General features: G+C 37.3%; 3 protein-coding genes and 1 pseudogene across 3 annotated transcripts; 3 read left to right on the top strand and 1 right to left on the bottom strand.

Annotated features, from left to right (window-relative positions):
- The first annotated feature begins 4,867 nt into the window (after positions 1-4,867).
- LOC143619577 (protein neprosin-like) lies at positions 4,868-7,706 on the top strand. The gene is made up of 7 exons (XM_077091468.1): positions 4,868-5,065; positions 5,168-5,254; positions 5,368-5,568; positions 5,657-5,821; positions 6,240-6,293; positions 6,512-6,658; positions 7,222-7,706. The coding sequence occupies exons 1-7, from the start codon at positions 4,868-4,870 to the stop codon at positions 7,597-7,599; spliced, it is 1,230 nt and encodes a 409-aa protein (XP_076947583.1). The 3' UTR covers positions 7,600-7,706.
- Positions 7,707-18,700: 10,994 nt separating this feature from the next.
- On the bottom strand, positions 18,701-34,011 carry LOC143619505 (leucine-rich repeat receptor-like serine/threonine-protein kinase RGI4; annotated as a pseudogene).
- A 10,975-nt stretch (positions 34,012-44,986) lies between these two features.
- LOC143619575 (FKBP12-interacting protein of 37 kDa-like) lies at positions 44,987-49,256 on the top strand. The gene is made up of 14 exons (XM_077091466.1): positions 44,987-45,134; positions 45,209-45,251; positions 45,334-45,395; positions 46,541-46,608; positions 46,716-46,752; positions 46,849-46,933; positions 47,040-47,104; positions 47,196-47,273; positions 47,740-47,787; positions 48,032-48,085; positions 48,305-48,466; positions 48,560-48,629; positions 48,737-48,792; positions 48,903-49,256. The coding sequence occupies exons 1-14, from the start codon at positions 45,108-45,110 to the stop codon at positions 49,068-49,070; spliced, it is 1,023 nt and encodes a 340-aa protein (XP_076947581.1). The 5' UTR covers positions 44,987-45,107; the 3' UTR covers positions 49,071-49,256.
- A 2,358-nt stretch (positions 49,257-51,614) lies between these two features.
- Positions 51,615-53,757, top strand: LOC143619576 (uncharacterized). Its single transcript, XM_077091467.1, has 3 exons — positions 51,615-51,761; positions 52,519-52,782; positions 52,881-53,757. Exons 1-3 carry the CDS (start codon positions 51,615-51,617, stop codon positions 53,541-53,543), a joined length of 1,074 nt encoding a protein of 357 aa, XP_076947582.1. The 3' UTR covers positions 53,544-53,757.
- Positions 53,758-60,948: the final 7,191 nt, after the last annotated feature.

The raw sequence follows: 60,948 nt of genomic DNA, 5'->3' as shown, positions 1-60,948 counted from the left end.
TTTGCCTTCGGGATTGTGGATTTTCCCAGGAACTGGAGATAGCTTGGAGGCACTTAAGGCTCTGCACGTACGATCAGGTTGGGCCAGTTGACGGTGGTCTTTTGTCATTGGGTCACCCGTACGAAATAACTAAGCATTTTATGTTTGTTGATCGTTCAAAAATTTTTTTTGATGATTGTCATTGTGGGGTTAGCCCACTTGATAAAGGCATGTGCCTATTAGAAAGAAGGTTCTAAGTTTAAACCTGGATAAAGACGTATAATATTGACGTAGGGTATGAGTAGGAGTTTGACTGTTATAATAATAATAATAATAATAATAATAATAATAATACATTAATTGATTAGTTATTCATTTCACTTTGATATGACTGAAAGCAAACAACAAATTACTATTTAAGAGGATCAAAATAAACCTTGGATTGCTCCCTATTGCAATATTGGCCAGACCGCACCACCTACGAAACCAAACAACAATGTTGCGACTTGCGAGGAAGACGCTGCTTTTTAGGCACCTGCGAGGTTGCTGCCACATGTTCCGGTTTTCCACCTTGTATTTTCTTTTTTATTTTTTCACGACTAACAAATAAATGAAAATATAAATATTAATCAATCGTCCACATTTATATAACTTGGTTTATTATCATAAAAATAATCTTTGTTTTAAGTTTTTCTTTAATAAAATATAATATCAATTGCGGAACTTTTTTTCTAATGGCCAACAAACAGATAATTTTCTAGCTACTTCGTACGGGATGATCTAATGACAAAAAGTCACCGTCATCTAGCCTAATCCAGTTGTACAGAAGTTATCTTCAATTGTGGAACCTAATGACGGAGAGTCGGTGACGTCTTAATAATGTTCAGGTAACCGATAAAATATGACAGAGATAAAAACGAAGATCGATCAATTAATATAATTTTAAAATTAGGAGAATAAAACATAATAATAATAATAATAATAATAATATTAAATGATTGTAGTCCCTAGTCTCACTTCAGAAATGGGGTAAAATAAGTGAAAAAATTTAGCTGTTTAAAAATAACAAGGTCGTCTCTAATAATTGTTAAAAAATTTGGCCGAAGACAAAAAAAATAAAAATAAAAATTGGGCCTCAAGTGAAAGGGATATTTTGTTGGGTTTAAATAATTTAATTTTTAAACGGGTTATTTGGTTACGATTTGGATTGCGCAAAAAACTTTCTGTATAAAAACAGGGTAAAAAAGTCTCAAGTGAGACTAGAACCCATAATCCTTTGGTTAGAAGTCATACATCTTTGCCATCAAAACAAGCTAATGGTAGTATAAGAGCATTCACATTCAATCCATCAAAAATGTGAATGAAGTTTTTATAAGACTATGTGTTATCGTTGAAGCCGGCATGTAAATTCATCCAATCATATTGTGTAGCTTGACGCTGACTGCACCCAACCCTTCAACCATTGTCAGTCGCGCCACCAGTGAATTCACCTTGTTGTCGTTCACGCCCGCTGAATTCATCTATTCGCGAGCCAACCCATCGATTTTCTTCCTTTCGCCCAAATCACGACGCCCGCTCGCAGCGAGCGGTGAGGAAAGGGTGTTGTGGTGTTCGTGACCGATGTGGCGCGCGCCACTCACTGAAGTCGGTCGCTCGTTTGCCACAACGCATAGTCTAATGTAGAGAGTGGTTGGTGTTGTGAGTGGAGGAAAGAGAAATGCAGTGATTTTTCTTATATTGAAAAATTACCGTTCACGACATATAATTTTTTAATATATTTTGAAATTGGTTGTGAGTAAAGCAAAGAGAAATGATAATGATAAAGATAAAAAAAGTATTATTTAATTGAAAAGAAAAGATAAAATATAATGATTTCTAAGTTTAAAAATTAAATAATTTTTCATAAAAATATATACAAATTAAAAAAAAATCCAGGACTAACAGGTGTCAAACTAGGGTTCGTCGACTACCTGGCCCTCGCTCAGAGCCGACCCTGAATAATAATAATAATAATAATAATAATAATATATCTAACCTGGACCATAAGGAAAACGTAAGACCAAAGCGTGTTTGTTGGTGGGGTTGAAATGATGAATAGAATTAAAAGTTATTTTTTTTGAAACGACCAACTAAGTAACGTCAGGTATTCCGTACGCAGTCTTCATTGGCTAAAGGTAGCTCGAGCCGGCCACGAGTCCGGACGGACGGAGCCCCTAGCGGTCCACCTATTGAGGGATTCCCCGGATAAAACCCGACCCTCACGCCCGCCAAACAGCACGACAACGAGGAGCCGGTAAAACCGGGTGAGATCAGGACTCGAACCCTGACAAGCCTGGGTCATTTCTCATATCTCCCATATAAATTGGTGATAGTGAGGTTTGAACCCCCTACCTCTCACTAGCAAAGTGAATGTTCTACCATTAAGCCACATCCAATTTATTTACAATTAAAAGTAATTTTACTTGGTTAGTTAACGATCACGATTAAAATTTATGTGTAGAAATCATAAATTAAACCCAGCAAAAAGATGGGTTTACACAATTTTCAAGTGGGTGCAGGATTTTCCTATGTTTTTATATTGGATAATAATTTTAATATGATCTATACTATATATAATATACCACTAATAAGTAAATTAGACGCTTATTTTAAATAATTTATAACATTTAATGCATAATGTACAAAACAAAAATGTCATTGCATTTTATTTTATTTTAAAATAATTATAATTTTCATCTTTTAAAGTTACAATATTGGTCCTTAATCTTTTATTTATATATACTTTAATTTTACTTTATTAACCTCATGTTTTTTAAACGATCATAACCTTTTCATACGTTAATATTTTTTAAAATAAATGGCATCATAAAAACGAGCATTTTATTATCTTTAATTTGAGTATGATATTGCTATAGTTTTCGAAGTAAAAAAAATATTTTATGCAGAAGTGTTTGCGGTTCGGTTTTGATCACTTTAAATTAAATCATGAGCCAACTTTACACGTTTTTTTTCGTTGTTGGAAACCAAAACTAAGCTATTTAAAATTAAAACCCAACTAAGCCGAACCATTACCAACGACTAGGTTCTAATACAGTTTGTACTTCGATAATAAATTAAGTTTAAAATAAGAATTATTAATCTGTCTATACCTTCACTTCAAACTAAGCACCAACTATACGCTACTTAAGAGAATAATAATATGAACAAAGATAACTTTGGTCACATAAATGATAAACCTTATTAAAATAAATAGAAGGTGAATTCACCACAAGAACAAAGATTACAAAAAAATTCATACTGAAAATCGGGTTAAATTATAAAGTTGTAATAGACGAGTTTACTCATATTAAATAACACTTTATTTAACTATATCTAATATATATTATAAAACATATCTAATACTAAATAAGTAAATAATTAGCATTTCAATATATACGGTCAGCCTCGGCTTCAACTGTGAAACCAAATCGATGAACGACCTCACAATTTACGGAATAACGAGCACCCATAAATTTGTTACATGATTACCAAAGTATGTATTTCCCGATTCATCGCGCGGACACTCTTCTAAATAATAGTTATATAGACCAATAATATTTTTAAATAATCAAACATTTCCTGTCCTTTTCGTTTCTTTTCTTTTCAAATACATGCGTATTTTCAGTCTTATTTGCAAGCCAAAATTCTGTCTTTTCTTTTCAAATATATATTACCATTTTCAAATCATTTAATAAATATCTACTTTTAGAAATGTGTTTAGAACTTATTTTTTAAAAAGGACCGGCCTTTGTCACCTTTAACTTTTTAAATGTAACAAGTAGCCAATTTCTCTTACATTTTATTTTTTTTATGTATAATAAAACCTGAGTTTTATAAGAATCGAGTTATATTACCCATAATTTTGTCCACCGAAATTTTTGAAATGGTGTGGTACTAACGCAATTCTTCGATCTATAGATATCCTAGAGGTGGAGAATTCAAATTATGCAAGATGCAGATATAAGAACAGATTGGTTTGCCGTAAAAAAAAATAGTTTCCTTGAATATTTGAAATGCTTTATTTTGTTTAAACATTCTAATATATTCTTAACTAATTTGTTAATTATACTTTTTCATAGGTTTCTTTTTTTAAATAATATTATATTCTAACCTTTTTGAAATAGAACTCAACGATTTAATTTGAAAACGTGTTTTATATATATATATTTTATATATATATATATATATATATATATATATATATTACTTTTACTTTTATGTAACCCCGTATCATATAATTCTGGTTATTTAACTGTCAACCCAAAATTACTAAATTTATTTATGTAATGCATTTCAAATTAAAAAAACTAATCAAAACACATTTTTTAAGTAAAACCTGATCAATCATGAGTAAGGCTCTAATTTTGGTTCTTGTTAATTAATTACCGTTTATTTTACACAATTATAGATCGTTGTTTAGACTGTTTGCCAATTATTAATCAAACTTTTAGGGAAAAGAAAAACATATATATAGAAACAGCTTTCTAAAAGTAATAACTTAATTATGTTAGTACATATATAATAAAATAGTTATAAATGGAGTGTTGAGACTACTACCTTTTCTTGTTCTTAAGTGAGATAAATGATTTGAGTTGTTTTAAAACTCACAATCTCTTTGTCTTTTGAAGGACTGCAGCTTCAAGTTTCTTCTGTCTTGTATGCATCTGCATTTTCTTCCATGTGACAAAGCTTTGGAATAAAACCAAAAACTGTTTCTTGCTCTTGTTGTTTTCTTGATCATAAAATCTCAGTTTAATTTATAGGAAGGAGACAACTCCAACTACATAAAACACACCAACATTAGAGCCAGTTTCCTCTTAGAATACATCCAAATACCAAAAAAACAAATATGGCTTCTTCTTCTTCTTCTTCTTCTTCTTCTTCTTCTTCTACTTCCATTTTCTTCATATTTGTTTGTATACTCATGCTTGTCCCCGTTGCACCGAAGAACGAACCCGATTTCAAGCCAATGCAAGAGTTAAAGAAGCTACAAAGAATCAGAAGTCATCTTAAGAAGATCAACAAGCCCTCAATCAAGACCATTCAGGCAACTTTTTAATTTTTTTTATTTATTTTTTTTTATTTTTTTTTTTTCATTTCTATAGTTTCTTGATTGTTAACTAATTATTGATGTTTTTTTTGGAAGCAGAGTCCTGATGGAGATTTGATAGACTGTGTTCTTTCTCATCTTCAACCTGCATTTGATCATCCAAACCTCAAAGGACAAAAGCCATTGGTACTTTTTTTGTCTTTTAAATTAGGTTTTCAATTGTTTCTACTTTCTATTTATAGACATGTCATATGTCTTGCTCTTAATTAATGCTTTCTAATTTTTTGATACAATATTAGGAACCACCTTGGGAGAGGCCAAAGGGACACAACTCTAGTGATGAAAATATTGACACATTTCAACTATGGGACTGCCCAGAAGGCACTGTTCCAATAAGAAGAACTACACAAGATGATGTGTTACGAGCGAGTTCTCTAAAGCGATTCGGACGAAAGATCATAAGGCATGTGAGGCGCGACACCACGAGCGGTGGTCATGAAGTAAGAATATATATATCAACTAGCAAATTAACAATTAATGCACACAAATGTTGTAGACTTATATATATGGTGCATTATAATATTGTAGCATGCGGTTGCTTTCGTGAATGGAGATCAATATTATGGAGCTAAGGCCAGTATAAATGTATGGACACCAGCTGTTACAGATCCATATGAATTTAGTCTGTCCCAGTTATGGGTGATATCTGGTTCATTTGGCAATGATCTGAATACAGTAGAAGCTGGCTGGCAGGTATATATATAATTTCTAGATCTAGCTAGGGTTTTTAACTAATGCAGGGCTGTATGCATTAGTGTTACCAAAACTATATATATTCATCAGAAATATTGTATTAATTACTATACATAAATCAATATGCTTACTATATATAACACCTTTTTTCATAAAGTTTAGAAAAAAGTTTCAAAGGAATAAGTTCTAGCTACTTATTTCAATCACCAAGTTTGTGATGAATTTGTCGATACCATGGTTTTTTCACTAACGTCTATACATTTGTATTACTATATCGCGAACATTTTATTTTATTTACATATTACAAATTTACAAAAAAAGGAAGTGTTCAAGGTACGCATGTTCAAGACATATATATAATTATATTTCGACTCGTTTCGTCTAATATATGAATGTTTATTAATTGATGATGGTTCAGGTAAGCCCAGAATTATATGGAGATGGCTACCCAAGATTTTTCACTTACTGGACGGTAATTAAGTATATGTATCATCAACATTCTTTTTACATAATATTAGTGAAGAAAGCTGGTCAACGGTCAATGCGAAGCTCCTAATTAAATTAGTTTTCACAAGTTAAAATTATTAATTTAGGATGATAGTTATATCTGCGGTGACTAGTGACCATTGATGTAGAATATTAGATAATAATGTTTTAATGAAAAAACTAATATTTGTTAATAATTTACAGACTGATGCATACCAAACCACTGGATGCTACAACTTACTATGCTCAGGGTTTGTTCAGACAAACAACAGGATTGCTATAGGTGCAGCAATATCTCCAAGATCATCTTACAATGGCAAACAGTTTGATATTGCCATTATGATATGGAAGGTAATTAATTAAATTCCTTTATATTTCTTTTAATAAAATCTTTACATTCAATTTGTAGGTACCATATCGCATCCACTTAATTACTAGGGTTTTCCATGCTATAGGTGGACCTTCATATAGCTAGCTAGATACTTATGTTTTTAAACCTTTGAATGGACCAAAACTCCCCAAACAGTTTTAATCTGGTTATGACAGTAACTTTATTAATATTAAATTGTAAGATTCGCTTCTTTTCTTCGAGGAAGTGGTCTCCCATGTGTAGACTTTTTCCTAGTTAATTTGTTGACGTAAGATATTTAACTAATGTTGAATATTAGTTCCTTTTTTTTAACAACCAACAAAACTCAATATAAATTGACGTGTACCAAGATTTGTTATTATTATTTATTTCTAATTTGCCCATCCCAAGATTTTTTATTTTCAAGTTTTGTTGAAGCTGGTATGAAACTAATTATCAAAACTTGTTATTTGACCACAAATTAAATATTCAAACACTTAAATTATATTCTTTTCCTGTCAAGCATTATTTAAAACATTAATGCTGTTTTTTTTAATCGATCTAGGACCCTAAACACGGACACTGGTGGCTCCAATTCGGGTCGGGACTACTGATAGGGTACTGGCCGTCTTTCTTGTTCAGTCATCTACAAAGACATGCAAGTATGATACAGTTTGGAGGGGAGACAGTTAACTCAAGGTCAAGGGGATATCACACTTCAACACAAATGGGCAGTGGTCATTTTGCAGATGAAGGGTTTGGAAAAGCTTCTTATTTTAGAAACTTGAAGGTTGTTGATTGGGACAATAGCTTGCTTCCTCTAACAAATCTCCGTCTATTGGCTGATCATCCAAATTGTTATGATATAAAAGCAGGAAAAAACAATGTTTGGGGGGATTATATTTATTATGGAGGTCCTGGCAGGAATGAAAGGTGTCAATAAATAAATAAATAAAATTGTTTGGTCTATAATGTTTTTTGTCATATGGTTAATTCTTTCCCTAAATAGTAATTTCAGTTTGTTAGTTTTGAATATCAATAACTTGTATATTAGGGTTTGTTATTGTTATTGAGTGTTTTGACCTTGATTTTAATTTATAATATGTATTAATTCATGTGGTACGTGTACAATTGTGTGAAATCATATGTGGAAACAAAAGTTTGGCACATACATTACAAACGAAGTCAATTGCTTGTATATCTACTTTTGCTCTTTCCTATTTGTTTGTATTGAAAGATACTTCCACCAATGTTACCTAATATTGGTGTACCAAATACCCTTCCACCACCATCATATACTCATATATAACCTTATTCAATCCGTGTTTGGTGGTATGAAAATGACTTACCACAAAAATGGTTGTTCACAAGCTGAGCCAAGCAAGCTCGGGCTCACAAAGCTGAAAATTTTAGTTTGAGTTTGGCTAGGGTTTATAAGAATAAATATATGGATATATATATTTATGTGTGGTCATCATTATTATTTATATAATAATAGATCAAAATTAATTATACCTTGTTAGTATATTAGTTAGGTAATTGTTGATGGATCATATTGCCATTACTTGTTAATCAAGGGTTTCCCCTTGGGTGTACATATATAAATAAATGGAAGAGATATATTAACATCATAAGAAAAACCTAACTCTCATAGTTAAGAAATTCGTGACCCCTATCTCTCTATATTCGGTTTTTCTCAAGAACCCTAATCCCCATCACTAACATACATCCTAAAGGGGAACTCGACCAAGCTGACTATCATGTCAACAAGAGGATTCTCATCAGCCATGGCTACTCTTTCTGCTGTAACAGGTATGTTTTACTTATGGTTTTCATGTTTTTCATTACATACTTAAAGAACTGATCAACATGTGGTATCAGAGCGATGTTGATTAATCAGTTCTTTATGTTTTCCCTAAATCCGGATCTAAACCGGAAAACATGAAACTAAAATATGATAAACCAGAATTCTGTTTCTTATTTTATTATCATTACATTCTTATTTAACTTATTGAAATCTGGTTATACATAAACTGTTTAAAAATAATGTTATAACCAATTTCACATTAAATATATGTTAAAAACTTTATGGTTTTTCGACGATGTTATTCGTGTTCATCATGAGTTTTTCGAAAATATTACATATTTTGGTTAAAATTCGGATTATGATTGTGTTTTTTCTAAAACAATTAAATAAACAAATCTTCAAAGATTTTTTTTTTTAAATTTTGAATAATTATGGAATCTATAAATTTCAAAATTAAAAACAAATCTTGGTGATAAAATTAATCTCTAAAGAATTTGAACCAAGATATGTTTACCTTAAATAATTTGGATTTGGTTAAAACTGAGATCTCATTAAAACCGAAATCTTGGTTAAAACCAAGATCTCAATAAAACCGAAAACTCAAGTATTGACAGAGAACTCATAATTTTCGAGATCTCATAAAACCGAAAACACAATAAAAACCGAAAACTCAAGTGTTAACCAAGAACTCATAATTTCCGAGATCTCATAAAACCGAAAACACGATAAATTTTTGTAAGACACTTATAATATAAATATATATTGATTAATTTACAAAACATGAAAAAGGCTTAAACTTGAATAAATTGTTGATGTAAACTTCTGCCCAAAGGTGATGCATTACATCTAGCATATCATTCAAGTCTTAATACAAGCCGTGTTAGTTTAGCCTAACATGAGTTAAATGTATCGCTTCTGCCCAAAGGTGATGAGTTACATTTAATTCAAGCAAAACTAACTCGTGTATAATTAAAATGATTGTTTCACTTCTTCCCAAAGGTGATGTATTACAATTATTTTGCACATATACTTAAATAAGATTTAATTCTGCTCAAAGGTGATTTATTTTTTGTTTAAAGAGAACTTTTTATTCAAGTTGTCTATTAGTTTGATGTTAATAGTAGACATTTATTATCACAGCTTCATAATTTTAAATGGTCCTTATCTATGCCTGCCTTAGTTTAATTTCCCCTAGATCACTCTAAGTCTCTTCCAGTTTAGTATCTTAATATTCTTATCTAATTTCCATTAATAGCTCCGAATGGTGGAATTACACCATTAACTGGAGATAACTTTGCTGCCTGGAAGGAATCTCTTATGCTCAATCTCGCCTTCCTGGATTTCGACTATGCTCTACTCGAGGAGGAACCTCTAGCATTAACCACCAACAGTACTCCTGCTGAGCATTTATTATTCGAAAAATGGAAGAGGTGTAACCGCATGTCTCTAATGCTTATGAAAAACTCTATTTGCATGCCGATAAGAGGATCCATTCCAGACTCTGAAGACGCTAAAACCTATCTGGCTTCTGTGGAGGAGCAATTCAAAGGAACATATAAGGCGCATGCTAGTACTCTTATTCTCAAGCTGGTGACTACTAAGTATGATTGAAGGAGTGGCATTCGTGGGCACATTATGATGATGAACGACATGGCCCATAAACTAAAGGGATTAGACATGGAGATCAGTGATGGTTTTCTGGTGCACTTCATCATGACTTCTCTTCCTGCTGCCTATGAAGCTTTTAAGATCAATTACAACACCCATAAGGATAAATGGACCATGAGTGACCTAATTGCTATGTGCGTGCAAGAGGAAGAGCGTATGAAGATGGATAAACCTGAAGTTGCTTACCTTACCACCAGCTCCAAGAAGAAGAAGAACACTCATTCAAGAAAGGAGTTTGCTAAAGTTCAAAAGAATAATACTGGTGCTTCATCCAGCTCTCAAAACTCCACTGGAAAGCCTTTCTGCAAGTTCTGTAAGAAGTACATTCACAAGCAGAAAGACTACCCAGACTTTAATGAGTGGCTGATCAAGAAAGGTAATGATCTCTTTAGGATACTTGAATCCTATAATTTAACTGTTCCTACTAATACATGGTGGTTTGATTCTGGTTCTATGGTTCATGTGACCAATTCTACTCAGGGATTCCTTTCAATCCGGAAGCTGGAAAGAAACCAAAGAACACTAAGACTGGGGAATGATAAAGAACTTGAAGTCAAGGTTGTGGAAACTTTACAATTAATAATGAAAACTGGTTTATGTATTAAACTTTATGATACCTTATATATTCCTGAGATTACTCGAAATCTAGTATCAAGACCAAAGTTATACATGGACGGTTTTGATGTTTCTCATGGTCATGGCAAACTTACTATTTCTTTTAATTCTCAAGTGTTTGGTTATGGTTTTTTTTGGATGGTGGTCTTTATAAATTAGAACTAGATGATAATTTTTCTAAATCTTTGTTGTCGTATAATATTAATGAATCACTCACAAAGATTCAAGAGAAACGAGACTTAGAGACTTCTTCTATGTTGTGGCATCAACGTCTAGGCCACATCTCACAGGACCGGTTAGCCTGACTCGTGAGAAATGAAGTCTTACCACATCTCGATTTCACCGATTTTGGAACATGTGTCAAATGCCTAAAAGGCAAATAAGAAAGGCGCCACTAGGAGCTCTAATTTATTAGAACTCATTCATACTGATATCAATGGCCCTTACCCCATTACTGGCATAACTGGACATACTTCATTTATCACTTTCATTGATGATCATTCCCGCTACATGTACCTGTTTCTCATTAAAGAAAAATCTGAATCTGTAACAACTTTTAATGATTATAAAACTGAAGTTGAAAAACAACTAGATCGTCAAATAAAAGTTGTCAGATTAGATAGAGGAGGTGAATATTATGGAAGACATACTGATGTGGGTCAGGCTCCTGGTCCATTTTATGAGTTTTGTAAGGGCCATGGGATCGTGAACCAATACACCATGCCAGGTACTCCTCAGCAAAATGGTGTCGCTGAACGGAGAAATCGAACCCTTATGGATATGGTACGCTGTATGTTAGCCAACACTAATTTACCTCTATTCCTCTGGACCGAAGCCTTAAAAGCAGCCGTTCATATACTCAATAGAGTTCCTTCTAAGTCTGTCCCTAAAACTCCTTATGAACTTTGGACAGGAAGGAAACCGAGTCTTAATTATATGAAAGTATGGGACTGTATTGCTGAGGCAAAACTATATAACCCTTTCCTAAAGAAACTTGACCCTAAAACTGTTACCTGTTTCTTTATCGGGTATCCTGAAAATTCAAAGGGTTATCGTTTCTATTGTCCTTCCCATGTCACTCGTATTGTAGAAACCAAGCGTGCCGTGTTCCTGGAGGATTACAAGATCAGTGGGAGCAGTACCAACCCTTATGAAGAATTGCAAGAAATACAAGATGCAGGGGGAGACTTGTCGATTGTTGTATCTCCGATTATTCCTCTTGTACCCAATGCAATTGAACCTACTATACCAACTTCTCTACACTCAGCTTCTCCACACCCAGAACCCGTTATAACAGAAAATGAAGGCACATCAAACACTCAAAACCAAGATAATGCTGAACCCGCTAATCAACTCAGGAGGTCATCTAGGTCCAGAAAACCTACTAACTTTGATGATTATGTCACCTACCTGACTGAAGTTGACACCGAAAAGCTTAACGATCCTATCTCTTATAATGAAGCCATAAGCAATGAACAATCTTCTGAATGTAATAAAGCGATGAATGATGAGCTTGACTCTATGAAGAAAAACGACATTTGGGATTTGGTAGAATTGCCCAACGGTATCAAACCTGTAGGATGTAAATGGGTGTTCAAAACATAACTTGATCCAAATGGGAACGTTGAACGCTATAAAGCAAGATTGGTTGCAAAGGGCTACACTCAGAAAGAGGGAATTGACTATCAAGAGACCTTCTCACATGTCTCTCGAAAAGATTCATTAAGGATCTTTATGGCCCTAGTAGCTCATTTTGATTTAGAGCTGCATCAGATGGACGTAAAAACCGCTTTCCTTAACGAAAATATAGACGAAGATGTGTACATGAAACAACCTGAAGGTTTTATACCTAAAGGTCAAGAACATCTAGTCTGTAAGCTGAAAAAGTCAGTATATGGGTTGAAACAAGCATCACGTCAATGGTACCTAAAGTTTGATGAATTCATGAAGAAACAAGGTTTTTCAAAGAATCAAGTGGATCAATGCACCTACCTCAAGATAAGTGGGAGTAAATTTACAATACTTGTCCTTTACGTAGATGATATTTTATTGGCAAGTAATAGTTTAGACATGTTGCATGAGTCGAAGCGATTACTCTCGCACAACTTCGACATAAAGGATCTCGGAGATGCTTCTTATGTTATTGGCATCGAAATTCACCGAAACAGACACAAAGGGATCTTAGGATTATCTCAAGGGCCTACATTGATCGTGTCCTTACTTGTTACAAGATACAATATTGTAACCCAATTGCAGCTCCAGTAGTTAAAGGAGACGTTTTTGGTGCATTCCAATGCCCGAAGACAGAGGTTGAAAAGGAGCAGATGAGAATGATACCTTATGCATCAGTAGTCGGGAGCCTTATGTATGCTCAAGTTTGTACTCGTCCAGATATTGCTTATATTTCTGGAATGTTAGGCCGTTATCAGATTAACCCTGGCTTTGAGCACTGGAAAGCAACTAAGAAGGTGCTTCGTTATCTGCAAAAGACAAAAGACTACAAACTAACTTAGAAGAAGTGATCATTTAGAAGTGATAGGTTATTCTGATTCTGACTTTGCTAAATGCAAAGATGACAAGAAGTCCACTTCGGGGTATAACTATATGTTGGCAGGCGGACCCATCTTATGGAGGAGTCATAAACAACAGCTGATGACAACTTTCACTATGATGGCAGAATATATAGTTGTTTATAATGCAACCTGCTGTGGAATGTTGCTTAAAAATCTGATTTCTGGACTCAAAATAGTCAATTTCATTTCTAGACCATTGAAGCTTTACTGTGATAATTCAGCTGCCGTTAGTTTCTCGAACAGTAACAGTTCGACTGGAGCTGGTTTATATCTTGATACAAAGTATTTATTTGAGCGTGAACGAATTGAGGAAAATAAACTTTGTATTGAGCATATTAGTACAAATAATATGCTAGCGGATCCGACGACTAAAGGTCTCCCACCTAAAGTTTTTGAACAACATGTTGCTAATATGGGATTTGCTGAAGACCTCATTTAATTGCATATTGTGCTTACTTACATTTTATTTAATAAAATTTCCTCAGTTTTGATTTTGTATGTCTCTTAATATGTTCTGCATGCTTAATGACATATAGACAAATTGATATACAAATCAAATATTTGAAGGGCTTACTTATAAATTTTAATCATAACTACTTAGGTTTTAAATAAGGACTGCAGTATGATTAATGGGGGTCTTGAGCTGATGTTCAATTCAATGATTGTATTTCTCTGCTTCAGTTTGAGTTTAAAGCTAAAATAAGTGTTAAAATCTACAGACTAATCTATCGCTCATAATAAATGATTATTCGGCAAAGTGGGAGAATGCAAGAATAAATATATGGATATATATATTTATGTGTGGTCATCATTATCATTTATATAATAATAGATCAAAATTAATTATACCTTGTTAGTATATTAGCTAGGTAATTGTTGATGGACCATATTGCCATTACTTGCTAATTAAGGGTTTCCCCTTGGGTGTATATATATAAATAAATGGAAGAGATATATTAACATCATAAGAAAAACCTAACTCTCATACTTAAGAAATTTGTGACCCCTATCTCTCTATATTCGGTTTTTCTCAAGAACCCTAATCCCCATCACTACATACATCCTAAAGGGGAACTCGACCAAGCTGACTATCATGTCAACAAAAGGATTCTCATCAGCCATGGCTACTCTCTCTACTGTAACATGTATGTTTTACTTGTGGGTTTACCATAACATTCATGGTTTTCATTACATACTTAAAGAACTGATCAACAGGGTTAAAAAGGAAATTTAATTGACACTTTTCAAGTTAACTTTTAGTAGTTCTTGCCGCCTTGGTGGGGTGGTAAGGTGGTTATTGCATAAAACATGAATAGTTTAGTCCCTATAGAGTGCAACATATATATAGTCGTTCAAAAAAAGAAAAAACATTCAATAGTTCAAAAACCATTATGTGTGTGTATGAAGTAAAGGTAATATAATTCAAGCCAAACCGAGTGAGCTATACCCTTGGCTCGGGCTCTGTTGGGTTTCAAACTGAGCCAATTCGATCAAGCGAGCTTTGAGCCACTACATTTTAGAGAGCCCTAACCATGCATGCAGCTTCAACTAGTTTGGACGGTCCTTAATTAATTAATTAAATAGCGGGCACATCAATGCTAAATTTTCTTTAAGATTATACGTACATAGGCATCCATGTGAATATGTGATTGATATGATGGCTAACAACCACACAACACGCTGGTAACCACAGTTTGGGTTCACAAGATTTCTTATAACTGTTGAGTGAACATGATATAATAGACAATGGTTGTGCTTATTCAAAACTAAAGACAACAACTGAAATTTTAACAAATCACTAGAATGAAACGTGTAATATATTTAACCACACGTCCTTTTATGTACGTGTAAATTAAATTTTAGTTTAGTTAGACAAGGATCAGGATGACAGGATTATAATTAGTTTGAGTAGGGGCCAATTGTATGGATTTTTGCTAAGGAATACATATTTTTAAATAGTCATAATTAGGAGGATATTTTCTTTGAATTCGATTTAACAAAGTGCATTAAGTTTAATATCATCATGAGCCGATCGATGGACCTATCTTTAGAGAAACCGATCAAACCGATTTGCTCGTCTTTTCTTGTGTATTTGTCCTTTAATCGTAGTTGGGTCTTATCACTAATAGCTATTAGTTGATGTAGCTTAACCCTTGCATATATGATTTTAGTCTAAGTTACGCTAATTTTGAGATGTGAGTGGCATATATATATAATATACACCACAGTCAACCCGGCACGTTTGATGGAGACAAGACAAGTTTATTTCTACACCCAAGTACCCAAGCCATCTTGTGCGTCGAGCATATATTTAAGAAATAATATTATTGAACCATGCATGCATATATGCAGGGTATAATTCCAAGATCTTGTTTTGTCTTTATTAATTGTAACACAAAATTCAAATCCTGCATTTCTTAAAATAACTATGTCATTTTTATCAAGTCAATGGAACCACCAACGAGGAGGGTACAATCACCCGCAAAAAAGTTGGCGATAAATGCAAATCACTATGTTTAATTAACTTGGTAATAATATAAGATTTTGCAAGGTGTTATATATAGGTAACAATATTTAATTTCAAGATTACAATTAATTAATCACACTAATGAACAGTTTAATGAAAAAAGAAAAGCTAATACGGTGTTGTTAGACGTGTGTTTTTTAAACCTAACTAATCAAAACAAACTATATATAGTTTTGATTGAGACTCCCCTCGTTTATTTAAAGTTCCACCTTTATGATAATTCCGTGTCTTGCCTAATAGCGACCTTAAAATAGAATGAGGGCCATTTTCCTGATTTAAGATATGAAAAAAAATGTCTAACTTTTATCAGAATCTTTGTTTAAAGAGCCATCCCAAAATCCAAAGCCTCAAGTTCTTAGAGAGGGACATAATTTGGCTATATAATCTATTAATCTCAATAAGATTAATAAATAACTAAAAATCTAAATGAATAAATAAAATAATCCAAGAAATCGAAAACCACTTATATATGATTTTACAGAATCATTAACACTAAAGTTAAAATTTAAAGAAAGAAATAAAATAATTCAATGAATCGCAAGCTAATGATCCAAAAGGGTGAAAATTTAAGTTTCTTTGGTGGAGTTTGGGGAAAAGGTGAAGCTGCAGCGAAAATAATAATAATAATAATAATAATAATAATAATAATAATAATAATAATAATAATAATAATAAAACAAAACAAACAAAATGTTTAATAAGAATTGAAAGGATTTTAAATAAATGAGGTGGTTTTCAACCAAAACTACGTGGTTTTGCGTTTAAGGTTATACAAGTAACAATACTGTATTTACTTTTTCTAATATAATACGTCCAGTGTATTGTTCGCTAATTAAATTGTTCATTAAATTTTTATGCTGATCACTAGTTGGGGCATGTTGATCATCATGTATGAAAGCATATGCTATTCTAGCCTTGGCTAAGTAGCTAGTAAAGACTTGTCTTTTAAATAGAAAACCACATAATGTATGAAAGCATATGTTGCCTTTTGAAGAGAAAACCAATATTCAAATCCTGACATATATAGATTAGATTATTATTAAGTTATAGTTTAGAAGTAGGAAGTAGATATCTGAATTTTGCTCCGCCCGTGCAGCTGGAGCGTAATGATTCTTGAATAAACATGTGAATTAAGTTCAAGTCAATTTTGGGTTGGGTCTTAGAAAAATAAGTTCTGGTTGCTTAATTTTAGCGGCGGCTCGTGCTCATTGGGTTGGCTCTTGCTGGACTGGATATCTGAAATGGGCTTTTCTAATCATAGCCTCATGAAAATTGGGTTGGGTCAAATTTGAGTGACTCAAATTTGGGTCCGGTTAGAAATAGGACTTCCCTTAAATTTTTTTTTTAATCTTTTATATGTAATAAAAGAATAGTTAATACAAAAAAGAAATAAATGAAAATAAACTAAAATCTATAAATAAAAGAAAATACATTTAAAGTTTAAACATAGTAAATATTGTGAAGATTGTAGGATTACCAAAATGATGATTAGTTTCTACTTTCTATGTGTGACCCTAGCCCAAATATACTTGTAGTAAAAAACTAGACATTTTATTGTGCGTACGAAGGTCGAAGGCCTAGTCCCTCATCCTATAAGGTTAGATCCGCTGATGAGCCGATTACAATGAAAATATAGTACAATATTGTACTTACAATCTTGGAATTTGATGATTCACAACGAGTTTGATCACGATCAGAGATGTAGATATGACTGGTGGTTAAAAAAAAATTTGTTTTATCTTTTTAATGACATCTCAAATTTACGTTCCATTCTTGAATCATTGTTTTGGTATACGTATCAAGAAAGAAACATAAGTTTGAGACAATATAAAAAAGAAAACTCGACATTTGTTAGTAAGGCTATGAAAATTGCAATTGATTTTAGGTACGAGGGTTTATACGATGTACTTATGTTGATACATTTGTTTTTACTTTAATTATATATGACTTATGCATTTTAAATTCACATGGCATGGGTCCTGTTGATAAGTTCGGTGCATGAAGCTAAGGAAGTAGACAGAATATATGAATGTCAATCAATACCCTAAAGTGTTTTGTGAACAGAAAAAATTGTCCTTGGATCAATACAAATTAATGTTATACTTCCCTTAAAAAGACGTTATTCTTTTGACTCAACCAATCAATAGAGTCATGTATTAACTTTGACCTCTTTGTTCGTTTTTTATTCTTTGTTTTAAAATCAAGACCAATGTTTGTTGCACACTTGAGCATTAGAAATAATTTGTACATTTTATGTAGCTATATGTATAAACAATCACCAACATTGATGAAGAAACATTCAGAATTTTAAAAGACATCTGTATCTTAACTACATTTCAAGCCCAAATGTGTTAGTCTTTGTGTCCTTAAGATCCCACATTTGAAACTTGGGGAACAAAGGGTAACGAATTATGCCGGAAAGCCTAGTGATAAGTCAGTGTGAGTATCCATCATTATCATCAACATCCTACTAAACACATTTGTTAGTTGCGTTATATTTCATTTGCCAATAATTCAAGAATGTTACAATCATTGGTGTTACATAATTATCAATAATGCCCATACAAATTAAAAATAAAAACAAAGTATAAAAAAAGAAGCAAATAAAATATAAGCTTTCAAAATTATTTAAAAAGTTAGATTGGGATATGATATGACTCTATTATAAGAGACAATTTCTCCTCTCAAGTTAGCATCAATCCACAATAATATCCACTCCAATGATTAAATTCTAATAGAAGGCCATCTATCCCATTCACATCGAGTTCTGTAGATTTAGTTTCTAAAAGTTACAAAAATAATAAAATATAAATTAAAAAACAAAAAACACTTTCCTTTTAACATTTTTACAATGCTAAATTGCTAATTTATCAACAAACCCTATAAATTTATTGTCACCAGAATCGGGATTAGGATGAGTAAGCAAGGGAGCAATTTGATGAACCTTGAATGCCTAGCCGATCCGTGGTTACCGATGATTGCAAATACAAACTACAAACGTTTGAATATTTTGGTGGATCGTTGGCCTCTTTATGAGATTCATTAGTTGTGGTTTCGTGTCTAATCTCTCTTAATAATGCTACCACTTCTTTCATTGTGGGCCGGTCTTCAGGCCGATTACTAGTACACAAAAGGGCTATTCCTAGGGCTTGCAACATTTCTTGTATTTGTGAGTCGGGATTGCCATGTAACTTTTGGTCTATTATTTGTACCGGGTCTTTCTTATTCTTGAGGTGATCTCGAACCCATTGGATAACATGTTGCTCTTTGGGAAGCGACTCGTTAACAGGTTTTTTTCTTGTTATTATCTCTAACAAAACCACCCCGTAACTATAAATGTCACTCTTTTCTGTAACTTTCTGCATGCTAGAATATTCTGCAAGCACAAATAATTATTAACTCCTTTATAAAACATGCTGATCCGTAAACCCATTTAAAATTAAAACAAAAATTTTAACTTTGAAAGGTTATTTTATAAAGTTAAGCCGTTAAACATATTTATTACAACCCTAAACCTTAAAAAGTAAATATATGTACAACTTGTTAGTCCATTTATACTCGTTTATGAATTATGATATTCTTTTAACATGTTTACAACCAAATAGTGCAACCTGTTTAACTCTTAATATAAATGGTTACACAAGTTGTGTTCAAGTTACACAATTTAAATATGTTCGGGTTAAGTTGATGCTTAATCTTAGACATCTTACCTGGAGCCATGTAACCATATGTACCCGCAAATTGAGGTTTCATAAAAAATGAGGTATTGTCATCATTCACCAATCTTGCAAGCCCAAAATCTGCTAAACAAGCATCATTCCAATCACCTAATAATATGTTCTCTGCCTTCACATCGCGGTGGATGATGGGCGGCACACAGTCGTGGTGTAAATACGCCAACCCTTCCGCCACCCCCAAACCGATCTTAAACCGTGTTTCCCACTCCACCACCTCTACACTACCTTCATGTAACAATGTACCTAGTGTACCATTAGGTAAAAAATCATAAAACAATAACTTGTTCTTCCGGTTAGCAGCCCACCCCAACAAACAAACAATATTCCGGTGGCGGACACGCGCAAGCGTCGCAATTTCCGACGAGAAAGCAGCGGAGGAGTGACTCTCCGATGATTGGAATCTTTTCACGGCGATCGGAATATTCATATTCATAATCACACGGTACACAACACCAGACCGGCCTCGGCCCACCACATTGCCAGGTGTCAGGGATCTAGCCACGTCAGCAATTGACAATTCAAGTTTCTGGTATAATGTGATTCCCATTGTGGGCCCAGTTCCACGTCAGCATCATTTAAACCACGTTCATGACCACGTGTTTTTCCGGCGAGTATAATGTACAACGCGGATAGAATAAGAATACATGCAACGGTTATCAACACCGCCATTGCCACCGTGGCACTCTTCCCCGCTTTTTCGCCGGCACACGTGTCACCCGCCAAACATAACTTAGGGTTGTTAGATAACACGCTTGGTGGTAATTTGGAGAAGAAACGCGTGTCCGGCACGTGACCTGTGAAATCGTTGTGCGAGATATTAAGGCAAACGAGATTTTCAAGGTCGACGAGATTTTGAAGGTTTCCAGTTAGCTGGTTGTAGGATAGATCTAGTACCGCGAGTTTATCTAATGCTGTAAACTCCGGCGGTATTCCGCCGGAGAGTTTGTTACAGCTGAGATTCAGAGCAATCTCCAATGCCGGAAGCTTGCCTAAACTCGCCGGAATTTCACCGGAGAATCCGTTACTGCTAAGATCAAGTAACTGAAGGCTGACGCACGAACCGATTTCCACCGGAATTTTACCGGAGAATCGGTTATTACGTAACACAAGCTTATTCAGTGAAATCAGTGATCCTGTGTTATGATTCAATGAGCCTCCGATTAGATTGTCGGACACGTCAATGAGCTGGAGAGATACAATGTCGTTTAAGCTCTCCGGTAGGGTTCCGGTGATCGAATTGGAATGCACATCTAGAAACGTCAAATTCCGGCAGCCAGATATCTCCGGCGGAATGACTCCGGTCAGCCTATTGGATCCGAGATCGAGGAAGTTTAAATTCGTCAAACTACCAATTTGAATCGGAATGGATCCGATAAGCTTATTATTATTGGCGCGAAACCGGATCAATGACGAGCAGTTAACGATCTCATCAGGTATTTGACCTAATAAACCGTTACCTAACAATAATAACTTATTCAGGTTTTGTAAATTAAACAGACCTTTCGGAATTGGTCCGGTTAACAAATTCTGTGACAAATCAATTGCTTCAAGTTTTAGACAATTCGAAATGGAATTAGGTATTGCACCTTGAATACGATTCTGCCATAAGAATAAAAAAGTTAGGTTTTTGAAGAGGTAGGTCCCAGCAGAGCCCAGTTGGTCCCGCAAGACTCACCTTGAACAGGGACGTCTGCGCAAAGGCCATCTGCTCCCGCAGGACCCACCATGCTCAGAGAACCTTACGCGCAGTACGCAAGCTGTACACGCAGGGAAAGCCTCCCAATGGTGAAGTACCCCGCCTGTTCCCGCAGTTGCGGATACAAGCCATCAGGGAAGGCTACCCGCAGACAGCAGGGCTACACGCACAAGGCAATAGCTAATTTAGTAGTCACATGAAGGAATGAGCAAGGCGGGAACAATCCCGCCAAAATGAGCCAGTCTGTATGATTCTGAAAGATCTTTTGTACTATACCTACCAAGGTATGGATAGGACAGACGATCTGACCAGAACAACCCATGAGCCAATCACAGGGTGACAGCTCACCGACAACAGTACGAGGAGGAGCACCCTCTAGTACTGTTTGTCACTATTAGCCGCTGCCTACTCACCAACTCTTACTGACGGGCGTGCGTAGCCTACAGTTGGTAGAATAGTGTTACTGTTCGCCGTAACCTATTCACCAACCAGTATGGCCTGCGTATAATCCACAGTAGGTGGGACGTGCATAATCTACAGTTGGTGGAATAGTGCAGCCGACTTTGTTACTGTTGGCCGTAACTTATCCACCAACCAGTATGGCCTGTGCATAATCCACTGTTGGTAGAACAGGAATACTATTCAGCCGGCTGTACCTGCTTGGAAACCTACCTTCGGCTATAAATACTCCAACATCTTGGAATGGTAAGATCATCTGCTATCCAGTTATCTAGCAATCTCTTAATATACTCTTATATTCAGAGCAACCTAGTCTGATTCTCACGCCGGAGGGTGGTCACAAGGAGGAACCCCCCCTTCTCAGTGACGAGCTTACGGTGTTTGTTTTGCAGGTCTCCTGAAGAACAGCCTTCTCAGCTAGATCTCATTCGTGGGAAACATTACTTAACCCCCAGATTATCTATAATCTGTCCAGGGTTCACTTAGTGTTTCTTCATTGGCGCCATCCGTGCATAAAAGCTAGAACTATTTTAGTTTTTTCACAATTTCTGAAGAAATGGTTAACGTTACTCCAGTCCAAAGGCCAGTAACCGACCAGGAAACCCCGGTAACAACCCCAGCAACTGGGGGGAACACCGGCGGTTATACAATCCTTACGAACACTACCCCGACTACCCAAGCCGGGGCAAGTGCAGTAAATATTCCACTGGGGTTCACCGATACCCAGCTGGAAAAACGAACGAGGGTCCCTCGCCAAACACTAGATCAAGTGAAGGCGTGGGCCGAAGCACGGCAAAGAGAATTCCAAGCCGAATTGGATGAACGCTTGCGTTCAGCTCAACAGGCTGACGAATTCGCCAGTACTCGCCAACACCTCAATATGAGCAGTGACTGCGAGTACTCGGACGACGAGTTGGAGTCCGATACCGACGCAAACCCTCGCCATAAGGCGAAAGGGAAGCGTAAGGAAACGGACGTCCAACCAAAAAGGAATTTTGGGGAAGCTTTTAAACCAATCGCGGAGAGAAACCCGCGTGACTTCTCCAAAACCTTTAGACCAACTGCTACAAATGCAGGAAAGTCAAAATTCGCAAGGGACATTGCGGAAGCAATCGCCCCGAGAAGTGCCAAACAAATGTCCAACATTGGCACTTATGATGGTCTATCCGACCCAGACGACCATTTGAACAGGTTCATTGCGGGGGCTACCGTCAGCAACTGGACGGAACCCACGTGGTGCTACATGTTCCAGATGACTCTGGTCGGAGCGGCCAGGGCATGGTTCGATCGTTTACCGATCCACCACATATATGACTGGGCGGACTTTCAGAACAAGTTCAGCCAGCACTTCAGCCAACAGAGGAAGTACACTGAAGAGCAGTGGACGATCCTCAACTGCGTGAGAGAGGAGGATGAATCTTTACTAGACTTCATCACTCGCTTCAACTCCAAAAAGCTAAGTCTCGGCAACATAAGTGAGGATCTGGTTCGCGCCGCCTTCATCCAAGGCGCCGAATACCCAGAACTTATCCGCACATTGACGGGTAAGGATGGCATGCCATCAACTTGGGATGCCATCATGACGGCGGCAAAACGCTTTGCCGAGACGGAAAAGCAACTGGGAAGGGATCTTCCCCAGAGTACACACCTCTACACGCAGAGGACAAGAGAGAACAATGTCCGGATCGCCCGGCAGAACAAAAAGAGGAGGCTAGGTATTTGGCAGTCAAGGATAAACTTTGACACCTCATCCAGCTCTCGCCCTCTTGTTGGCGGAAGGGACAACACACACCCTTCAAACCGAAAACACCGGTGGACGCCACTCACGAAGAGCGTCACGGAGATATTTGCCACGGAAAAATTGCCATGGCCAAAAGCCCCATTGATCCGGCAGAAACCTAATGCGGATCAAAGCAAATCCTGTGATTTCCACGGGACAAAGGGTCATGGTACTGAAGAGTGCACATCCTTGAAGGATATTATTGAGACATTTGTCAAGGATGGAAGACTTGCACATCTCGTGGCATCAATCAGGAAGGGAGGAAGGAATGACAACCGGTACAGAGGTAACGGACGAAAGCCCGTCGACATCAGCATCAACATGGTTCATGGCAAGGTCGGAGGAAGAAAAAAACGAATGACAGAACCATGCGCGTGGAAGGAAGCTGAGGTGCGCTTCCCGCGAGTGCCAGGAGGCCCCAGCAAAGAAGGCCCCATCGTCATCAAAAGCCAGCTGGGGCATTACATCACTTCCCGCACTCTTGTTGACAACGGCGCTTCGTCAACAGTGATGTATAGACAGTTCTTTGACAAGCTGGATGATGAAGACAAAGAACGCCTGGAAACGGTCTACGCTTCAATGGAAGGGTTTGACGGCAGTACAGAAACCCCCCTGGGTATCCTATCTTTCCCCGTCACTCTTACAGATGGAAAACACTCCCGCACAGAGGATGTGAACTTTGTCGTGATGAGGAAGCCACACCACACGTACGACATCCTCTTCGGGAGAGACGGGATGGCAAGATTCAACGCCGTGGTATCTTCAGTCCACGGCATGATGGGATGGCCAACAGCTGAGGGTGTGGCGATGATCACTGGCATTCCCCAGGTATGCATCGCATCTGTCTCATCTAAACCCAAACCCAAAATGGCTAAACCAACCATCACCGAACCGGAAAAATGGGCCTTCAATGGCAAATACCCCGACCAGGCCGTTACCATTGGACCAACAATCGTTGATCCCACCCGCACCTTACTCAAACGCTTACTGCAGAAAAACGCTGACATCTTTGCGTGGGCACCAGCTGACATGACTGGTGTACCCAGAAGTAAGGCGGAGCATAAGTTCAAGTGCGATCCGGCTGTTACGCCAGTCGTACAAAAGCGCAGAGTAATGGGGCCTGAACAAACTAACGCGTGTAGAACCCAAGTCAAGGAACTCCTTGATGCAGGCATCGTACGCGTTAGCAGATATCAAACATGGGTTGCAAATCCCGTAATGGTACCGAAGAATGACAAACAATGGCGCATGTGCATAGATTTCAAAGATTTGAACAAAGCATGCCCCAAAGATTGTTATCCGTTACCAGAAATTGATCTTAAGGTGGATTCGTTGGTACCATTTCGCCTTAAATGCTTCTTGGATGCGTATAAGGGGTACCATCAAATCCACATGGCCGTAGATGATCAGGACAAAACCGCATTTCGGACGCCCGATGGTACATTTTGTTATAAAATGATGCCATTCGGACTTAAGAATGCAGGGTCCACGTACCAACGACTGATGGACAAAGAGTTTCATGCCCAAATCGGGAGAAACTTGGAAGTCTATATGGATGATTTGGTCATCAAAAGCCCCGAGCCAGAAGCGATGTTGAAAGACATTGAAGAAACTTTCAACACGCTCAGAAAGATAAACATGAAGCTCAACCCGAGCAAGTGTTCATTTGGGATGGAAGAAGGGAAGTTCTTGGGAGTCATTGTTACTAAAGATGGCTTCAGAGCGAACCCTGAAAAGGTCGAAGCCATTATTAAAATGGAATCACCTACCACCATCAAACAGGCTCAGACACTGAATGGACGACTAGTCGCACTTAATCGCTTTTTGGCAAACCATGCGGATAAGTCGTTTCCTTTCGTGTCAACATTGAGAAACTGCTTAAAGAAAACGCACTTCCGCTGGACACCAGAAGCGGAAGCAGCTTTTCAGGAGATTCGGTCACGCCTGATCGAACTCCCAACACTTACAGCACCACAAGCGGGAGAGGAGTTAATCCTATACCTTTCCGCAACAGATAGAGCAACCGGAGCAGTCCTGCTAATAGAACGAAAAGGCATCCAGATGCCAATCTATTATGTTAGCCGTGTACTAACAGACGTAGAAACCCGGTACTCTACCCTCGAAAAATTGGTCTTAGCACTCATACACGCTTCACGCAGGTTAAGACGATATTTCCAGGGCCACCCAATCACCATTCTCACCAACTTCAAACTCTCAAACGTTCTAGGCAAACCCGAATTATCGGGACGTCTAGCCAAATGGGCAATTGAATTGGGAGAATATGCAATTAAGTACAAGCCAAGACCAGCCATAAAGGGCCAGGTCCTGGCCGATTTTATTGCAGAAGTCCCCGCTTCGCGGGAGAAAGAGTGCCAGGAGGAGGCTCAACCCTCCCCAGCACAGGACATCAATGATGTCTGGCGACTCTACACTGATGGAGCAGCCAGTAACGAGGGTTCAGGCGCAGGGTTAAAATTAACCAACCCAGCAGGCCAAGAATATACTTACGCTATTCGGTTGGATTTTCCAAGTACGAATAACGAAGCCGAATATGAAGCATTCTTGGCCGGTTTGAGAATTGCGCGTAAGATGGGAGTGAAAAACTTGGAAGCCCACGTGGATTCCATGCTGGTGGCCAACCAAATAAATGGGACGTACACGGCTGTGAACGACACAATGGCCCTGTACCTCGCCCAGGCAAAAACCCTTATGCGTGATTTTAGTGATTGTAAAGTCATACACGTCAAGCGCAGCGAAAACAAATCTGCGGATGCGTTAAGCAAGCTTGCATCACTAGCCTTCACCCACTTGGGAAAGGACATCCGCATTGAACTCCTCGAAGCACCATCAGTCCCGCACAAGGAAATTTGTGTCATCCAAACTGGTACAGAAACGTGGATGACACCAATAATAAATTACCTTGCAGCAGGAATACTACCAGAATAAAAAACACAGGCAAGAAAACTACGCTGTAAAGCACTGAATTATCAGCTCGTCAATGACATCCTTTACAGACGTAACTTTCTTGGCCCACTCTTGAGATGCGTGGACAACCAAGATGCTGACTACCTCCTAAGGGAGGTACACGAAGGCATCCGTGGAGTACACGCAGGTCCTCGCGCTGTTGTAGCCAAGCTAAACAACGCGGGATACTTTTGGCCGGGGATGCATACGGATGCACTGGCATACATCAGAAAATGCAGGTCTTGCCAGCTTTACGCACCCAACACGCACCGCCCGAAGAATGAACTTGTCCCAGTCACTTCTTCATGCCCATTTCAGAAGTGGGTCATCGATGTGACAGGCCCATTTCCTACAGCAGCAGGAAATGTTCAGTTCCTAGTGGTAGCCATCGACTACTTCACCAAGTGGATAGAAGCAAAACCTTTAGCCCAAACAACCGCGAAACATATCAAAAAATTTATTTGGGAATTTATTATTTGTCGTTTTGGACTTCCACATAATTTGGTGAGCGATAACGGCACCAACTTTGCAGACAAGAAGCTACAGCAGTGGCTAAAAGAACTTCAAATCACCCACACCTTTACCTCAGTGGCACACCCGCAAGGTAATGGTGAGGTGGAAAGAGCAAATAAGAGTATCGTCGAAGGCATCAAGAAGAGACTATTGGAACACAGATCCGGCTGGGTGGACGAGCTTCCGCACGTCCTTTGGGCAAACAGAACGCTGAAGAAGGCCAGTACGGGAGAAACCCCGTTCAGCCTCACTTATGGCACTGAAGCCATGGTCCCGGTCGAAATTGGTCTACCCTCACCAAGAGTCTTGATTCAGCCAGAAGACAATGATGCGGAAAGACGGTTGGATCTTATGCTAACCGAGGAACGCAGAGACTTAGCCGCAGTGCGTGAAGAGAACTACAAACGACAAATGCAAAAGTACTACAACACGCGGGTAAAACTCTGCAACTTCAAGATAGGAGACTACATACTGCGTAACAACGAGGCTTCAAACCAAGAGCGCCCGGGAAAGCTGGCCCCGGTTTGGGAAGGGCCATACATTATCAAAGAAGTCCTGGGAAAGGGCGCATACCGGCTCGAAAGGCTCGATGGCACTCCCATCCCAAGAACATGGAATGGAGCTCAATTACGCAAATGTTATATGTAGATCAATTCCAAAACTTGTAAAGAAAAGGCCTAGAGCCACTTCTAATGGAAATGATTCTCCTTTCATAATATGTTTACCTTTATACTTATGAACTTCCCACTGGTCGGTATTTACCGCATAAACGGGAAGAAGTAAGTCGTTACGTGTGGAAGGCGGCAAAACCCGCATAAACACAACGTTAAAAATAAGGGAAACCTACACGCAGGTATGATGTAAGTAAAGTTTAGCCACCCTTGTAAGTGCAAGTGACGGTCTTACCCGCACAATCACGAACAAGGAAGCAAAACTTCAACCTATCATCTACCACGTTCAAAGGTTATCCTAAAAAAAAAAAAAATGAGGAAAACCTACACGCAGGTCAGATATGGGTAAAGTTTAACCATCCTACTAAGTGCAAGTGACGGTCATACCCGCACAATCACGAAAGAGGAAGCAAAACTTCACACCTATTATCTACCACGTTCAAAGGTTAACTTATCCTCAAATAAGGTAAACCTACACGCAGGTCAGATGGTAAAGTTTAGCCATCCTACTACGTGCAAGTGACGGTCCTACCCGCACAATCACGGAAGAGGAAACAAAACTTCACACCTATCTACCACGTTCAAAGGATAACTTATTCTAAACACTTGGAAAATTGCTAATTTAAACTTAAGTATGTAAGTCATATAACGTTTATAAAGCAAGGAATCCAATGAATCAAGCGGTCTTAGCCGCGCAAAGATTTACATTTCATAAATATTCGTTACAAGAATGACCGGGTAACTACCCGCCTACAAGAAAGTAAATCTATACAAACTAAATCTATCCTAGTAGCGGGAAGGGATCTTCAGGATCAGGCTTCAGGGCCACTTCCACTTGGACCAGCGCCGTCAGTAGAGCGTGGCTGTTCAAGGTAAGCCTTAAGGATAGGTAGCCCGTCATCAGCAGCAGCAATTTCATTCACCTTCTCCACCACCGGATGCGGGAAGGCGGCGTATTGATTTACTGCTTGGTCATATATGGCTTCGGTATCTACATTGTACAAAGGGAAGTTGGATGGCGGGACGCCTTTCTCAACAAACCCTAGACCAAGCAGAAAGCCCACCCGTTCCCCATCCTCGTGAGAAGCGTTGAGGGCTGCGCTCATTGCATCGTCGTAGGATGTCTCTGAGAAGACCCGATGCACAACCTACATAAGAAAATATACAAGTGTCAGCACCCTATCTACAAAGAAAAGCGTGAAGACATGAAGATAGACATACCTGAGACAACGCTTCTCGAAGAAGCCATTCCTTGGCAACCAGAGCTTCTTTAAGGGCGGCTTGAGCTTGGGTGCAGGCGCGTTCGGCTTCGCTTTTGTTAAGGTTGGCAAGTAGAACTTCCTTTGCGGCAGCCTCTTCGACGCCCTTAAGCTTCAGCTCGGTATGGTCAAGCACGCCCCTCTGGTCCAAGATCTCCTGGAGCTTCTTGGCATCTTCCATCGCCAAGGCATCATGAGCGCGTTGGAGAGCCTCTAATTTGGCCTTGAGCTCCTCGTTCTCCATGTGTAAAGGCTCAGCAACGGCCTCAGCCTTGGTGGCCCTCTCGGTCGCGTTCCTCGCAGTCTCCTTAGCTAGCCGCAGCTGTTCGTTAACAGCTTGGGCAGCCTTGGAGCGGGCCTCGAGTCGCGCTTGAACCTCAACCTCGAGGGCCTTGAAGGCCTTCTCCTTCTCCGTAAAAGCTGCGGACAGCTTTTGGTTCTCCTCCCGAAGAGCCCGCGCTTGAGATAATTCTTTGGCGCGAGCTGCTTTCAACTTGTCGTTTTCACGACAAAGCAGCTCGACGCGCGGCTGCATCCGGGCTTGGAGAACCCGAAGCTCGTTGGTTAGCCTACCCTCCTGGTAGCTAGCCATGGCTTCCCACAACGCACCATGGGGAGCAGCGTGGCGAGCCCATTCCACGCACTCCACAGGGGTACGGAGGGTTGTTCCTCGGCGTATGTTCCATCTTGGAACATACACTTCATTGGAATCCGACACTGCAAAAGAAACAAAGCAGTTAGGAAAAGATGATAAAAAATACAAAAAGGCCAAAAGAACCCTACGCACCTGTAGGGTCGATCACAGGCCGATAACCACCGAACCCATCACCTGAGCCTAAAGGAAATCCATCCAAAAGGTCAGGCAGATGGGAAGGTAACAAAGAATGGCAAGAAGCCCCGCGCGTACCTGAAGGTTCGGCCGTCGAGGCCGATGGCGGGGGCGGCATGGTTTCCGCCGCAGATGATGGCGGAGGCATGGGGTCCGCCGCGGTCGCCGCCGAAGATTCAGCAGCAAAAGTAACCGCCGGCTCTGTGAAGGATGCTGTAAAAATCGCACTCACAGCCGGCGGTGACGTCATCTCGGCTGGAACAGTCGGCTCAGAATGAGCAACTGAACCAGCGGAAGCAGGCGCAGGCGCCTGGGTCGACGCCTCAGGTAGGCTGACCAAGCCTACCGTCATTGGCGGAGAGGTTGTACTCGGCCCCTCACCCTGGAATGCGCCAACATCCACACCTGCATATAGAAGAAAAGTGTTAAAAAGACTTGAAGATTAAACTACGAAGATAAAAGCTAAGAGAGTCGTACTTACGGGTTTTCTTGAGCTTGAATGTACGGACGGGCGGGGACGAACCCGATGGAGCCGGTCTCTTGATGCCGGTCACCGTCGTCGTCATTGGTTCTCCGGAGGTAACAGCCGTAGCCTCCGGAACAGTGGTCTTCTCACCACCGGGGTTCCCCGCCACCTCTTCACTATCTGACTCAGTGTCAGATAGGAGCACTGGTCGGCTGTGGAGGCCGCCTTCTCCTTCCCTTTCCTGCCGGCAGCCCTCTTCTTCCGCACTAACGGAGGACCATCTGCGGATTCCTCAGAAGAAGACAGGGTGTAAGGAATTCCAGCAGCGGGTACAGCACTGAGGGGTGGAGGAAAGAATAACGCCTTACCTGGCCGCCGGTGGCTCAGGATCTCGTGGCCCAGCGGATAGACCTCCACAAACCGATCCGCTGTTTGCTCCAGGATGGGCAACTCGTTCTCGTCAAGAGCACGAGTACCCACCCGCACAGGATCGTCAGCTTCCCGCGGGTACAGGAGCGACTATAAATTGTTCCCCTCTGAAAGAAAAGAAACAGTTAGAAGACAAACTCATATCAGCAAGAAAGACAAGACATACCATAAGGAGTAGAGTTCAAACCGTATTCGAGAAGGATGGGAACCTGAGACGCCTCCTTCCATACCCGGCTCATCCCCAGCATCACCATCCCGGACTCCGCAAACCGGTAAACCGGAGATTGAACCCGGGAGATCTTTGCAAACCATTCTGCCTCCTGGTAGTTGGTGGCGTGGTGGCTCGGAATTGCTTGGCCATTTTTAAACTTCATGGCAATGGGGATGGCGCGGGCAGAAATGTAGAAGAACTCCCGCTTCCACGATCGGAGACTGCGCTCGGTCGCGCAAATCTTCAAACCCTTGATCCGGGTTGTCAGGGTGTACCACCCCTGGATGCACCTCCAAGTATAGAAGGTCATCAGGCGGTCCACATAGGGCTCAATGCCCAGAATCCGGCACACCCACTCGAAATGGCGAATCTTGGCGATCGCCATGGGGTGCAACTCGGTCAGATGAACACCGTGCCTCTCAAGGACACGGTAAACAAACTTTGTCAATGGGAACCTAAGATTCCCATAGACAAAGAATGCTGCATAAACCCCGATCTTGCCTCTGGGGGCATCATACACGGTCTGATAGGGTTCAGGAAACTCAGGCTCGAAAGGATCGAGCATGAACTTCCTAACAACATACCGGTACTGATCGCCGGGCAGAGCACACTGGCACTCACCAGCAGTACTCCTGTCATCGGTGGTAGACTCGAGATCATGTGAAGACATCTTGCAGAAAGAAAGCGATTTCGGGAAAATGCTTGCCTGAAAAGGGGAGTATTTGCCGGAAATCGCTAAGAAGAAGAAGAGAAGGGTGAAGGTGTGAATTAAAAAGGACCCTCTCCCCCTTTATATACTAATCGCAATTAATGCGGTGAATTTAATGCGGAGGAGAGAGAAATCGAGGGTGCAATGAAACTATGACGCGTGGCAAAAAGCAAGCTGGCAACAGCTGTAAAAAGGACGCGTGCCAGAAATTTCGCGGCCACGCGCCCGAAAAATCGCGCCCACTCGCCTGAAAAAGCGTCTGGAATGACCATGTACTGTCACGTCACCATAACTTCCTGCACGTCCTGACACAGTCAGAAGAAACCGTCGCACGACGTTTCAGATGTTTGGACTGTTCTTATCCTCACCAACCTTTCGAATTTCAAAATTCAAAATTCAAAAAGATTCAAAAGTAAGCGGGAAAATACCCCTTACCTTGGCAACCAAGTAACCATAAGACGGATGCGGGTACAGTGTTAAGGCAAAACCCTTCACATACCTAGCACCCGCAGGAAATTGAAGCCAAGAATACCCCGGCAACAAAGTAACTATAAGACGGGTGCGGGTACAGTGTTTCACATACCTAGCACCCGCAGGGAATTGACGCCAGGGATACCTTGAAAGTAAAGTAACCGTAAGACGAGCGCGGGTACAGTGTTAAGGCAAAACCCTTCACATACCTAGCGCTCCGCAGGGAATTGAAACCAAGAAGGATCTTCTGGGCAATGCTTGCGGAAACGGAAATAACATCCCCGCATAGCGGGAACGTCGAGAACTACATTGTTTGAGGCTCTAGGATGGAATTGGTGGTTTAAACATAATTGATCACTATGTTCAAAACCACTAAAACCTCAAGGAGAATCCACACAAGTGAGACTCAACGCTCCTGACTTGCGAGAAGGTTACATACCTACCCGCATCATACCCAAAGATCAAGCAAAAAAAATCGGGAATTTTTGCAAGTGACATTAGGAAACCCGCGGGAAGAATCCCCACGGAGAACCTTAAAACTAAAAACCCTTTTCAAAACCCCTTGCTTAAAGTCCAAAAGTTCACCTCACCTTATTAAACATTCATGAGAAGAACATTGGACTGGGGGGACTTGAAGAGGTAGGTCCCAGCAGAGCCCAGTTGGTCCCGCAAGACTCACCTTGAACAGGGACGTCTGCGCAAAGGCCATCTGCTCCCGCAGGACCCACCATGCTCAGAGAACCTTACGCGCAGTACGCAAGCTGTACACGCAGGGAAAGCCTCCCAATGGTGAAGTACCCCGCCTGTTCCCGCAGTTGCGGATACAAGCCATCAGGGAAGGCTACCCGCAGACAGCAGGGCTACACGCACAAGGCAATAGCTAATTCAGTAGTCACATGAAGGAATGAGCAAGGCGGGAACAATCCCGCCAAAATGAGCCAGTCTGTATGATTCTGAAAGATCTTTTGTACTATACCTACCAAGGTATGGATAGGACAGACGATCTGACCAGAACAACCCATGAGCCAATCACAGGGTGACAGCTCACCGACAACAGTACGAGGAGGAGCACCCTCTAGTACTGTTTGTCACTATTAGCCGCTGCCTACTCACCAACTCTTACTGACGGGCGTGCGTAGCCTACAGTTGGTAGAATAGTGTTACTGTTCGCCGTAACCTATTCACCAACCAGTATGGCCTGCGTATAATCCACAGTAGGTGGGACGTGCATAATCTACAGTTGGTGGAATAGTGCAGCCGACTTTGTTACTGTTGGCCGTAACTTATCCACCAACCAGTATGGCCTGTGCATAATCCACTGTTGGTAGAACAGGAATACTATTCAACCGGCTGTACCTGCTTGGAAACCTACCTTCGGCTATAAATACTCCAACATCTTGGAATGGTAAGATCATCTGCTATCCAGTTATCTAGCAATCTCTTAATATACTCTTATATTCAGAGCAACCTAGTCTGATTCTCACGCCGGAGGGTGGTCACAAGGAGGAACCCCCCCTTCTCAGTGACGAGCTTACGGTGTTTGTTTTGCAGGTCTCCTGAAGAACAGCCTTCTCAGCTAGATCTCATTCGTGGGAAACATTACTTAACCCCCAGATTATCTATAATCTGTCCAGGGTTCACTTAGTGTTTCTTCAGTTTTCAAGCCTTCCGATTTCAGACGGAACAGTCGTGGTGTAAATACGCCAACCCTTCCGCCACCCCCAAACCGATCTTAAACCGTGTTTCCCACTCCACCACCTCTACACTACCTTCATGTAACAATGTACCTAGTGTACCATTAGGTAAAAAATCATAAAACAATAACTTGTTCTTCCGGTTAGCAGCCCACCCCAACAAACGAACAATATTCCGGTGGCGGACACGCGCAAGCGTCGCAATTTCCGACGAGAAAGCAGCGGAGGAGTGACTCTCCGATGATTGGAATCTTTTCACGGAGATCGGAATATTCATATTCATAATCACACGGTACACAACACCAGACCGGCCTCGGCCCACCACATTGCCAGGTGTCAGGGATCTAGCCACGTCAGCAATTGACAATTCAAGTTTCTGGTATAATGTGATTCCCATTGTGGGCCCAGTTCCACGTCAGCATCATTTAAACCACGTTCATGACCACGTGTTTTTCCGGCGAGTATAATGTACAACGCGGATAGAATAAGAATACATGCAACGGTTATCAACACCGCCATTGCCACCGTGGCACTCTTCCCCGCTTTTTCGCCGGCACACGTGTCACCCGCCAAACATAACTTAGGGTTGTTAGATAACACGCTTGGTGGTAATTTGGAGAAGAAACGCGTGTCCGGCACGTGACCTGTGAAATCGTTGTGCGAGATATTAAGGCAAACGAGATTTTCAAGGTCGACGAGATTTTGAAGGTCTCCGGTTAGCTGGTTGTAGGATAGATCTAGTACCGCGAGTTTATCTAATGCTGTAAACTCCGGCGGTATTCCGCCGGAGAGTTTGTTACAGCTGAGATTCAGAGCAATCTCCAATGACGGAAGCTTGCCTAAACTCGCCGGAATTTCACCGGAGAATCCGTTACTGCTAAGATCAAGTAACTGAAGGCTGACGCACGAACCGATTTCCACCGGAATTTTACCGGAGAATCGGTTATTACGTAACACAAGCTTATTCAGTGAAATCAGTGATCCTGTGTTATGATTCAATGAGCCTCCGATTAGATTGTCGGACACGTCAATGAGCTGGAGAGATACAATGTCGTTTAAGCTCTCCGGTAGGGTTCCGGTGATCGAATTGGAATGCACATCTAGAAACGTCAAATTCCGGCAGCCAGATATCTCCGGCGGAATGACTCCGGTCAGCCTATTGGATCCGAGATCGAGGAAGTTTAAATTCGTCAAACTACCAATTTGAATCGGAATGGATCCGATAAGCTTATTATTATTGGCGCGAAACCGGATCAATGACGAGCAGTTACCGATCTCATCAGGTATTTGACCTAATAAACCGTTACCTAACAATAATAACTTATTCAGGTTTTGTAAATTAAACAGACCTTTCGGAATTGGTCCGGTTAACAAATTCTGTGACAAATCAATTGCTTCAAGTTTTAGACAATTCGAAATGGAATTAGGTATTGCACCTTGAATACGATTCTGCCATAAGAATAATAAAGTTAGGTTTTCAAGCCTTCCGATTTCAGACGGAACAGTACCGGTAATCCGATTATTATCAAGTTCTATATGAGTTAGACTTCTGCAGTTCACGATTTGACTCGGTATCGAACCGGATATCCGGTTCAGCTCAGTTGAATCTCCTGTAACGAGGTCAGGTTCTGAAACGTTACCGGAATGACTCCGGTTAATGAATTCATTGACATGTCGATCACAACCAGCTGCATGCAGTTTCCGATCTCCGGTGGAATAATTCCGATTAAGTTGTTCTGCCATAGCAATAGATTCTCTAGGTTTTTTAAATTGCCTAATGTGATCGGTACTGAACCGGTAATCGAGTTCTCGTATAAGTAAACGCTTCGGAGGTCCGTACAGTTGCCGATTTGGTCCGGAATTTGGCCGGAGAGTAAGGTGGTGTAAATAGCTAGGGTTTGAAGGTTTTTGAGATGACCGATTGTTGAAGGTAGAAAACCCGAAATGCTGGTTTCTGCAAACCCCAAGACTAATAAGTTAGTGCAGTTGCCAATCTGTTTTGGTAATGGGCCTTCAATGTTCTTGTTTCCACCGGCTCGTATCACTTCAAGGTTTTTTAATTCTCCTATGGTACTCGGAATGATTCCGCTAAACTGATTATCGTAACATGTCAACACGACCAGGCTCGTAAGGTTCCTGATGTGATCGAGAACCGGACCTTGGAGCCTGTTCTTGTCGATGTAAAGCTCAACGAGCTTTCCGAGTTGAGAAATCTCTTTCGGGATTTGACCAGTTAGCCCGTTGTCACTCAAATCCAAGTGATACAGGTTGTGTAACGACCCGATTGTTTTTGGGATTGGCCCGGTAAGATTCGTGCTGGATAGGATGAGCTTTTTTAGAGTTGACAATGAAGTGAAATCAGAGGGGATGGTTCCATGTAAGTCAATGTGACTCAAACTTAATTCAATGACATTGTTGTTGACATCACAAGTGACACCAAACCAGCCACAAGGGGTTTCATTGGTTGAATCCCAGTTGTTTAAAACCTCTAAGTTTGGTCCTTATAAGGTTTTTTGCCATGAAATAAGAGATTCACCTTGTTGGTTGAGGGAGAAACAAGAAGTGATCAAAACAAAAAATATAAAAAGTGAAAACAGTGGTTGAAAGAGAGGCATTACAAATATGCTAAATCAGTTGCAAACTCTGATGAGAAACAGGTGAAGGAAGGGGGTGAGTCTAGGGAGGAACAATGTCATTTGTCACCTAGAGTTTGTTGGTTTTATAAAATGAAAAAAAAAAATAGTGGAGTATTAGTAATGTGACACATTAAATGACTAGGTACAACATATAATTGCTAATCGTATCCTACTCTCACAAATTTGGTGGGGTACGTGTGCTTAGTAGAGAGTGGTACGCTTAGATGCTCCCATAAAAAGATGCTGACCGGATACGCTTAGCACAACGTTATGTAAATGGTGACCCGGAATCTGTGGATCTTAGGACATGTAGACCATGATGTTTGAGATGAATGAAGTAAGACATAAATCCATCCTTATGGGTATAGTACAAGGATACCGGATACAAACAGACCGAAAAGTACATCTGATCTTATAATCTATAAAATTATACAAGCAGCGTTGTCGTATCACTTATAAATGAGGGATTGTACAGTGCAAGTTTCAGGGTCTACACTAGTTTAACTTGTTTTGAAAAATAATAAGACAGATCTGAGTCGAGTAGAAAATGAAACTGCAAATGAGTTCTGTACTGCATGACTTTTACCACCATCGCATGTGACATTTTCGGTTACAAACTATGAAATAAATACAGATAATCATGTTACCACTTATATTTATTGTTTTATTTTATACTACATTTATTTGAATTAGCTGAAGATTCAATTTTTTTTCTTCCCACATATTATTTGATACTGTTAAGAATAATTGATTATAGAAATATAGGAAAATGTAAGTGAGGGAGATCACGTGACAAGAGGATATGTGGAGAATATGATTTGGATTTTGGTACACTTCGTAGTTAATAATCCAATCCGTGTTATGGAGTATGGGTGTTATTTGTTTTACTTAAATTAGTGTACAAGTACGTCCATTTTCAGGAATCTATGCACGAGAGTGTTGTATAACTCGTTAGGCATTAGTCAGTCAGTGTAGTAGGAACTAGTGATTAATTGGATTGGAATTCATGTGTAATATTTTCATACACACAAACACGAATTAATATATAAAATTTTCATTTTTGACCGATTATGGCCAGATACTCAGATAGCAATAAATAGGCGATTAGTCAGTGGGGGTACCGACTAACACTTAATCGGAGATTAATCGATGCCTAGACGGAATGTTTACAACCAAGCACGAGACTCGATTAGAGAGTGTCACGTGACGCATATCTAATATAGTAATTTGTGTGTTGGCCTGTGCATTGGAGAATTCCTTTTTAAGTCTTTATTTTAATGTGAAGAAATTTTAATATTTGGTTATACTTTGGGAAAAGATATCAAATGTCATAGTCTGAAAGGTGTGTATGGGGTGAATATCATAGAAACTCAATGTGCCTTATACTTTTACAAATAATCTTTCAACATACATTTCATAGTAGAGGGAGACATTTAACTTGTTGATATGGACATTGATGGTACTTGATATGAGCCTTTGCACTCGCTTTGGTCAGGATTTCTTGCTTGATATTGGGGATGTTAACTTCCTGCGTTTGACGAATTAAAACGTAGCACACCAAAATGTATATTTGTGCTTGAGTTTAATCTAAAGGGATTCATGTCCGTTTTGGGTCTAACTCATGAACACGGGGTCGACATGGTAGTTTGGAGGTTGACCCGTTCAAATATTGTACTTGTGGATGGTGGATGCATTGAATGAGATGTTCATACCCTTAACACAATGGTGCACATGCTGGATTGCTGGCTACTTATGTAGTTCCTTTTTATAATTATTTGACTTTTATATTGTTACACGGCTCAAGGCACTCCATTTGATACAAATTGTTATTGACATGTTGTAAAATAATAACATGATTTGGAAATTAGTAAATTATGTCTTGGTTTTGCATCTAAATACCATATTATTATAAGTAAGCTACGAAAACAATTATGCATTATCACAAGTAGTGAACCTGTTTCAACGGTGATGATCAGTCTAACCACCATTTCACAATGTCTTTGTTTATGTTCTTATCCTGAGCACACAACTGCACGCATACCATTCATTGCTAGATTTGGCTTTATTGGGGGAGTAACCGAAGACGACTAAGGTGATGATGTGGTGTTTAGAGTTGTCACCAGTGGTACGGCTATTTAGAATATTATTATACACTATCAACAACAAAAATAATAAAAATAATAGATATTTTATAAGCAAACGAATCGTTATCTAAATGAATGAGTCATAACTTACTTGATTGGAAAATTAAGCATAATATAATTGCAATTATGACTAGCTTGGTTATTGAGTAGTGACAAAATACAACAATTATTAGTGTTAACTCTATATAACTTAGACAATGAGTTAATCATAAAACAACAATCATCATATTACTATAATATAGGCAAACATTATGATGGCTTGATAGAATGTGCATGGAAATCTTGGGTTGTTCTGTTTATATATTTTTGTGCAACTTTTTCAAAGTTTTTATCATCACTTTTACAATAATGATTTAGAAAATCTATGGAATCATCGATGATTGATGCCTGATTTTCTACTATTAAGTTATCATAAGCCAGGTTGATATTTTCGTTGATCAGATGTTTAAAGAACTCTTTTTTGACGATTATAAACTTATTATTTATGTTTTAATTGTATACTACATTACTATTAGTCTATTATATTAATACAACTACCTAAAATAAATAATTGACTTTAGATATAGTTAAGATTATTTTACAAGAGGTGGCTAATTATCCATGTGCCTGTGCGTTTTTTTAATACAAATCAAGCTAAGTTGTACGTTCAAAATCCAACTTTTACTAGTTTTATCTTTGTGAACATCTTAAGTTGCATCCGTCAAACGCAACTTGCATCTAACATTTTACATGATCTTATTACTTAGCAAAGTATTGATTTTGTCTCGTTAGTTTTCCACAAAAGAGTTTTCACGGTTAACAACATATTGTATATTAACATTCATGTCAACGTATAGTATCAATGTCTAAGAGATGTGTCTTCCACATCCATGTATTGTGATATCAATGTCGAATATACACCTAATTTAAATCAACTGTATTAATGTTTTATGAGGTTTTAAGTTAAATTATTCAAGTTATGGGCTGCCTAAAATTGAGGAACGTGAAGGACTAAAACTAAAACTATAGGAATTGGAAGGACAGGCTCATAATTTTAATAAATGTGGGCTTGTAATGCCTATTGTGTTTGTAAGGTTTTATTATGGATACTTATAAACTAGAGGGTGCCGAGTGAATCTATGAACTATAAAATGAGCCATTGATGTTGATAATAGTGACAAACTTTGATATTTTGATTTTATAAGTTTTTTTACGATCAGCCTTTAATACTTTGTAAGAAATTAAGAAAACACTTCATGTCACGTCTAGTTGTCTTAAGATATAAATGCCATTACATTTATGTTTATATCATACCACTTTATTTGTTATAATTAAACAATTTCATTTAGACCAATATAATTATTAAACTACATGCGTTCTTACTTTTGTTGTTTGAAGTTGTAATGAAGGACAATATCAAAATTTTATTGAGTGGCATCAACTACACATCAACAAAACATCTTATTTTTATTGAGTAATATCAACTAAACATCTTATTGTTTTTCATAAAGTCAGTATAAAATTATTACTTTTTTTGTTTCAAGCATTAAATCATTGTTTGTTCTTGACTAAACATGTTAAATACATTTAAATATAATTAAGTCATGATTAAGTGTAATTGAACAATCATTAGTTAGACACTTGATAATTACACTTCAACCGTTCTCATTCTCTCTCAACGTCACCATCTCCTTCGTCTTAGTTATCCCTCATGACCACATCTTTTTCCGTGATAAATTTGTAGGATAAACTATTCATAGTAATAAGGGGGTGTTTGGGATTGCTTATTTTCATCAACTTATAACTTATTAACTTTTTGAAAAGTAATAAGGTGTTTGGAATTGCTTCTATTGTGAGAGAAAAAGTTTCATAAGTTACACTTTTGTAACTTATTAACTTAGTCAAAAGTTATAAGGAGGTAAAATAAGGAATCCCACCCCCTAAGTAATCTACAATTTGAAAGAAAATAAATACAATATTACTATTGAAATAAATAGATGGACAATGAAGAAAAATGTTAGATATCGATTCCGTAAAATAAATATCACACGCTTCATAAAAGAAAAACATATGTCTCTCAGAATACAACAGTCGAAGCAATATGTACCGACGAAGATAAACACACGGACATGAAAACGCGCATGACAATCATATGTCGTTGCTCGAAAGAATTTATGAACTTATATTAATCTCTCCGGCGTGTCTCAAGTAAATGTCACAGCCCCGACCCCTATAGCCCGGGAGGGGAGCCGTGAACGTTGAGTGGTGGTATCGATGTTTATTAAAATAATTTGCAGCGGAATATTTCATCAGAACCGTAGTTAGGAAAATTAATCAGAGTTATAAAAACACCACAATTCTTATTTCATAAACTGGGATAAAAACCCATTTTTTTATACAAACATAAGTTTTATAGGGATAATCCCTAATTTACAAAACACGTTTCTTTATTCTGGTGACAAGCCACTTATTTAAGCTGAAAGCCCGCATGCATCATTCATTTGTCTCTAACAAGTCACCTGAAACATGTTTAAAAATATTTAATCAGCAGGAAATACTAGTGAGTACATTTATTTATAAATGACACATTTTACAGTTACAACATTAAGATGTTTTTACATCTGTCTGCTTACAAATTACCGAAAGGTACTTGTCACTCGACCGTATCTGTGACTGTGGTCATATTACTTATTGGCTAACACTTGTCCAATAAGTAACATATAATAGCCCAGTAGTCAAGCCTTGTATACAAAACCCCACAATACCAGTGGTAATCAACCCTTAAGTCTACAGAGACTTAATCACTGTAATTTAGTTTAAATCTTTTGAAAATATTTAAACTATCCGTCATGAATTTAATGGTTTTGGAAAAGCATCATGACAGTGTTGGAAAATCAATTGTCTCACGCAAATGTGAGTTATGCAAAAATTTCGAATGTCTCACCTTGCAAGTTTATATTTAACAAGCCTTCTGATGTTAAGCACCTAGATTAAGCACAATGTAGTATATCTATATTAGTATAAACCCATAATTATAACGATAATCACGAGACATGAAACTTTACACGATGGCACAATGTCATACCCTGTTAAGGTAGAGCTTTTGGATTCGTGTATAAGTTCCTTTCGATCGGAGAGGTACCGTTACAACTACTCGGGTATAATATCAACCTTATATAAGAAATATGAGAGAAAGTATGATTTTTGGGACGAGTTTGTGAAGTCCAGATTGCTGCCCTATTTATGCTTGAATTTGAGCATCTTCGCATATCGCGAAGTTGCAGTAGGTTTGCTGACTCAGCCCTAGCTATGCCACGTGACTCGATACATGTCAGGCTACGTGTCAATGTTGCGTAGCTTTCACGTCACATCTTCGCGTATCGCGAAGATGCAAAAACACTGAGGCATCACGTATCGCGAAGAAGCTTAAGCATACTTCTTCGCGTGCAAAAACACTAAGGCGGCCCTTAAGCGGCTCGCGGCGATGCGAGCGCCATCAAAACGCCCCTCACCCATGCGCATCGGGTGCTTCACACCCTCTGCTAGGACTACTGGGTGTGATTTGGCACATAAGAATATTATCTTGTAAACTCTCTTTCTTATAAAGAACTTACAAGTTTTGTAATCTATCGATGTGAGACAAGAGTTAGAAATCCTATTTACACCATGGTGAAAGCCTTCCATTTTCTTTCCTCCATCAATGTGGGATGGAAATTTTCCTTTATATTTTCCATTCTTCATTTTACTTTTTCTCTTTTCTTTCTCATTTCTTCATTTCTTTCTTTGATTATTTTATTCTTTATTATGGTTTGTTATAGTAAATACTATAGTTTCATAGTCACATAAAAAAAACTAACAAATCATTTAGCTGCATTAAAGCAAAGTATTGTTGTACTAAACATCTTAATAGAAGTTTATACAGTTTAATGAACAGTTAGACCGAGTGGAATGGACCAACAAGCCAGACAGGTAAACTGTCACCACCGACAATTCGGTTATGCTTATTTAAGTCGTTTTAAACTCTTGTCATTTGTTTCTGTACAAGTTATCACGCAATTGTTTCTTATTAGGAGAAAAAAACTTGAGTAAAATATGATGTTGGAGAAGAAGCAGAAGACATATCTCACTTTGTAGTTGTGTGGGCGAACATATGCGTATACACCCTAAAATAGCTTAGAATTTGGTTTTCAAAGCTTTGAATTTGAACCCGAATTTAAATAAAAAATTTGGAGATTTTTACTCCAAGGTGAACACAACGTAGTGATCAAAGGCAAACAATCACAAAACAGATTGGTTTTGAGGTTGTGATCTTAGTTTTGTACATTTAGGGAGAAGATAGTACCTTAATATGGGCTTCGCCAATTAATAGTTAACCTATAAGAGATGGATTCATGAATATACAGTTTCATCCTATTAAAGACTGGACTACAATGATGGGCCCTTTAGAGAAAACCCCAAATACTTTTGGTATAAAATAAATTTAATCCAGATAAAGAAGTTCCTCTCGACATATGTTTTTAACGAGGTGACATAACTAAGCGTATTTAGTGATAACTAAGAGTGAGTGTTATAAATATATTAACTTATCAACAATTGCATAGGTAAGCTTTATCATATACTTGCAATGTTATTCAAATAGTTGTAGATTGATTGGGTTTCCTACTATATACAATAAATACTTCTGAGGGTATTTGGGATTCCTTATTTTACCTCCTTATAATTTTTCATTAAGTTAATAAGTTACAAAATTGTAACTTATGAAACTTTTCATTTCACAATATAAGCAATCCCAAACACCTTATTGCTTTTCAAAAGATTAATAAGTTATAAATTGATGAAAATAAGCAATCCCAAACACCCCCTTCATGTGCTCTTGTCTAATATACTTAGTTCATAAAATATATTTTTTTCTCGATACATCTCTCTTATTGTTTAGCTATTAATTTTGTTTCATAACAATAATTGTTTTATGCTTTTATAGTCTTGTATGTGCAAGAATCACTAAAGGGGTTTGTGCTATTGGAAGGTGTGAAAACGAAATTCAAATTTGGTATCAAATCGGAATATAACATTTTAACAACAACAATAATAATATTATGTAATTTCGGTTTCTTGGTTCACTTTCATGTTGGGGTATTTTTTGCCTATGAGAAAGCCCAGCAAATATTTATCTTACGTGGGTTCTATTATTATTATTATTAAAAAGAAAAAAAAAACAGGAAACTAATTGATGTTGGTTCTTTGGTGGGCCGAGACAAACTCCACAAAAATTGATGTGGTGTTTTTTGTTTTTTCTGATGGGCCTGTTCCACGTGAGTTTTCGTAATGGGCAAGGAACAAAACAAAAGGAGGTATAAAGGGTTCTTTTATGATGCGAATTGTATTCAGCCGCACAACACAACAAATATTGGTTCATGTTTTTCTTGAAGCATTCCTCTGCCATCGAAGTACTTAAACAGAGACGAAGTGAAGTTTGTGATCCAAGTTATTCTTTTGGTGTTTTGTGAAGATAAGAGACGTGCCAGATATCGATTCATTCTCTCGTTGATGATATCTCTTATTATTATTATTTTACTCTTTTGTAGTTTGGTTTCATATACTTGAAGTTAGTTTGTGTAAAGTATATGATGATTTGTGTATGCCTCTAGTTTTACCTAGAGAAGACTTTGTATTGCTTATTATTGGTGATAGTGGATTTGAAGCGGCTCTAGTAGTCCCGTGGTTTTTTACTCTCGCATTGAGAGGTTTTCCACGCTAAAATTTTTGTCACTTTTACTTTCATATTACCCTATTTGTTTGCATCCTCATTGGTTCATTCGGGTCGGGAAAAAGTTTAGCCAAACGAAGATTAATTCCGCATTTTGTTGTTTACCGTTCGTGGCTAGGTGGTCGTTTTTCCCAACATTTCAATGAAAATGAGTTTCGATTAGACTAAATTTGACTAAATCAAAGCTAAATAAGATAAATTTTGCATGGATTGAGATTTCTTGAACCAAAAACTAATTACCAATTTGATTTGGTTTAAAATAAAACCATGTTCGAATAATCATACACTTTATTAAAAAGTAGTGTTTACATCGATACAGAATACAAACGAGCAACAAGCTGCGTCGCTAGCTCATTTTGGATAACAAAACCAAGTCTTATAAAAATTACACATATAGATCGTGAGGTCATAATGCTACTATTCATAACCTGTTGGACACGAAGTAGCTTTACAGCCTCAGACGTTAGGAAACCAAAAATATCAAATACGAAAGGTATAAACACGTGTTGACTGTTAAGACATGCTTCCTTGTGTTTCGTCACTTTGCACAAGACAACTTACAATACTACCCAAGCTAGGATACCAATACCGATATCATTATTGAAAATACCTTATTTTCTTAAATTCTTTGGTATTGGTACCGGAACACAAAACACCTCTACTGATATTCTCAAATTCTTGGTGCTGATACCAATACCGAAGTGTTCGGTACCAAATACAAAGCGTAAACACAAAACCTAAAAGGCTGGTGGTTAGTGTCGAGCCGGTAAGGCTTCTGGTGATTAGTAGCGGTACATCAAGTAAACTTTCAAATTGTTGCCCAGTTTTGTTATTATTGTTAACATCTATGGCATCACGTGGTCACATAGACGACGTAAGTGTGATAAATTTCTAAGGTTTCTATCTCTTAATTTGGTCTTAATCTTCATTTTGCTAATTAATTAATAGGATGATGATTTCGATGGGGATTTTACCGGAACCAGGCGTCCAGGTTATTATTATTAATATTCTCTTAACTTAATCATCATCATTTTTCTTTTAGGTTTTGATTTCGTAATAATGATTGATTTTAGGCACTAAGAGAGGATTTGCAGATCTTGATGATGATGAAGACGATATCTTTGGCTCCAAAAAGGTTTATATTATTATTGCTTATATTCAACCTTAACTTTGGGTGTATGTTATTAAGAGCCCTAAAGCAACAACCTTATTGCTAAGAACACATGAAATTCTAAAAACACTTTGTTTCCTACTTTTCATACCATTTTAGTGCTTTGAGCATATAATGTAAGCAAATGAATAACTTAGACTTGGACCGACAACCTTGAGCCCTCTAGGTTCTGCTACAATGACCATAAGACACTAAGACACTAAGGCGATATGTTGAAACATATATTGTCTGAAGTATATGAAGATCCTAGGATGTAATGGAGAACATTAGATCATCCTAGACCTAGAGCATTTTACATAAAACACTGAGTCAACGAACGTTGTGCCTTCTGTCTCAAGTTAAATTTGCTATTACTATTTGTTTGCAACCGGTTTCTTTTGGTTACCTTTAGACGAATTTACATCATATGTTTGTAGTTTTGTTGGTTTTTATTTGCTTTAATTGATTAACATCTAATACAAGGGTTTACTTTCTCTTGGAAAACAGTTATTTCCACAAGCAGTTATTTCCGCTCAAAACAGTTTATAGTCCCTGAATATTTACGTGGCTGATGAAGTCCTTAAAGTTCGATTATGTGGTTTAGTCCTTCGATTTTTTTAACAAGAGATGATAAACATTAGTGCCTTAACTTGTAAATCAAAAAATAAGTTTTGAGGAGTTAAATCACTCACAACAACAATTCTTTATATATTTCTGAATAAAGAGTTAAACTTGTGAGGGCTTATGCGAGATAATTTTGAGACTAAATTGCATTTCAGTGAAAGTTTGCTTTTTTGACAATGACTCTTATTTTTACTTACAAAACATGATCACTCGTTATATCTCTTAAAATATATTTTCATGTAATATTTCAAGAGGTGTTTTGAATTTAGATTGTTGTGAAGTATCTAAATTGTTTTTCAATATAAATTCATCAACACGAAATGGTAAAAGTTTCCATTTTTTTTTTGCTTTTTGAACAAACAATCATATATTTCAAATTATATGGAATATAAGAGTTGTCACCTAAGAAAACATTTTTATCTTTACATTTCATTATATAATTTTCGTTGTCAAATGAGTGTTATTTTGATTATTTCATGCTTATTACTGCTTTGTTTGTATCTCAGGCTAAGTCAAAAGTAGAAGAAACTGTACCAGGTGTGACTACTGGGATGATTTTATCCCTTCGCGAGAGGTACTGTTAGCTGATATAGATTATATCCTTTTTGAAGTACTTATAGTTGGATCATAATTCATACATAAATCAACCCGTGCACATCTTTCTATTTGTTGTCTTTGTAGTCTCCAGAGCTGTAAGGATAATCTTGCAACATGCCAAGTATGTATGATGTTACTTTTACACTTGTTCTAAATGACCTTTTAGTCTTCAAAATCCTCATGGTATGTAACATCAAAATGCTGATATTATTTTCAGTTAGAGCTTGAAGCTGCAAAGTCAGAAATTCAAAAATGGCATTCTATATTTCAGAATGAGTCTGTTACAGCAGGCACATCAGTTGGTTGGTTTCTGTAACACATATTACTATCATTTTAAAAGTAGAACACATAACATATGATTTGTAATAATTTATGGGTTCATTGATATATGAACCATTTTCCATGTAGAACCTAACGTTGTTATCGGTTATCTCCACGATTTAAAATCTTCAGAGGGAACACTCAGAGAGCAGGTTACATAATAATGCCTTTGTGTTGGTAATGAAATACCAATCTTGACTTTTGAGTTCTAATCGACATTATATATTGTATTCTTGTTTTCAGCTAGAAAAAGCAAAGAAAAAGGATGCTGCGTTTATAGTAACCATTGCAAAACGGGAGCAGGAGATAGCAGATTTGAAGGTATAGTTTTTGTCAGTTGTGTGAATATATAATGGGCTTATATAGTTATATTCACAGGTTATGTAATAATTGATCTCTTACCAACACTATATCTACCAATTTATGTTAAACAATTGGTGCTCTTAGTTGGATTTTCTCTAGTATTTTGTTTTGTTTTGTTTAAACTTCAAAAGATAATTTACTGGATACTTTCACTTAGGGTTGTGCATGAGACCCAAAAAACCACAGTAACCAAAATAACTAAAGCCAAGCATTCATCATTTGGGCAATTTTTTTCTTGGCCAAAAAATTTCAAGCCCAAATGGCAAATCTGAAAAACCCTAAACCAACCGCTTTTGAAAAACTGAAAAACCGATGTTTGGGTTTTTGGTTTAGTTTGAGCCTAAAACTGACCGAAATCGATCGATGCACACCCCTGGCCTTCTTCACTGCCCGCCTAATTGCTATTTATGTTCTATTATTTCAGTCTGCAGTTCGGGATTTAAGATCACAACTCAAGCCTCCATCGATGCAGGTATGTCATTGGTTATTATAATCTGTTATTATCACTAAAGCCAAAATAAGGTACAAGGTGCCCAACTTTGTACTTTTTTAATTTTGGAGTCAAACTAGCTGCTTTCAACTTTCATAGGCCTTTATTAAGTGCCAAAATGTCAACTACAGTAATGATTAAACCACACTAGAAAAGCTGAAATTGATTATTATTTTTATTTATTTTGTTGAATTTCTTGGTATGGCATTTTGTGAAATTTTTGCAGGCAAGAAGACTGCTACTTGATCCAGCAATTCATGAAGAATTTACACGTTTGAAGGTAAGTGGATCAAGCACCTAGATGTTTTTGATGAAATTGCATAACCATTATCTATATTAAAATCTTTTAAGTTATTTTAAAGGTTCAGTATAAAACTGATGTTGAACGATGAAGCTGTATGGAACATCTTAATAAATATTACTGCCAACACAAGTTAAAAAGTAAAGATACAATTATTACTGTGTAAGGTATTTGTAGTTAATGCTATCATGATTTCAGAATTTGGTCGAGGAAAAGGATAAAAAAATAAAGGAGGTGCAAAATAATATTGATGCGGTTAATTTTACTCCACAAAGTAAGATGGGGAAGATGTTAATGGCTAAGTGCAGGACTCTGCAGGAGGAAAATGAGGAGATTGGAAATCAGGCTAGGGAAGGAAAGGTGATACATTTTTTTAAGAAAAGATTAAATTATCTAGAACTAAAAGGTTCTGATTAAATATTAATGATTGATTCACTTTTTTTTGCCATGCAGATACACGAATTATCAATGAAACTTGCTTTGCAGAAATCTCAAAATCTGGAGCTCAAAAATCATTTTGAAGGTTGACATTAAATCTTCTTTTTGTCTCTCATTTCAAGACTACGTATATTATAAAATTAAGTCTACACTAAATGCTAATCAATGTTGTAATCATATTTGTTTATGCAGGACTTAGCAAGCACATGGAGGGATTGACAAACGACATTGAAAAATCAAATGAAATGGTTTGTTTTTCTTAAAACCTTTCTTGATGTTTAATGAAACAAGACTTCTGTACCTAACTTAATTATATGCACCAAAAAAGGTTAATTAACATGTTTCTGGTTTGTTGCAGACACTAATATTGGAAGAGAAGCTAGAAAACAAGGATGCGGAGATCCAACGATTAAAGCAGGAGCTGGAACAGAAGCAGGGCAAAGCAGTAACCGAGACAGTAGTTTGCAACAAAGATGGTGATGAGGATAACACAAACCCAGTGGACACTGAAAATGAAAAATTGTAAACACGCAATCAATTTTGCAGTTGTGTCTGTTTGGTATTTTTGTTTAAAAAGTCCCGCCAAACATCATGCTATGTGGTGAACGTTTTTCTTCACAAAAAAACGAACATTCGTGTATAACGCTCTGTTTATTATGTTTTGTTTGAAGTTCAGTCGCCATCTAGAGACAAATGGATTAAAGCTTCGAATATGTTCAGGGTCATTCATTTGAAGTAACTTGTTCTATGGGTGCTTAATTGTTTGACTAGTTTGTTGTTGCGTTTAGTTTAAACGTATAAGTGATTTCACGGTTACTCATGTCATGGGTTTGGTTTTGTTGACGTGTTTTATAGCTATTCAAAATGAAATTTTTTTTTCCAAACCGGACTGAACTCTTTGGTTTAAAAACTCTTGTGTATCAAACCTAATATTGCACTTAATCATGGTTCTAACATAAATAACAATAAGAATGTGGTATAATGGAGTTTAGATAATGACTGATATGATACATGTATTTTTTCATTTAAAACTTGGATGTTATTATCAACATTTAGTTTTAATAGACCTAACCGTGAAATCAAACCTTGGTAACAATTGCCTTTGATGTTAATAATTTATTATTAACACTAGGTTAGATCCCGTGTTACACACGAACGGAAAATATAAATATAACAATGAGATATAATTATAATTTTTATTAAACCGCGCGTTTAATAAAGCAACAATATAATCTAAAACTCGTGACTTAAATCGTCATTTCAATCCAAACATCCATACATGCAGTCTAAACGTTCATAAATAATTTTCCAAAATCCAAAAAAAATAAAATAACAAAGTCTCAAAATTAAAAAAATAACAATAAAAACAATTAACTGTCTTTATTACTCAATAAATGATGATTATAACAATTTATTTTGAAAATTTCTTCAACTTAGGAGTTAATGTTTAAAATTAATGTTCAAATTAACATGTGAAAATTATATAAATGGAAAATTGATGAGTTGGAAGCCTATGTAGACATGCTAGTTGAATGTATTGTGGAAACCTTGTATTGCTTTAATAGTATAGTAAGATGCTAGTTTTAGTGTAGATATTAACGTAGAGGTGCACAAATCAGGTTTTTAAAATACCCTGGTTCCGGTATGGAACCAGGTTCGAGTATGACGGGGTATTTGAAAATCGGGTATTGGTAATACCCGGGTCAGGTTCGGGTCCGGGTATTGTCTCTAAAAACCATACCCTATGCATCGGGTTCGGGTCGGGTATAGAACCGGGTATTCTAAAATCGAGTATTTGAATACCCTATTTCCGGGTATTGAAAAACCCCATTTTTGGGTTTTTTTCCCGGTTTTTTCGGGTATTGATTGGATTTTTTAAGGGGTTACAATTTTTAGGGGTATTTTCGGGTATTTTTCAGGTATTTTTCGGGTAATTTCGGGTATTAGAAAAACCCGGTTCCGGGTATGGAACCGGTTTCGGTTTTCGGGTATTACTGGGTATAAATCGGGTCCGGTTCCGGGTACGGGTTTTGGTACTGAGATGCATACCCTATCCGTACCCTATGGGTATGGTCGGGTACGGATTCGGGTATTAAAAACCCGAGTATAACAAAAACCGGTTCCGGGTATTTTTTTCGGGTCCGGGTTTTTTGTGCACCTCTATCAGGGGTGTTCACGGTCCGGTTTTCGCGGTTTTTGGGTCAAACCGTGAACCGAACCGTTGGTAACGGTTTTTGATTCTTGTAAAACAAAACCAAACCGTTTAACTCTTAAACCAAACCGAACCAAACCGTTCATTACGGTTTGGTTCCAGTTTGGTTTCGCGGTTTGAGTCTCGAATAATTTGAAATGTTTAACATATATAAATACAATTCGTCCATGATCATGTTTAAATACAATCTGCCAAGAAATATGAAAATACATCGGAATAAGTGGCTTGAGATTCTAAGCCTGATCAAGATCATAAAGTATATCTTGATTTAAGATTTAATACTTTAATGAAGAAAATTTAAAGACCAATTCATTGCAACTTGCTACTGTATTTGCACCATCAGTTCATATTTAACATAGATATTGAAATTATATATCTATATATATAACATAAAATATTTAAAAAAATATATAATTATATTATATGGTCCGGTCCGGTTTTGTACGGTTGATTTTTGATATAAATCGTAAACCAAACCGTTCACTCTGGTTTGAAATTATTGAAACCGACCGACCGAAACTTGAAGAAAAAACCAACCGTTAAACCGAACCGATAACCTGTTTGGGCGGTTTCACGGTTTCGAACCGAACCGTGAACACCCCAAACCTCTATATTAACGTAATGATTTGGATCACAATTTAACCCAAATACGTATCATCAAGACCCCCTAATGTCATTAGGCCGGTTCAATTTAAAGGCAAATAAGTTACTCGGTTTTTGAAAATAAAAACAAAACCGGTGGAAGGCCGGATAACATCATTCATCACTGAAAGAGAAAGAGAGCACGATAAGGTAGACGCTACCAACGGAGAATGATAACGTAAGTGCTTGATATAGGGTAAGGGTAGGTAAAGTAAAATGGAGCATTTTAAGTCTCGAAGCAACGATTACTTTCACTTCACAAACCCTCATGATGATATTAGTGAGTTAGATGATGATGATCACAGTTGTGATTTTAGTTTCCACACTTATGAGATTAATCGATCAACGCCTACTAATCCGCAGGTAATAATTAATAATAGTTCGTGTATGTTCGTTCTTTCATAACTAATTTTGGATCATGTTACTAGAATTAACTTACTTAGGTAATGAAGCAAAATAAGCATGTAGCTCATCAACCCTAACTTGAGTATTTGGACACTCAATTAGATTATAGTTAAACTTACACTTATGTCAAACTTTTGAACCCTAATTTATAGCTACATGTGTTTTTCCCGTAGTCCTTTCGGGTTTGAAAATTTTAAATCTAGAACCGAAACCCGACTCTAATCTCTCCCAGATTTTTCAGGTTCGGGTTATTCGGGTTTCAATAATTTGACCTGGAAAACTAAAGAATTAGTTTTTGGCTGTGTATTGAGAACATATATGAATACATTCGAACAAAAACCGATCATACAAAACCTGTAGAATCAAACGAACTTGAAATCGATTGAACAAAAACCTGTAGAATTGTTGTTGAACAGGTAAAATTCATAGAATTAGTTGAATATAAGCAATTAGAATTTAGAAGTAAAATAGCCATAGAACTTGAAATTGATGGTACACCAATCAAAGAGTCGAATGAATCTGTGATGTAATACTAAACGAATGAACGCACACTATTAGGACATTAAACGCCGAACGGGTTTTTCGGGCCCAGAAACGAGCAATCAGTAACTGAACCGGATTAGAACGGTTCCGGGGGTTGTTCCATGGATATGAGTACTTTCGGGGCTCATAAAGCCTAAAATCCTAAATTATTTGGTATTGGTTTATTCTACAGACAGTTGGTGTGATGAACCGGAATGATACTGTTAAATTTGGGGCTTTTGACAATGAGGCATTGCTATGTAAATTAGACAATACAATGAAGAACATATCTGATAAACTTCACCTCAAAATTGATGGTATTGGCACACAAATCTCTCACCTAGAGGATGAAGCCTGCAAGCTTGATAACTATGTGGAGGATGTGAAGAACTCTGATGAATGGTATCATGAGACGACTCACAGGAAGCTGAGGCGGATGGAGAGTATTTTACAAGAGGTTTTGATTGCTATATACTTAATGCTACCTGTTTCATATCATTTCATATTGGTTTCATACGTATATGATTTTTAATATTTTCGTTTGATTTGTGTCAGGTGCAAGATGGTGTTCTGTATTTGAGAGAGAAACATGAAATAGCTGAAACACAACTTCAGCTTAATATTCTTCATGGTTCAGTGAGAGACAAAATAAATATTGCTCCACCGTCATTTTGTAACACACCAATTTATAACCGACAATCAAACGAGTTCAATTTGTCACAAGCTGGCTCTTATCATCCAGTAGTCTTTAAAGCTCATGAACTTGCAGCTCAGCAATACGCCATTCCGCCACATCAGCAATATCATACGCCTTCCCAAAAGAAACCAGACCTTCAGTTTCCACATTTTGCATATACGCCTGAATTTGCTAGTTTTTCTAATGCTCGCTTTCATGGTGAATTGTCATCTTCATATGAAACTTCACATGTGAAACCCGTTGTCTCGTTTCTGTATCCCCAAGAAGAAAGTAGTAGAAGTAATTACATTAATACCCCTGCAGCCCAAACACTGCCTTATGCGTTACCAACTGCCATTGGCGTGATAGAGGAATCTAGATCCGAAGAGAATGGGGATACAATTCCAGTAGAGGATATAGTTGACCAGGTCACTGGAATGGGTTTCAGGCGGGACCTTGTAAGAGCTTGTGTGAGAAAACTGACTGTGAACGAGTCTCGTGTGGATCTCAATTCAGTGCTTGATAAGCTGATGAACAAGTGAAATGATATCCTGGTAACCCGTTCTTTTTAGCTTTTAATATATGTTCAATAGGTTCTATATCATTTGTATAATTACAAATGATCTGTGAATAATATAGTGGTTGCATAATCGTGTTATAGTTTGCCGTCACCTGTGAATAACAATAATGTAATTTGCTTAACGGCCATGTGACTGTACATATGATTATTTATAAAAGATCCAGCTTTATTTATCACAGGATAAGATTATTGAAATCCAAATCTCTATCTTTGACACAAGACTTAATAAGCTAAGAACATTAGGCTGATTCTTTGAGTGATTTTGTGATGAATAATAAAGACAACTATATTTGTGTGTTTGATAAATAATAAAGAAAGATGGCATAAAGAAATGTGAGTGTAAAAAAGGTGTTTTGTGATGATGTTATATAGTTGACAAAATTAATAATGTATGAACATGAAGAGTCACTTTAAGGATGTATGTGTGAGTGGATCTTGCTTTTAGTTACTTATTATAGGGTCAAGACATGACCCCTAAATCAAGACTTGTATCTTGAAAAGATTGTGCGATCTTCTTTCCAATCTCTCACTTTTTGTTTCAAGATTGAATCTAGAAAAAGGGTATGCCACTACTCAAGGTCAGTAACCTGTACTGTTTATGCATTCCAGCTTATATTCTGCTGCACTACAATTAATTTGTAGCATTGCGGATGGAATTTGGGTCCCACAAAACGAGCTCTACTCGTAAGAAAATTTCCAAGCTCGAGTTTGGGTCGTAAATTATTTGTCTGACTCGTAAAAAAATGCTTGTAATTCAGTTTGTGCTGATTTGGCCTGTTTAAACATTCTAGTATAGTTTCAGCTCTTGATAACGCGTTTGAATCCATTTGCATTCTTTTATTCTATTGGTGCGTGTTTGTTTTTTTTTTTGTTATTTAAAACTTGTATAATTTGATATTGTTGTCAAGTTGTTACTTGAGACTTTAATGAAATGAAAACTCTTTTTGAGTTGAGAAAACCCATCAAAACCGATGTAACAATTAATTTTCTTTTTAATTTGTTAACATATGTAACGAATGTTATTATAGCTATCACAAAAAAGGGAAAAAAAAAGAACTTATTAAGCTAATTGTTACACTTGCACATATTATTAGCTACACTTGCACATATATAACACTTAGGTAGCGTTTGGTCTGCAGGAATGATAGTAGGAATGGAATGATTCATTACGTGGGAATGAAAAAAAGTGATGTTTGGTTGCTCAATGGAATGGAATCATTCATTACACATGAAATCCCATTCCATCAAAACCATTCATTCCCACCCTTTTTTTTTTTCATTCCATTCCTCCTTCACCATACTTTCTCAACAACACTACCACCTAACAACCACCACCACCACCACCATTGGCACCACCACCAACTGCCACCGTCGCCATTGTAGTTTCTTTTTTTTTGGGTTAAAAAGTATTTTGAGATACGAGTGTTTTTTTTATTTCTATTTCATTTCTACAATTTTTTTGGATACCAAACACTAAAAATTAATAATTGATTTCATTCTCATATGTTAACCAAACAAGACAAAGGAATGGTAATGATCCATTTCATTCTCTTGTCCATTCCATTCATTCTCCCATTCTATTCCCCTTTCATTCAATTACCTCCAACCAAACATACCCTTAACGCTATCCAAAAAGTAACTTTGAATCCAAAAGGTAACAATCAAAATTTTTATTCATTTTTAGTCTCTACCACACGAACCTACTTGATTTGTTGATTTATTATACACTACACAAACTCACTACCAAATCGCCTTTTGATGATTTGTTGTTGGAACTCCTTACCCAACCGATCCGCCCTAAAACCAACCCAACAACAAAAACGCCTAAAACCGCCACCTAAGCATCTTAAAACTAAGAAAAATCGCTCCATTGGCCCTCCAAGGTTGTTTGAGGGCTGGAAGAAGACGGGGTGAAAGGGGTTGGGTTTAGATACCCATGACCATCTACTGAGAAGATTCCGACAAAGCCACACGTCTTCTTGATTTGGCAATCGATATGCAAATGAATTGGTGGCGGTACCCATGATTTGATATGAGTAAATTTAAAAATCTAGGGACTAAAACCGTAAGATCATATCACAGAAACTATTCGTGTAACTCTTTTAAAAGGCACATACTAAATCATTAAAAAAAATATTTTGCTTATCAAAATACGAGCTATCTCGACTTAAATGCGAGTTAACCGACTACTAATAAACCCAAAATGATGTCGGTCATGTTCAGTCTGCACGTTGACCACATAGTTTTTGATCTAATGGTATCAAAGTATGTAAAATTGTCTCCCTTCCTATGTGGTTATGAGTTTGAGTCATGTGGGGCAATAGTATATATTTATGAGTATAATTAGTGAGTGTGTTCTAGCAATTAGAAAAATTATCTATACTTTAGTGACTACCTTGGTGAACTATACAAACATTTGTAAAAACTATTTTTGCTAACTATATATAAAGTAATATTAGTAAAATATATTTAAATAAATTGATTTATGATATTTCATGGACATCTCACCCGTTTAATTAATAATTTTTTTTTCTTTTGGACAACACACCCGGTGGGGCTTACTTATGACCCAGGTGACCCTCAGCTCCTGCTGTTTTTTTCTCAGTGATGCAAATTTACTCTTTTTTATCCAAAAGATACTGAGATTTAAAATTAATAAATTTATGTTTCAAAGTCCGAACGTAACTTTTTATATACACACAATTACCCCTTTGAATAGTGTAGTTTTTCATTTTACATATATAATCTTATTGTGATGAATCATATTAATAATTAATAATTAATGGTTTGAAAGTTGATCCATGCTAACATCTTGACTTGAAAATTGCCTTTGGCCACGTGAAGGGCATGCTTGCATTGAGCCGTGACCACCTTATGGACTCGGTCCCAATAACTATCATCCTATTCGCACATCGATGCATGTGGGAGGCCGCTCGTAGCGCAGGTGACACCACCCATTGGAAGGGTGCGACTGGGCATTCCGCCTTGGGGAAGATGTTTGTATGCAAAGGCTTTGTTCGTGCAAAAATTATAGGGACTAATAATTTTAATGGGTTAGGATCAAATAAGAAGTTTGATTTTTCTAACAATGCTAGGAAGGATGGTATTTTAGTCTAACACTTTAATATCAAAACTCACTTACTTTAATCTCAAAACCCACTTACATTAATTTCAAAAACCCACTTACATAAAACCCGCTTACATCCTCACTCATCTCCTACAACCACCACCACTCCACCGCCCACCGCCACTACCTATCCGGAAAAGTCTATGGAAATTTCGCCGGAAAATTTCACCGGAAAACAATCCCCGAGAAATTTCGCCGGAAAAATCTCCGAAAAATTCACCGAAAAATCGCCCGAAAAAAATCACCGGAAAACGGTCGTCGAAAAAAACACAATGGAAAACACTATGAAAAACACAATGTAAAAAACACAATTGTTTGACACAATGCAAAAAACAAAATGGAAAAAACACTATAAAAAAAAACACAATGAAAAATTGTATAACACAATTTTGTAAAACACAATTCGGTAAAACACAATTTGTAAAAAACTCACTAATTTTTTTTAATTTTTATATTACAATATGGTACTCATATAAAAGATAAAAAGACACTCGTTATTATAGTGAATTTGTTTTTCAATAAAAACGTTATAAAAAAAAGTTATGGACGTTTTAAAATGATGGGGAAATTTGACATGCGCCTTGCATGTGGAGAGAGAAAGTCAACAAATGTGTTATTCCTTTTATGCCATTTATCTTGTGTTCACACTTGATTTCCCCATAAATTAATCTCAACCCTCCATATTCAAAATCAATGGATAAGATTACTTCTTATCCTTCCTACAAAAACTATACTTTCTATTATAATCTAACCCTAATTTTAATTACATTTTCTTTCTTTAATTTAAGATGCTTTAATCGTACATCATGTGTGTTTAAATAACTCACATCACATCTATTATTTTAAATAATTTTAGAATAACTAAAAATATGTAACAATTTGGGAAAAAAAAGTAAAATTTGCAAACCTTTTTTATTTTAACATAATGTAAAAAGTGTTGATGTGGAAATGTAAGATTTGTAAGGACGATTGTACATGAATGGAGAAAAAATGAGTAATCTTGAAAAACTAGAGGAATGCTAATGTGAAGTTGGGTCGCCGTGTCTGTGAGTGTTTTTAGCCCTAACCAATTTGGAGTCTTAGATCATTCCCGATACTCAGATCATAAACATATAAAAACGTGTCTAGTCATTACACTACACTACTCAAGTATGATTCATGAACTAATCATTTAACACGCACTCGCTTCCCACTTAGCTTAATGAAATCTATACACGATGGTTTTCTCTATTATAAATTACAACAATTATTAGTTACATCACAGTGTGTAAAACTTTTATGCCACAGTTTTAAAAGAATTAAGTATTAGATACACATCTTTCTATCTCATGCATAATGTCTAAGCTACTAAGATCTTCTTCAGCGCGAGTAAAAAAATTGAACACATGTTGCTAATCTGGTGTCTGAAACCAGACTTCGATTGCAGGTTATATAGTTGCCCATAACCTACACATGTGTACATTTTGACTTGTGAGTTTTGACAAGACAAACGCTAAAATACTACGTAGTAAAATGAAATTACAAGAAAAACGACAATAAGCATGTAATGTTAATAAAACATGCGACGTGAGTAGGGGACCTTCTGAATGGATGTTAATGCTAATAAGAGTAGCACGAGAAGGACCATACCCTTCCATCTCCTTAATGCCATTTTCCTCAAATTTATTTCTCTTTGGACCACCTTTTATTCTTCTAATTTACATCCTCTCCCCCATTGAATAATATAATGAATATATTTATTTAAAGGGTGTTCGTAAATATGTAACATTTAAGAGAAAATGTTGTTTTAAATGATGAATAAAGATCTACTTTACTGTAGCTAGTTACGAGCACGGCATTGATTATTCGTGTTTAATGCCGGTTATGCGCGTTCATGCACTGGTTACACACGCGAAGTTTTGCCCATATCAACCTATTTTTGAGAATGTGGTCAAAATTTCCAGGCCAGCCGATCGATTAGTTTCGCCCGAAATTGACTCGCTAACAAACAGAGCCAACATGCCTTGGCTTGTTTACCATTGTAGCATCCTAAGCGAATCCCATATCGGCTGTGAATATGAGAGATTCTTGGTTCATATGAAAATGCACCACCTCTTAAATCACCAAGGTGTTTTGGACTTAATGTTAGGGTCGAGAGGGGAGCTCTACAGTTAAGCATGCTTAAGTGTAAATAGCACAGTGACCTCCTGAGAAGTCTATAACAGGGCAAATAAAAACAAATCCGTAAGTTCTTTGTGGGAAAATTGGACAATATTGATGGTACGAGATGTCGGATATTACAACAACCTAAGCCGAGCTCAGTTCGGCTCGTTTATAAACCGAGCCAGCTTGGCACAAATCGTTTACAAACAAATCAAACACGAGCGAACCTTAACTCGACTCGGTTTGACTGCCGAACAACCCTAGCATAAATAAAAGTTTGTTAATCAAATTTAAAAATTACAAAACATTTGTAATGATAAATGATGGGCATTTACATATTTTCCCTTCCTAAACTTTGAAATTACATATTTCTCCAAATCATGCTTAAAGAGTATTGTACAATTTGCATTAAAAACTTGTATTTTGGGGAAATATGTAATTTACATAGTTTAGGAGGGGAAAATATGTAAAAATTCCTAAAAATAAATATTTAAGTTATTTCACGTATTTAATGTTTATAAAGACATTTGTGAGTAAATGTTTAATTTGGGTTGGGCTTAACAATGGGCCCCTGAAGTCAGTTGATTTGGTGGACCCACATGCCACAAAAGTAAAACCAAGCTCAATGCTTAACAATTCGTCCCTTTCATACAATCATATTCCTTTTTATTATTCATCATATTGTGGGTCTATGGATTTTAATATTTCGATAACGATTTATGTTTTAAACAAATTTTTATTGTTATTGTTCCGTGTATCGTGTATGTGCAGTAACATCAACTTCACATAAATAAATGGCTTGGACAAAGTACGAATATACACACAAATAAAATAAAATAAAAAAGCCAGTTTATATTTACATATACCAAAAGAGAAACTGCAAATAATCAAATATCTAAGTTAATATTAAAAAACAAATACAGGAATGGAGATTGGTGGGTGTAAACATAGGTTAAATGGTGGAGAATTTGATGAGGCGACGACAAGGTGACAATGCGTGGAGAACGGAGAATCACGTGTATAATATATGGCCTTATTAAGAAGTATGGAAAGCTAAGTCCCAACTGAATCACAAAAGTCTTTGAAGATTGCAAAAACAATTTCTAAAAAGACGTAAGTTAAGATATCTTGACCCACCCCAAATATCCCATCAAAACCTAAGATAACAAACTACGTACTTGGCTGAATGATGTAACCATTCACCAAAATATGTCCAACATGTCAGCTGTAACATCTCAAGTAAATTGTGTCAAAATATCGTTTGTTTCGCTCTTAATCAATTGTCCATCTAGCAATTCGGTGTTTTGTTTTCCCGTGATGAATTGTTCGCCCAAACAAAACATGTCTTGGTAGAGAAGTTTTTCTCTCTCAACCATTTGATAACCACAAGACTTGAAAGTCACCATCTGGTGAAGACAAGCACCCTGTTCTCAACCTGTTGGAACCGACAACGACCAAAGAATGATAGTTGGTACTGATAAAAAACCAATACACATATCCTAAAGGGAAAATTCTTAAAATGACCCAACTATAATAGGAGATTCCATTTTTATCCACTTAAATAAAAGTTTCCAGAAATGTCCCCTACAAACACGTCTTTGACGACGTGTTAAGCCTTAACGCGTCTTTCACGACCTGGTAAACTCCAACGTGTGTCTTTCACGACTTGTTAACTCCAACTTGTGTTTTTCACGATATGTTAGCCATATTAATTGTTTTTAAAATATTACATTATTATAATTAATTTAATACATATTCGCCATTTCTTTTATAACTTGTAATATACAAATTTATATATAATTTTAAATATGTCGTTAAGACGTATTTATTTTTCTACGTGTTGTCATAAATTTACTCAAAACCGAATGTCAAATTGATATTAAAATGTTTAATAAAATTTGACCAGTCTCGTTTTAAGTAAAATTTATGCCAACACGTAGAAAAAATAAGTAAGTCTCGACGATATATTTGGAACTTTATAAAACTTCATGCATTCCAAGTTATAAAAGAAATGGTAAATATGTATTAAATTAATTTTAATAATGTAATATTAAAAAAAACAATTAATAGGGCTACACATGTCGTGAAAGACAAGTTA

This window comes from Bidens hawaiensis, unplaced genomic scaffold, assembly GCF_021521415.1.
Source record: "Bidens hawaiensis isolate Kalapana, Puna unplaced genomic scaffold, B.hawaiensis_p1.1 tig00002477_1, whole genome shotgun sequence".
NCBI classification, from domain to species: Eukaryota; Viridiplantae; Streptophyta; class Magnoliopsida; order Asterales; family Asteraceae; genus Bidens; species Bidens hawaiensis.
The sequence above is the reverse complement of the archived record's forward strand: the minus strand, read 5'-3'. Positions and strand labels throughout refer to the sequence as shown.

Excerpts from the sequence above, each read along its gene's own strand:
- LOC143619575 (XM_077091466.1), top strand. The coding sequence starts at position 45,108 with ATGGCATCACGTGGTCACATAGACGAC. Across the intron at positions 46,753-46,848 it reads ATAATCTTGCAACATGCCAA|TTAGAGCTTGAAGCTGCAAA; the intron begins GTATGTATGATG and ends TATTATTTTCAG. Across the intron at positions 48,793-48,902 it reads TTGAAAAATCAAATGAAATG|ACACTAATATTGGAAGAGAA; the intron begins GTTTGTTTTTCT and ends GGTTTGTTGCAG.
- LOC143619576 (XM_077091467.1), top strand. The coding sequence starts at position 51,615 with ATGGAGCATTTTAAGTCTCGAAGCAACGATTACTTTCACTTCACAAAC. Across the intron at positions 51,762-52,518 it reads CAACGCCTACTAATCCGCAG|ACAGTTGGTGTGATGAACCG; the intron begins GTAATAATTAAT and ends TTTATTCTACAG. Across the intron at positions 52,783-52,880 it reads TGGAGAGTATTTTACAAGAG|GTGCAAGATGGTGTTCTGTA; the intron begins GTTTTGATTGCT and ends GATTTGTGTCAG.
- LOC143619577 (XM_077091468.1), top strand. The coding sequence starts at position 4,868 with ATGGCTTCTTCTTCTTCTTCTTCTTCTTCTTCTTCTTCTTCTACTTCC. Across the intron at positions 5,822-6,239 it reads CAGTAGAAGCTGGCTGGCAG|GTAAGCCCAGAATTATATGG; the intron begins GTATATATATAA and ends ATGATGGTTCAG. Across the intron at positions 6,294-6,511 it reads GATTTTTCACTTACTGGACG|ACTGATGCATACCAAACCAC; the intron begins GTAATTAAGTAT and ends AATAATTTACAG.